General features: G+C 41.8%; 1 protein-coding gene across 2 annotated transcripts; it reads right to left on the bottom strand.

Annotated features, from left to right (window-relative positions):
• Positions 1-33,621: 33,621 nt before the first annotated feature.
• On the bottom strand, positions 33,622-67,782 carry TEKT3 (tektin 3). 2 transcript variants are annotated; one of them, XM_075215240.1, is made up of 8 exons: positions 67,682-67,782; positions 47,871-48,478; positions 41,379-41,462; positions 38,949-39,019; positions 37,192-37,335; positions 36,120-36,342; positions 34,635-34,789; positions 33,622-34,002 (listed from the first exon to the last, which is right to left on the bottom strand). In XM_075215240.1, exons 2-8 carry the CDS (start codon positions 48,447-48,449, stop codon positions 33,786-33,788), a joined length of 1,473 nt encoding a protein of 490 aa, XP_075071341.1. In that variant the 5' UTR covers positions 48,450-48,478; positions 67,682-67,782; the 3' UTR covers positions 33,622-33,785. The 2 variants fall into 2 exon arrangements, with proteins under 2 accessions (XP_075071341.1, XP_075071340.1); XM_075215239.1 differs by lacking the exon at positions 67,682-67,782 and adding an exon at positions 53,013-53,125.
• Between the last annotated feature and the right edge of the window lie 4,307 nt (positions 67,783-72,089).

The following is a 72,089-nucleotide window of genomic DNA, read 5'->3' as shown; positions in this document are numbered from 1 at the left end:
GCCCCCGCCCCGTGATCCGAGACGCCCCCAAGGCACTTACCTCCTTCCCCGGTGCGCTGTACGCTCTTTACTGAGGAGATCTCGTGACAGTGAGACTCACGAGATCTCCTCAGTAAGGAGACTACAGCGCATCGGGGAAGGACCGCAGTGAAAGTGCTTAGCAGCACTGATCGGGACGGGGGCGCCACCGCCCCCGACCGATCAATAATGCTGCTAAGCACTTTCAAGGGCCCCCTGGATGCCCGAGGCCCCTGGGCTGTAGCCCAGTTAGCCCTAGGGTTAATCCGGCCCTGGTGATACCGCCCTCTTTGGGACAGCTTTATGGGTGCAAAAACTGAGGTGATAAAACCGATGTAAATTTTAGAATTATTTTATAATCTACCCAATAATCATTTTTACACTTAGGAATACTTCTCTTACATGGAGCTTTAAAATGTGTTTCAACACAACTTGAGAAAACCATTGGGTAAATAACGCAACATGGAAATCCATTGAACCCCATGTTCCACCATTTCTGCTGTCCACACGGACAACATATACGTGCAACTTATTTCAACGCTGTCCGTGTGCACAGTAGAGGCAGTGCCGCTTAGACATCAGTGCTGGCGTGGAGTGTGCTGATCTTGTGGGAGGCAGTGACTGTCCACTCCTCTGATTGTTAGGACAATGCCGCATGTGTCAGGAGCAGTGTCACAATCTGAGGAGGGAAACAGGAAGCCACAGACTGAGTGTTAGATAGTGGAAGTAGCAGGGACCCCCAACTGCACAGAGACGTGAGTCTCCTGTCACATTAATCTAGGCACCTGTATATGAAACAAAGTTTATATGTCCATCTTGTTCAGGTACAAAGATTATTTTTATACAGACAGATTACAACAGATTGCCAGGTATGCTTTACTACTTTTTGGTCTTGCCCTTTAGGAGATTCGAAGGGGGGGATATTCTGCAGGAGAAGTGAGATGGATATAACAACGCAATTCATGTCATCACAGCTCAGCATGCTGTGCAATGTTGTGCTTCTCATTCCAGTCTCCCAGGCATCCCAGAAGAGTAGGCAAGTGTATTGTTAGGACAATTGGGTTTTTTTTTTGCACAGGCAATCTACAGAACGCCAGTTAAAACATTTTTTGTTGTTGCAGACGACAGCCTATAAATGTGTATAGAGGCCACTGTTATTTGCATTCATAGTTGTGAAGGGCCCCAGTTTAATTAATGCTTATGATAATCCCCATCCTCCTAGACATGTGTAATGCACTTCCGAATCCAAGAGAAGTTTCCAGCTATGTTAATATTACCTTTTTTGTAATTGAATGACTTATTTTATTCTGTAGAAGTAGCAACAAAAGTGTCTTATTTAGTGGAACCGAGTGTATAAATGTTTGTGGGATCTTCTAAAAGCCTCTAACCCCCCTCTATCCTCTTGTAGCCAGATAAATCTGTCAGGAAAGCCAGGGTCTCATAATAACCTCTGTTTCCTCTCCTTGAAGCCTGTAAACTTGCAAGTTTCCCTAGACCTTGCCGTAGGCCCCTCTGTCACCAATGTGAAATAATAAAATCATTGTGGTGGATTTAGGGACAGAGGCCCAGCGAGGGGCTCCCGGCCTTCCTAGTAGCTACACAAAGTCATGTGTTATGGACATATGGAATCTGGGAAATGTGGGACTTTTGGCAGGTATGCTAGGAGCAACTTATCTGATTGGTTACCTGCAGTTTTCTTCAACAAAATTAAAGCTTTGCTCCACCATGGAAAAAGTTAATCAGTTAAATCTACAATGTTGCGCTAACGCGGAGTGCCTTCAAAACAGTTCCGGAGGCACTCCACTCATAATTGAATTCCCTTTCTGTCTGTACCAATATTCAGCCTTAACCCTGAGGCAGGTCCACTTTAACTAATTAAATAAACTTACATGGTCTCTATGGGCTAGATTTACTAAGCTGCGGGTTTGAAAAGGTGGGGATGTTGCCTATAGCAACTAATCAGATTCTAGCTTTCATTTATTTAGTACTTTCTACAAAATGACAGCTAGAATCTGATTGGTTGCTGTAGGTAACATCCCCACTTTTTCAAACCCGCAGCGTAGTAAATCTAGCCCTATGTGTTATAGCAAACTGCTGCAAAATTTATTTATATGTATTTCCTCAGTTGAAAGGATGATAAGTCAATAAAACAATTATCTCCCTCTCCCTCAGATTATGAAAAGTTACCCGAGAGGAAGGGATTATAAAAGTTAGTTATAATATATCAGCGTTAGTCATTGTGTGTTATGGTGGTGGTGGTACGTGGGTGGGTTTGGTTGCACAGAACGTATTGTCATAACACAGTGTGACTGTGTCACATGGAATACCAGTGTGTGATTCACCTATAGCACAACTATTACAATCAGTTGGGAACGCTGTTCATGTGACTTCTGGCAGGGATTCCTGCATAGTACTGAGGCTGTGGTTTTCTACTTGTTAGTGGTTTGTTTTTCAAAGTAGTCCGTAACATTTCTAACACAAGGGCCTTTTGGTGGGAAAAATAGCATTTGTAGGATTGTTGTTTTTTCTCAGTCAGCTGCTTAAAGGAAAAATGTTAATAGTTGAGAATGAGCGTGTCTCACGTTGTGTCATTAGTTCCATTACCCTGTTCTCTCACTTTCCTCTCGCAAAGATGTTTAGTCAGAGGTCGTTTAGTCATGTATACTACAAATTAAAACTGTTTTACATGTATCTGTTCCTATGCAGAAAAAACTGGTGTTGCCCATGGAAACCAAACAGATTCATATTGTCTTTTTTCTGGTACAGGCTAAAAAATGATAGCAAATATCTGGTTGGTTGCTATGGATTACAGCTAATTGTCTGCATCGGTTCTTCTGGAAGTGTTTTGATAAATGTCCCACATTGTATATCAATTCATACAGCATATCTTCATAAAGCATTTCATTCCAGTTTGCTTTGTGAAATTAAATATGTTGTTTAAAGATAGCGCTGTGAACACAATCAGACCCAGATTGAGCGCATCAGACTATTTAATGTGGGTTATAACGTTATTGGTGTTACATGAATGCTGTACATGGACTATATATACTCTGGAAACTGAATGATCCAAAATATCTACAATGGTGATAGTGCTGGTGGACTGTGTTTCACTGCACATTCTGTGGGGAAATTGTGTATGGATAAAGCTACTATGACATGTGACACATGGCTGATATCTTATGTGTGTCTCACTGCGGCCATACAGCAATTCAAAGGGAGGAATTCAATTCCCCCCAGAATACCGCCACAAAAAACCTATTACCGGTAATACGGTGATTACCGTAATGTCAATAATATTTTTTACTGCAACGTTACTTTTTACAGTATCACAGTATTTTTGCCCCAAAGGGTGAGAAACCTGTAGACTGTGGCATCTGCTGCTAAGCAAACAGAAGGTGTGGCAGTTTGTCCTTCCGTTCTCCACCTTTCTAAAGTTACAAATACCCGTAACATTCACTTTATTGTCCAACTGAACTGCTTGCACAGTCCATTCGTTTATGGTTTGTATGGGGCAGGATGGAGCTGCCTCAACCCACACATTGCCCAGAGGCATTGGAACAGTTCCCTCATGAATTGAGTTCCGTGATAGGTTTGGATCTCACTGGGGAACCCTAAATCTACTAACCACTCTTAACAAGGCATCTACTATCTTTTCCACAGTGATTGCGGACAGAGTCTCAGGATATTGTGGTATTGTCACGAATCAGGGTTTTAGTCCTGTTTACACCACTCGGAGGTACCATATCACTGTTCATCTCCCTTTTGGTCGAATGCAGCATTCTATCCTGGGACAAGTGGGACTTCTATCTGCATTACTGGAGGCTGCCATCTTGGGTGAGACATTTGATAAACATCCTGCTGAGTCTGAACATCTGATCTCATCAACCAATTAGCTTCCTCTGCACACTATATGAGTCTTTTCTTACACTCAGCAAATTGCCAGTACAACACATTCCTAGTTCCAGATTACCACAGTTGCTGTTTGTTTTCTGCTTCATTTTGCCTGCTGTATACAGATCTCAACCATCAACCCTTTGTGTGAATTCAGCTTCATCCTGTTTGCTGCTTCATTCTGCCTGCTGTATATAGATTTAAACCATTTACTCTCTGAGTGAGTTAAGATTCATGCAGTTTGCTCTTATATGGACTTCAAACCATTAACCCTTTGTGTATTCAGCTTCACTTTGCTGGCTGTTATATGGACTTTAAACCATTAACCCTTTGTGTTATTTTGGCTTCATTCTGCCTGCTGAAATAAAGACTTTGGCTATTTATTCCTTGCGTGGATTCACCTTTATTCTATCTGCTCTTGTACAGATTCCAGCTGTTACCTCCTGTGTGGATCCTCCTCTCATCAATCTATTCCTGTCTGTCCTACTGGCTATCTGGGGTAGTAGGTTGTTGTTCTGAGTCATCCACCTGCTGGAGCCATAACTGTGTCTTGGGGTACCGACTTCCAGTTCCAGGTCTACCCCAGGTTCTGAGTTGTCCAGAGCCAGTTCCAGACTTATTCTGTTCAGGAGGTTGCCATCCCTGTATATCTTTTGCCTGAGTTCTGAGTTATCCCAGTCTCAGTAGTGGTACTATATTTGTCTGAGTCTCTGAGTTCTTGGAGGTGCTGAGTCTCTGGTCGTGAGTTCAGTTCCTCCCTGTTCCCACGTCCTGGTTCCAGTCCATCAGTTCCAGATTCCAGTCCTTTATTTCAGCACAGAGTCCAGTCCAGCATTCCTCCTCCTAACGTCCAGTATACAGGATTAGAGCAAGCTCTATGAGCAAGACATTCATCCGGCCTCCCAGTTTCCACTACACTCCTGCCACAGTTAGTTCCAAAGGTCCTGAGACGGATCCCAGGAACCCTATTGCTGTGACAGGCATAATCCACCAGTGATGATGTACCTATTCCAAGATCTACAAATGAACAGGCAGGAAACCTACTATGTGCCTACTATTTACCAATAAACCTAAGTTATACATCTCTATCCCTAGGCACTCTCATTCTGGATACCATTATCCAATTCGGCATAGTGTCAGGATTCACCACTAATCGAGACAAATCGATTGGCATGCTCCTTAACTCTACATCTACACCCTCATTGGTTTAAACATTTGAAATTATCCTGGGCAAACTCTGCCTTCACATACCTAGGAGTCCAACTACCTAAAAATATTCAACTGTAAATTCATTGTTGTACCTTCCCGTCTTACTTTTCAAAATTGTTATATCCCCTTCAAAAATTGCCTATAACTCCCGCTGATGATATGCTTATTTTTGAAATTTATCGGTCATAATAAGTGCCCACACATTAGTCTAATTGAACTTCAGCAAAGCCTATTCTTAAATTGTACAATTACGCCAGTGTCCTACAAATCATGGCTCCATTCCACAATCTCTTACTCGAATGTTAGACTGCTATTTTGTATTTGATTTAGACCTTGTCTCTTTCCTACACACGCACATGGCTGATTTACCCAGGACATTTTAGGCACACCCAGGGGCGGGTCCAGACTTTCCTTTTTTTTTGGGGGGGGGGGGTTATTGACTAATATCAACTCCTCACCTTTCCATTACAGACTCCTCCCCCTCTCCAGTCCAGATTTCTGTAGGCCCTGTGCTCTACAACACTGTGTCACACAAATTAATTGTCAGTCAGTCAGGTTTGTTCTTTGCTTTTTTTTAAGTAAAACATATAGCTATAAAATAATAGCAATAAGAGCAAAAGCTAACAGACTAGTCTGTTCCATCATCACACTGTTGCCCTCTTCATCACACTGTTGCCCCCTTCATCACACTGTCTCCCTTCATCACACTGTGCCCCTTCATCACACTGCTCTCACTTCATAACTCTGTGCCCCTTCATCACACTGCTCTCACTTCATCACACTGTGTCCCTTCATCACACTGCTCCCCCCTTCATAACACTGTGCCCTGCCATCACACTGCGGCCACCTTCATCACACTACAGCCACCTTCATCACACTGCGGTCACCTTCATCACACTGTGGCCCCCTTCATCACACTCTTCCCCCTTTATCACACTGTTCCCCCTTTATCACACTGTTCTCCTTTTATCACATTGCTCATCCTTCATCATACTGTGCACGTCACTGGCGTAAATCTTGTGCCTCTAATGATTTCATCACATATACTAATATTTATCACTCCTACAGAAATGCTCTGGACACTAATAAACAAGCATACTACCAATCTCTCATCTATGCTCAGGCTTCTAACCCCAAACGCCTCTTTAACACATTTAACTCTCTTCTGAATCCTCCTGCCCCAAATCCTCCAACTAACATCAGTGCACATGATCTTGCTTCCTATTTCAAGGACAAAATTGATAAGATCAGGCTTGAAATGATATCTCCCTTGACAAGCAATCTGCTCAATTCCTTTGTAGCACCCTCTGACACTCTCTCTTCATTTGATCCCACAAATGAAGAGGAAGTTTCTACTCTCTCCTCATCTTCCTACTCTACCTCCTGTCCTCTTGATCCCATTCCCTCACAAATTGGTATGTCCCTGTCTCCTGTGCTCATTCCCCTCTAACTAAAATCTGTAATCTATCTCTTTCTACTGGTATTTTTCCATCACTATTCAAGCATGCAGTGATTACTCCCCTTTAAAAAAAACAGAATTCTGACCCTAACTCTCTCATAAATTACCGCCCCATCTCCCAGCTCCCATGCCCCTCCAAGCTTCTCGAGAGAATTGCCTACACACCTCACACACTTTCTTACAGCAAACAACCTATTGGATCCTCTTCAGTCAGGCTTTCGCTCTCAACACTTCACAGAGACTGCGCTGACCAAAGTTGTCAATGATTTGATCACAGCAAAAAATAATAACCAATACTCTCTTCTAATTCTCCTGGATCTCTCTGCTGCATTTGACACTGTTGACCACTCTCTCCTCATACAAACGGTACAATCCCTCGGTCTTGAAGGCACTGTCCTATCCTGGTTCTCATCCTACCTGTCTAATCGCTCTTTCAGTGTTAATTTCTCTGGATCCACCTCTGCTCTGCTTCCTTTATCAGTTGGAGTTCCACAAGGCTCAGTCCTAGGTCATCTGCTATTCTCTATCTACACCACTTCTCTTGGAAAACTAATAAGCTCCTTTGGATTTCAGTATCATCTCTATGCGGATGATACACAAATTTATCTATCCTCTCCTGATCTTTCACCATCTGTGTTGTCTCGCGTTACTGACTGTCTTTCTGCCATTTTCTCTTGGATGTCTTCTCACCAACTCAAACTCAATCTTTCAAAAACTGAATTAATAATATTCCCACCCAAAAACAAAAGCTTCCTGTCTGACATTTCTATTTCTGTCGATAACATGACCATTAACCCCACCCCGCAAGCTCGTTGCCTAGGTGTAATCCTTGATTCACAACTGTCGTTTATTCCCCACATCAACTCTATATCTAAATCATGTTACATACACCTAAAGAACATTTCCAGAATACGCACATATCTGACACAAGACACCGCAAAAACATTAATTCATGCACTCATCATCTCCCGCATCGACTATTGCAATTCCCTCCTTACTGGTCTTCCCAAAGTCAGACTTGAACCCTTACAATCTATTTTGCATGCAGCGGCTAGACTGATTTTCCTTACAAACCGTTATGCCTCTGCTGAGCCACTCTGTCAGTCTTTACATTGGCTGCCTGTATTTCAACGAATTCAATATAAAATTCTTCCACTAACATACAAGGCCATCAACAAAATTGCACCGACATACATTTCCTCACTTGTCTCGAAATATCTCCCGACTCGGCACCTCCGTTCTGCACAAGATCTACGTCTCTCCTCCACTCTCATCACATCCTCCCATTCTCGGTTACAGGATTTTTTCCGGGCTGCACCTACTTTGTGGAATTCCCTCCCACGCACAGTAAGACTTTCTTCTAGTCTTCAAACCTTCAAGTGTTCACTGAAAACCCACCTCTTCAGAAAAGGTTATGATATTCCTCAACCATCATCTTAATTTCCCTAGATTACCCTATTACCATCCTCTACACTGCTAACACAAGACAACAACCTTCTGACCAACATTGCAACACACATAGCCCACTCAGTACTTTTACCTTTGCAGTCTGGCTGGTCCATTGTGCAATATGATGTAGCACATGCCCTTGTGTTTCAAACTCCCATTGTCCTATAGATTGTAAGCTTTCGAGCAGGGTTCTCTTACCTCTCTGTCTGTATGTATTACCCAGTATTGCCTTATTAATGTCTGTTCCTATTTGTAAAGCGCTAGGGAATTTGCTGGCGCTATATAAATAAATGTTGATGATGATGATGATGATGATTGGGCCTCTTCATCACACTGGGCCTCTTCATCAAACTGTGCCCCTTCATCACACTGGATCCTCTTATCACCCTATGCCCATTAACATACTACTGCCCCCTTCATCACACTTTCCTCCCTTCATCACCCTGCTGCCCCCTTCATCACACTGCTGCCCCTTTTCACACTGTGCCCTCTTATCATGATCATCTTTTATTTATATGGCGCCACCAATTCCGCAGCGCTGTAGAGAGAACATTTGTCATTCACATCAGTCCCTGCACCATTGGAGCTTACATTCTAAATTCTCTAACACACACACTAGGGTTCATTTTGTCAGCAGCTAATTAACCTACTAGTATGTATCTTAAGACTCTGTACCCCTTATGACTCTGTGCCCTCTTATCACACTGTCTCCCTCATTACACAATACTTTGCTTGCCTTCTGATGGTCTTCTTCTCTGTCAGCTGCTCCTTTCAGTGCAGGTCCTCCCTGACAGCATAGGGACATGATGATAACATTACTCTCAGTGAGGTGGGAGGAGGGCGCAGGGAGCGAGGCGCTGTTCCATCGCATTGACGACATGGAAAGCTGTTCAGAAAAAAACCCCTTAATGGCTAGCATTCATTGGTTCTACCACTAATAAAGAATCTTGCATTCCATGGTAGTAAAGATTCCTATCCTTTTTCTGGATGAAGGTGGAATGGGAATCCGTGATATTCGCTCTCTAAAAAAGCTAAGAGAACGCAAGCCCAGTTATTAGAAACATATGGATTGCCGGAGCCACCCAGATTCGCATCTCTCCAGGCTAAAAATTATGCCATTACAATATAAAATTAACTCGCCTCACTGTTGGTCTAATGAACTTGATTCATTGTTATCTTAAACCCTTACATGAATGGAGGGCAATTTCCTTAAATTACAACATCCTCCGTACTCCGTTTGACCATAGTACTGCTAAATTAGGCCTATCCCATTGGCTCACTATCTTTCCAGATATCACCATTGAGCAACTCCTCAAAACTTAATCCTATTCATGTTCCACATGATTAGTTAGCTTGTCCAGGGAGATGTTCCTCAATATTTTTTATTGAGGTTACCTCTCCCCTCAATGTGGACATGTAATGGGTTTGTCTGAAAATGATGTTTGTTTGAAATGTGGCCCATCTGGAGCTTCCTTTGTACATTGTATGGGGAAGTGTCACAGAATTAAACACTTCTGGAGACAAGTCCAGATGTATACCTCCAGCCATCTCCAGAATAACCTCCCACTCTCCCGAATAGACTTTTGTTAGAATGAATGACCCTTCCTTGAAAATATCTAAAGGGGGTAGCTAGTTCTCTCACCAGGGGCTAGAAAATGTGTTCTACAGCAATGGATATACGGAAAACCTCCTACTCTATCCTTGTTTAAGAACAAACTTTTCTTTATCATCAGAATGGACTGGCTAGAGGCAACGTAACATAAAGAACTACACACTGAAAATCTTTTTATAATATGGGAAAGCTTTATTAATAGTTTATCTAACACCACGCACCACCTTAGTTACCAGTGCTTTAAACATACTACGTGGTATGAAACAAGATTGCTATTGGAAGATTATCTGATATTACTGGAAGCACTAGATTAAGTTGAAAGCTTCCCCTCATGTACATTATGTTTTCTCTTCTACACCTTATTGGTAGACTCCCCCGTTCCCTGTAACTCATTCTTTTGGATCTGAGAATGTGGTTGGTTTATTGGGTAACCTTACTTTGCTGCCACGCCTGCAACATTTGCTGAGATTTGTCTTTACCATATAATGTCATTGAATACCATATTGATAATGTTTTCCTGTTATCGCTATTCATGTTTAGATTGTTGCTCATGCTGTAAAGTACTGCTTTTACCCGTTTGTCTACGATTGTACCTTATTCTCTACATATTGTCACTTCCTTATGTGCCTGGATACATTAGTCGCTACTGTATTGCATTTCATGCTCTGTGCCCTGTTTGCTTTTATTTTCATTAAAAAGTTGCTTTTTTTTATTTATTTTCTTATCTCAGAAAGTCAATTTTAGTGTTAGTTTTATATTAAAAGTGGATCAGTCATTTTCATCAATTATTGGGATATATAATATGTTCTGTTGATTATCACAACTATCCAGATTTCTAACATTCTTTTACAAAGGTGAGATAAAACATACAAAAATAGGCTTTGTATTAAATGTAGAACAAGGAAATTTGAGGTTAGTGGTAATATGACTCAAAATAGTTTTAATTTGTTCAGTATAATGAGCAGATCGTCACTTAAAATGGCATTTATGTCTTATCAGCATTTAAACATCCCAATAAGGCCAGCCTTGCACTATCTTTTAATTATTCCTTTTCACAGTCTATTTTAGATATAGCTCCAGTTATGATTATGGAAATTGGCGGTTTAAATGTGAAGCACTTGACTTCTGAATATATAACTTGGTTATCAGTTTAAAATCTATTTCAGTTGCAAAATCTGAGCTCACACCAACTTTTTACAATGTGACTGCCACCAATGCCACTCAGCAATACAGAAACCGTTTCAGGCAAACTCAAGCCAAATAATCGGTTGAATCATTTTATTAACATAACACATATTGTGCAATACATCTTAAAGAAGTTTTTCACCTTAAGGCTATTTTAACTGATTCTACACACCGCCCCCAATGAAACACAGCGTTTTTAATTTCTATTTTAATTCTTTACTTTCATATATATTTTTTTATCGGCTAAGCAGAGTTTATTATTTTAGTTTCACATGACACAAAGCTACCAATGAAGAGCGCTCAGCACAGCTGTGTCGTATCCCAGGACAGGAGTATGCTGAATGGCTGTAAAGCACAGAAGTAAGTAATATAAAATTAGTAAAATTTGCTGGATTACATGTAGAAACGAATAAAGTCTGCTGAAGGTGCAAAACCTCCTTTAACATTTAAACATGGTGTTATTGAAAAATGAAAAAACAAAACAAAAACATTTTAGGTCAATTAACTAATTAACTCGGTATAAATTGGCCACACGAGCAATCCATCCAAGAATTTACCTGATCTGTCAAAATCTTGTCCATATTAACTGTGCAACACCTCCAAATTGCTAAGCCCAATCCCTTTCAGGCTCCCAAAATAGAGACTATAGGAGGGTATGTAAACAATGAAGTAATTTCATGTACTGTATTTCCCCATGTATAAGACGCACCTTTTTCCCCCAAATTTTGGGTCTAAAAAAAGGGTGCGTCTTATACACTGCCAGCGCTACTTACCTGAATGAAGAAGATGATCCCTGGTGTGAGGGGATGAGAGAGGAGTCCCCGCTGAACAGATCTGAGCTTGCAGGACCTTCAGGACCTTCAGGAGCCTCCCACAGTCTCTGATGTCTCGGAGCTGTCAGTCACGTGACCGGCAGCTCCGCTGACCACCGATAATTGAGCCCAGATGACCCCTGTTGTGAGGGTATGAGAGAGGAGTCCCCGCTAAACAGATCTGCCAGTTTCAGGTAAAAAGACCATCAGGTCATTCAGGCGCCTCCCAGTCTCCGCTGACTGCCGATAATTTAGCCCAGCATGTAGTATGGTATGTACAGCGCTGTGTATCAGCACTGCCTTCCTGTAACTGAATGTGGGACTTTATTGTAAATTCTGCTCCTCTAGACCTGATGTGAGATCTCTCATTAAAATCACAACCAGACAAGCCTTCTGCTTCAGTAACTTATTGCAATACATCTTTATTTAAATTTTGGGCCCCAAAATTGAGGTGCGTCTTATACATGGGTGCGTCCTATACATGGGGAAATACGGTATGTTGTACACAGTAATAGGGGTGGATTTGGAAACTTAAAGTGGCCCTAGAAAAAATTCTGAATGTGACCTCAGACAGGGCTAAATCAACTGTAGGTGGGCCCAACGCATAAGTGACTGAGGTTGTTAGCACATCATGAGTCCTAGCCACATTGGTTATGGGTGAGGCCAAAACAACAATGGTAGGCGAAGTCACAACAACAGCAGGAGGAAGCTGCCACAGCAGGCGGAGTTAACACATAAGTATGTGAAGCATTGCAGTGATAGGTAGACAAAGCCAGCATAACAGTGGGTGGAGTACACACATCGGTTGTGAGTGGTGCAGGTTTATCCATCAGCAAGGAGTTCTCAGGGTTAGAATTGAAGAGATAGTAGTTCAGTCTGGGAACTCTTTGCTGTTGTATGAGCCCGGCCACCATACGATAGATCATTCTTATTGCATATCTCCCAACACTGGAATCCTTCAAAGTTGGACAGTTGATACCCCCGTTGTGACACCCCCAATTCACTGCTGCTCTGTGAGTGGATTTACCTCAACATTCTGGCCCAAGCTGGACAAAGCTGTCCCCATCAAGACAGTGGGACAGAGCCCACAAATAGGGACTCCTGTCTAAATTGGGACAGTTGGGAGTTGTATGTTATTGCGGTCTCATGCATTGACAGTCTCCCATTGGTACTCTAATTTTCCCTAGCAGTATAAAAGACAAAAATAAATTACATTGCCTACCTTTAATCAAAACTTTAGGGTGTCCCAGCCATGGTGGTGGGACACCACGCTTCCCCAATGACCTCTGTACTAGGGACTGGGGTGGCTTTCAAAGATGAAAAACATATATTTTATATATATTTTAACAGCAATTACATATGAACACTGACATCAACAGTTTAACAAATGGGTTTTTGTTTGAGATAAAATGAAAATACTCCTATGAATGCGCGGTGCAATATATATTACAAGTAAGACAAAGCAGGTATTCGTTTAAGTGAAACCATAAGCTGAAGGCAATTTAAATTTCGTGTTTATGCCTTTGTCAGCACTTACCATTAGGGGTTAAGTTTCACTAACAGCCAGCCAATCATAGTTGTTGGGAGTGGTTTATGTTGTTACTATAAATCATACTGACATTGTGGGCTGGCCCTCTTGGTTCCTGGATCTTCGGATAGGAAGCATCTCCTGTGTTAATTAAAGGCTTAGTATTTGGATACTTGGTTTTTGGTCACTGTTATATATTTCTATCCTTACTTTCTAGCTTTCTTATAGTCTATTTTGCCTGTCTTTTCTGTCACACTCTTGCTATTTTTGCTCATTTCTTAACTCCTTTTCCACCTTTTCTTTTCTCTCCCTCTAATTTAGTGTAGAAGTTGTCCTCATACCCCACCCATCCCCCAATCCACTTCAGTGGCGCACGCAGGGGGGGTTTCTGAGTCTCCAGAAACCCCCCCCCTACGCTAACTAAGTGGCCACCATAGCGTCACTGTCCTGTACAGCAGCCGCGGCGCTGTCAAACAAGCATCCGCGACAGTGCTGTATTGTATACAGCACCGCCGCGGAAACGCTTCTTTGACAGCGCCGCGGCTGCTGTATAGCTCTCTCTCGTGGTTTTTTTTTGGGGTTTTTTGGGTCAGGGGCCTGACAATCCTGCGTGCACCCCTGCACTTTTCACTGTCCTGGCCATTATTCCCCAATTTCTTACCGTCCTCTCCCAACAGCTTAATGATGTCCCATCCCGCCACTAGGTAGTTCCCCCAGCTCATTTCCTAGACGGCAGCGTCACTTCAACCGTCGCCCAGGTTGAAGCCCCACTCCCTTTAGTCGCAGCGGTGGCCATTTTAAATTCATTGTAAAAGAAGTCTGTGAGCACTCAAGGGGATCCTCATGCCGCCGCAGACTTGGCCTTAACACCAACTGATATAGCGCCGGAGTTCAGTGCGGGCTCCGTGCACCGGGGGCATAATAGATTAAATAGAAATTGGAGGTCACGTGCTCTAATGCTGGAGCACGCAGGCTGCATCAGGGCAGGAGAGGGGGGAGGGAGGGGTAGAACCTCCTCTCCTGTCACTCGCCAGACTAATGATGAATCATTCATACAGGCGGGGAATAATGCCAGTGATAGTGCAGCTGTACATTTTAGAGGGCACATGGTTGCCACATTATCCCTACATAGTTATGGAGCAATGCAGGAGGGCAGGAATTTCCCCCACACTCCCTCACTTGTCCAGATTAGAAATTCCACTTTAATAAACTATAATGCAACTTCCCCCCCCCGCCATAGTCACTTGAGTAACAACCCCCATCTTCTCAAGTAGTACTTGCCCCTTCTAGGTTACCACCACTCATGCCAGAAGAGTGGAGGAGATATAGGGGCCGCTCAATTTCTTCCGGTGGTCCTTCTGCAGCTTTGGCTTTCGCATTAATCAGAACCTAGATGGCGTTGCTCCTCCCTCTCTTGGTGGTTCGGATCAAGTTGTTCCTTGTATGTCAGATGTCTTGCGTCTACCTAATATATCTTCTCGTCCAGTAATGCAAGGAGGAAAAATCACTGCTTTTACAGGAATTGTTTTGTTATCACAGTCTACATTGGCGGCCAGCAGAGAAGAAACGGGACATGTAAATATCACAATGGATAATGTGCCTCAAGATAGCGCCTCACAACAAGGACAAGGAATCCCAGTTTCCACAGTTGGTGAGAATATTCCGTTATCTGAACAACAGTCGCACACACATAGCACACCAATGTCATCTACTAATGATAATTCATCTAACGACAAGCAAGGTTACTGAAGGATCACTTAGTTCAGCCCACTAAGGTGGCGCCTGCAGTAACAGCTCCACGTGCAGCGATAGGTGGGCCCCATGGTTGGCTGGGATAATAAGGCCCTTTTAACAGGAGTGAGACCCTGCACAACAGCTAGGATTAAAAAAGGACTTTATGTGGATATGGTTTTTTTTACAAAACAATCCAAAAAAGACTTGACTGCAGCTTGCAGTAAAGGGGGCATAGGTGAGGATGCATATCGCACTTTTTATAATTGGTTGTCAGGATACTGCGTTTTTGCAGCATGTTATTTGGAAACTAGACCTGAGGCTCTGGTTGATGTGTGGAGTCATCTTCATCTGATAACAGAAATGGTGATTAATGATGGGGCTAATGTCTGGTGAACATATGACGAGAGTTTTATGGAGAAAGCTAGTGGTTTAGAACACATTCCTCTGGAATGTAGGGATGTTGAAACCTGGAGGAAACTTATGCGTCCTTCTGGTGGTGCTAAAATTGGAAGCAAAAGGTTCCCAGAAGCTGGAGGGCGTAGCGCCCCCCGTAGGAAGCAAAACAGATGCTTTGCTTTCAATAACTCTACCTGCGGCAGGGGGTATTCATGCAGATACAGACATATCTGCGCTATCTGTCGAGGTTTACATCCCGCACGAGATTGCTCCAAGAATACAGCGGGTACCGGGAAAGGTCGTGGTATGCCAGGAGCTTCTGCACAAGACCCCATCTCCAAATAAGTTACTTTCTTTATACAAATGGCTTGGTTTCTTCCCAGATACCTCACACGCCAATTTCCTTTATGACGGCTTTACCCACGGATTTAGGCTTCCCATTTCCGGGCTGGTGCAATCCAGTGATGGTCGTAATTTACAATCTGCCTCGTTGTTTCCCGATGTGCTGCCTTGCAAGGTGAATAAAGAAGTTGCCTTGGGACTCATGTTTTCTCCTTTTGAGTTACCCCCTTTTTCAAACCTAATATTATCCCCTGTAGGTGTAGTAGCAAAAAAAGCGACAAGTAGATACTGCTTAATTCAGCACCTGTATCACCCACTGGGCTTTTCAGTAAATCATGCCATTGATGTGAGACACAGTTCAGTTATTTTTCAGTCTTTTGAGGAGGCAATGGCCCTTGTTAGATCATATGGAAGGAGTGCGCTTTTAGCCAAGCTGGACATAGAAGCCGCCTTTAGGCTTCTCCCTCTACATCCAGAATCTTTTAGATTCATGGGTTTTAAATTACAAGATGGCTATTATGTGGATCGCTGTTTTCCTCTGGGCTGTTCGGTATGTTATGCGCATTTTGAAAGCTTTAGCTCCTTCCTGCATTGTTGTATACAAGCAGGAACGGGCCACGTTGGTTTAGCGCATTTTTTGGATGATTTTTTATTCATAGTCCATCTCCGGTTTTCTCAGAGGTTTTGTTTGCTGCAAATTCTCTTTTTGCCGTTATGAGTGTACTAATAGCTCATGACAAAACTGAGGGTCCTACTGCTTGCCTGTCTTTCTTGGGTATAGAGATAGACACCATCGTAGGATGTTGTCGACTACCCAAAGAAAAGATTGATAAGCTGGGGTCAGTTATTGCAGAGATTCTTAGAACCGATACTACTTCCTTGCATCGGATACAGTCGTTGCTCGGATTATTGAATTTTGCGTGTAGAGTCATTCCTATGGGAAGGATTTTCTGCAGGAAATTGCAATTAGCCACAGCTGGGCTAACGAGGCCGCATGCACGGCTCCGGCAAACAGCTGAAATACGAAGCGACCTGTGGATTTGGCCGACATTTTTGAGGGATTTCAATGTCATGCGTATATATGGCCTGATCGTACAGTATCTAACTCAGACTTAGAGCTTCACACGGATGCTTCTGGGAGTCATGGCTTTGGAGCCTTTTTTCAAGGTGAATGATGTGCTGCTCCTTGGCCTATGCAATAACGACAAAACAATCTAGTAAAGAACTTACTAGTACTAGAATTGTTCCCATAGTTCTGTCCCTAGAGTCGCCTGTCAGGTTGGAACGTAATGTTCTGGTGCGACAATCTCAGGGTGGTTCAGGCCATTAATCAGCAAAGTTCATCTTCACTATCTGCAGTTAACCTGTTGCGCAGATTGGTGCTGCGTTGCTTAGAGTTTGATATCTCGTTTCGGGCTAGGCATGTTCCGGGCGTAGAGAATCATGTCGCTGACTCCCTATCCTGTTTTCAATGGCGTTGCTTTCAGTCTTTGGCCACTCACGCGCAGCTAATTGGAATTCCCTGTCCCTTTTCCGCTTGTCAGATGGTTGAGTCGGTATAATGGGCCTGGCGGAAGCTTCCTTGGCATCATCTGCAAGACGGTCTTATTTGGCCTCCTGGCAGGAAGGGCAATTGTATCTGAGTTTGTACTCTGGATGTCACTCATCAGGTCATACTGATCCCATTCTAGACTTCATGTGGAGTAGATATTTGTGCCTGACACAAGGCGTCCCATTTCTGTTGGAGTCTTGAAGCAATTGGTGCGAGCGCTTTCGGCGGTTGCATCTGACCCATATGAGGTACTGCTTTTAGCACTTTTTGTCTGGCTTTCCATGGGGCTTTTAGGATAAGCGAGCTAGTAGTGCGATCTAGCACTGACATAGGAAATGAATTATTAGCAAAATACACACATATTACGAATAATCATGTTTCTTGTAAGTTCCTCCGCTCATAAACTGACCAATTTAATAAAGGGCATTGATTCAATTTATCTGCACAAGATGACTTGGCCATATGCCCGGTGGTATTGTGCTCAAAATTGTCTTTGGTTCACCCTAGAAAGGGAGATATGTGGCTGTTACACGCTGATGGGCAGGGCCACCTTAACTACTTTATGGGCCCCCGGGCAATGCAGTGTACCGGGCCCCTAAAAATATATATATATATATATATATATATATATATAAATAGTGTGTGTGTGTGTGTGTGTGTAAAAAAATATATCTGTATGTAAAAAAAAACGTGATTATATATATCATCACTTTTTTTTTACATATATATATATATATATATATATATACAAGTTAACCCGTGCATGATACTCATGCATTCTAGTCAAATCAAGCTACTTAAGGTGTTAAAAAGGTTCTTGTCATGCATTTGGGCCATAGCCCAGGCCTCAACCACCAACCACTCCCCACTGTCACCCCCGGCAACCACCAACCACTCCCAACTGTCACTTCTCCTTCAAGAAATATATATATATTTTTTTAAAATCTTTATAAACACTTTTAACAATTAACAAATTAAATCAACAAATTAAAAACATCTTAGTATACCAAATTTCAGCCCTTCTGAATTTTTTTTCCACACACACTAAGAATTTAGTAGGTCAGTGTATAACTCCGCCCAGCAGGTGGCGCTGCAGCTTGGTTTTATTTTTTACACACACAGACAGACTAACACACGCCACTAGACATTTATATATTAGATCTATATAGATATCTATAATATAAATGCTTAGTGGCGTGTGTTAGTCTGTCTGTGTGTGTGTGTGTGTGGACGGCGTCTGATAGTACCCCCCTCCTCACAATTGGGGGAAACATCGGGTAATGAGCACCGCTTAAGGAAGGCGGCTAACAATCTTGGGGCATGCAAGTCTTCTTTAAAAACCCAAGACCTCTCCTCCGGTCCGAAGCCCCTCCAGTGCACCAGGTACTGAAACCGTCCTCGGAATTTGCGTTCAGCAAGGACTTGACTAACCTCATATTTATCCCCCATAGTGGTTGGAATAGCTTGAGGAACAGAAGTGGCATGAAAAAATTTGTTGAGTACCAGGGGTTTAAGGAGAGAGATATGGAAGGTGTTACGGATCTTCAGCACAGGAGGGAGTTGGAGTCTAACAGTAACTGATTAATCACTTGAGTCACTGAAAAAAGACCAATAAAGCGGGGTGCTAGTTTCATGGAGTAAACCCGTAGTTTCAGATTCCGAGTGGACAACCACACTTTGTTCCAAACCTGGAGGACCGGCACAAGTCTTCTATGGTGATCAGCGGAAGACTTATAATGACGTCCGGATCTTAGAAGGTTCTGCTTTGTGGAAACCCATAGTTTAGCCATATCTTGAGTCATGACATGGGCGGCAGGAACCGTGGGAAGTGGGGAAGAAAATGTGGGAAGAATAGGATGGGTCCCATACACAGTGAAGAAGGGAGAATATCTAGAAGAAGAATGACTATGATTGTTATGGGCAAATTCAGCCCAAGGCAGCTGGAGACTCCAATTGGACTGGTTGTGTGAGGAAAAGCAGCGGAGAAATAATTCTAAGTCTTGATTTACCCGCTCTGTCTGGCCGTTGGTCTGTGGGTGATACCCAGAGGAGAATTTAAGGCCAATACCTAGATCTTTGCAAAAGGCCCTCCAGAAGCGAGAAATGAACTGGACGCCACAGTTAGAGATTATCTCCCGAGGACAACCATGGAGGCGAAAGATCTCTTTGATAAAGACTTGTGCTAATGTGGATGCAGATGGAAGACCTTTTAGTGGAACAAAATGGGCCATCTTGGAAAATCTGTCCACTGTGACCCAAATGGTGTTGAAGCCACTGCTGGGTGGAAAATCAGTGATGAAGTCCATCGAGATGCTAGACCATGGATGATCAGGAATTGGAAGGGGTTGTAACAGTCCTGCGGGAAGTTGCCTAGGTACCTTATTCTGGGCACAGGTAGTGCACGAGGCTACGAACTCCCGAACATCTGTACGGACAGTTGGCCACCAATAATGCCGAGATAGCAGCGAGAGGGTCTTCTCTGTACCGGCATGACCAGCAAATTTAGAGGCATGTGCCCAACGGAGCGCCTTCAGGCGTAGGTGTGGTTCCAGAAAGGAGCAACCGACAGGGGGTGTACGAGTGATAGCCACGATACATGAAGGTTCTATGACCGGTGGAGGTTCAACAGTAGGTGGAGAATCGGAGATGTCAAAGGAACGAGAGAGAGCATCAGCCTTGGAATTCAGAGTACCAGCACGGTAGGTGAGTTTTAGATTGAACCAAGCAAAAAATGAGGACCATCTGGCTTGACGGGGATTTAGACACCGGGCATCCCGAAGGTAGATGAGGTTCTTGTGATCGGTAAAAACAGTAACCGGGTAGCGAGCGCCCTCCAGAAGATGACGCCATTCCTCAAGCACAGACTTCACTGCGAGTAACTCTTTATCTCTAATGCCGTAGTTAGACTCGGAGGGGGAGAACCTCCTAGAAAAGAAACCACAAGGAAGTAGTTTCCCAGAAATATATTCCTGCGACAGAACTGCCCCGACACCAACAGAGGAAGCATCAACTTTGACTAGGAATGGTCTGTTCTGATCGGGCTGAGCAAGCACAGAAGCAGAAGAGAATGCTTTCTTAAGTTCCTCAAAGGCGGAGACAGCCTCCGGAGACCAAACCTGAGGGTTAGCTGATCTTCTGGTCAGGGCGGTGATGGGCGCGATGATGGAGGAGAATTGAGGTATAAACTGTCGGTAGTAGTTGGCGAAGCCAATAAATCTCTGAATAGCTTTCAGTCCCATAGGTCTAGGCTACTTGAGGATCGCAGATAACTTTACAGGATCCATCTGCAGACCGGCCCCCGACACAATGTAGCCCAGGAAGGGAATCTGTGGCATTTCAAAAACACACTTTTCGAGCTTGCAGTATAGCTTATTAGCGAGTAAGCGAGAAAGGACCTCTCTTACATGACAACGATGGTTGACCAAGTCAGAGGAGAAGATTAAGATGTCTTCTAGGTAAGCTACCACCGAAACGTAGAGGAGGTCTTGAAAAATCTTGTTAATAAAAGACTGGAAAACAGCAGGAGCGTTGCACAATCTGAAGGGCATTACTAGATATTCGAAGTGACCCTCTTTAGTACAGAAAGTGGTCTTCCACTTGTCTCCTGAGCGTATACGAATGAGATTATACGCCCCCCGCAGGTCCAGTTTAGTAAAGATCTTTGATCCAGCGATCCTGTCAAAGAGTTCAGAGATAAGTGGCAACGGGTATCTGTTTTTGACGGTGATGGCATTCAATCGCCGGTAGTCAATACAAGGCCGTAAAGATCCATCTTTTTTTTTAACAAAGAAAAATCCTGCGCCAGCGGGAGAGGTAGACTTCCTGATAAACCCACGCTGTAGATTCTCAGATATATAAGTAGCCATAGCAGAATTCTCGGGAAGAGATAATGGATAAATTCTGCCTTTTGGTTTATCTGGTAGTAGTTCAATAGCGCAATCCCAGGGGCGGTGAGGAGGAAGGGTCTCTGCAGCAGCCTTGCAAAACACATCCTAATAGGAGAGGTATGGAGATGGTAAATCAATTTGAGGAGACGTCAAACGACAAGGGAGAGAGGACTGGCCAGGTTTTAGGCCAGACAGGCAGGACTTGAAACATCGGGAGCCCCAAGAGGTAACCATCGCACGATTCCAATCAAATTGGGGTGAGTGAAGCTTGAGCCAAGGTAATCCTAGAATGACTGCATTAACAGAGCAAGGGAGAACAGGAACTCAATGACTTCAGAATGTAGCACCCCTACCGACAGCCGAATAGGAGAACAGATATGGGAAACCGACCCGTTAGAGATCCGATTCCCATCCATCGCGGTGAGAAATAACGGCTGAGGCAATTTTAGTGTAGATAATTGGAGTTGCGATGCCAGTGTGGCAGAGATGAAATTCCTGGCAGAGCCGGAATCCACAAAGGCTAAGGTCTCAAAGGGGCGTACAGGAGTATCCAAGGAGATGGGCATGAGACAATCAGTGCCAGAAGCAGAGTAGGGAGTAGTAACCCCAACTCCTAAGTCGGCCTCCCTGCCACCGACTAGGAGGGGGCATTTCCCGGTCTTTTGGTGCAAGAAGATATAACATGACCAGGATCCCGGCAGTATAAACAAAGATTTTGCTTGAAGCGTCGCTGACGTTCCACAGGGGAGAGCCGGGACCGGCCGATTTGCATTGGTTCCTCCACAGGCGCCGGGTTCTGGAACAGGGGAGCAAGGCGAGTAGAAGTCCGTCTGGTGGCGGAACGTTCCTGGGTACGCTCCCGAAAGCGTAGATCTATGCGATTGCATAGAGATATCAGGGAATCCAGATCCGTAGGAAGTTCTTGTGAGGTTAACTCATCTTTGACTCGATCTGCCAGTCCTTGCCAAAATGTCGCCACTAAAACTTCATTGTTCCATCTGAGCTCGGATGACAGGGTGCGGAACTGAATTGCCTACTGACCGATTGTCAGAGATCCCTGGTGGAGGTTTAAGAGACTGGAGGCAGCAGAAGATACGCGACCGGGCTCATCAAAAACTTTTCGGAAGCCCTCGATAAAGGAAGAGGCGTTAGACAACATTGGTTCATTCCGTTTCCACAGGGGGGAGACCCAGGCTAGAGTTTGTCCGGATGATAGGGATATAATGAAGGCCACCTTTATGCGTTCCAGGGATGCTGGATTACACTCAAAGTGGATAAGACACTGATTTAGGAATCCTCCGTATCTCTTGGGCTCCCCATCAAACTTATCAGGCGGGGGAAGTTTTAATGAAGCGGAGGACGCCACAACAGGAGAAGATGAGGTTGCTGCGGCAACCAAAGTCGTCACGGGAACGGCCTGAGCAGAAGCCACTGTCGCCTGAAGGGACTCGAGGCGCGCTGCGACTCCTTGAATACAGTGAAGCAACTGCGCCTGCTCGGACTCCTGTTTTTCAACTCTGTGAGCCAGGTGGAGTAGAAAGCCTTGAGCAGATGGTTCGCCAGGTGTTTCGGTTGACATGGCCAGAGCAAGCTGTCACGAAAGAGGTATCAGCACCTGCAAGTATTGGCACAACTACACAAGGAGGCGCGGAGTCTAACACGCCGCCGGTTTTCCCCAGGGACCCCCGCAAGGAGGTGTGGACTTTGCGGCGAACGACGTGCAGGTCACGGCCCTCCCAGGTAGCTACTTGTGGGATGGCAGAGATATTCGTGGTCGTACAGGCTGGAGTCAGGAACCAAGCGGGCAGATAAGGTACCAAATCAGGAAGCGAAGAATTGTCAACAGGCCGAGGTCAAACCGGAGAATACAATGCAGGACAGAACGGAGGATCCAAGAGCGAGGTCAGAGAGAGCTGGGTTGGTAACAGGAATCAGACAGGATATAATATAAAGCAGGTAACGCTGGAGGCTAGATAACTAGTTGCTCTGGCACCCTAGTGGTGTCAGAGCAGGCTATTTATAGGAAGTGGCCATCCCTCATTGGTGGGCAGTGGTTCGGCGGTCAGACGCGCTGACCGCCGTCAGGAAGCTCCACAGCGCATCCCGTTGCTATGGTGACGGGCGCGCACCACGCCACCGGAAGAAGCGTCTCTGTTGCTTAGCAACGGGGTGCTCAGACTACAGCAGACGCCCGTCCCTGCTTAGCGAGGAGGTGCGGGGGCGGCGTCCCTGCTTGTCAGGATTTTTCCCATTTTTCCTTGGATTAAGGCCTGATTGGCTATTGGCTCCGGGGTTTTACAGGTTTTTTGTCCTTCATATGGGTTACCGCATAACCCCTCCCTCCCTTTTTACATTGTCACAATTATTAAGTATAACCTAATAACAGCTTGTACGGCTGGGTATTTTCAAATCAATTATGAGAAGTGTTCAAGCGTTCCATGTATTCGGAATACGCTTGGTTTGTGCTGATCGTCAAAGTAGACATAATGGTCGTTTTTTGATAAAGTGGTCCTATATGTAAGGATTACGCTTGGTGGGATATGACACTCTGGCACGCATCAGTAATGGATTATAAAGCGGTCCTATGGTACACCTTGAACGCTTGGAATTTATGCCTTCAATATCTCATTGGTACAGTTATCATGACCTGCTGTTGTGTGCAGAGGTCTGGTCTCATTATCGAATCCACTGGTCTATATCCACTCATATGAGCATAGTTATGTAAATGGTCATAACGAATAATATTCTTTTTGGTCTTAGGTACTTTGAACCAGAAGATTAACATATGGGTCATGGGTCACTCGTATGTTTTTTGGACTGAGAAACATAACCTTGCCTATGACTGGTCATGCCCTTACTGGAGGATGAGATACGTAATTTTGGCCCCCCTGATATTCTACTAGTGCATGTTGGAGGAAAGGATTTAGGTCGATCCAAATCCTTAGATTAATTATAGATATGAGAGAGGATTTGAGACCAATGCATACTAGGTGGCCCACGATCAAACTGTGTTGGTCACATATTATACCCCGTCTCTACTGGAGGGTCCCCATTGCTGCTCCCATTATGCAGTCAATAATTAGGAAAACTATCAAAGCTACAGATAAAGTGGATATCGCTTTAGGAGGTTCGGTGATAGCTCACCCGTGGATTACAGTAAAGCACACTCATCTTTTCCGCCCTGATGGAGTACATTTAACAAATCAAGGGTTAGAGTTTTTCATTCGGCATCTATACAGTCATTTAGGGTCTTTAGTTTGTGGTTTGTGTGGCGGGCTGAAAACCTGTTAAAGGGTTTCAGCGGTGGGTAGGAGTGCAGTCAGTGACTAATCGAAGGTGCTACTGTTGATTGGCTGCACGTCACTGCCCCTTTCGCAGAAACCCGACTCTTGGTCCTTTTGGGTGGAGGGTCCCTTGCCGTACCTTTGTGCAGGCGCGTCAATGTGAGTCCAGAGGGGAGCAGTCGCGATTACGCCAAGTTTAGCACCGGCCAATGGTAAAGACTTCTTTCAAGATTTCTGTATCATGTACCTGTACTTTTTCCAAACAGGGACCCAACATTCCAGGATCCAGACAAGCAGCAACTGAGCTTAGGACACAAACAGCAGCAACGAGTAGTGAAAGCAGCAAGGGCAGGTAGGAGAGTGCATGACAGTCTGCCAACTGTTCTGACACACTCAGTCAGGACTTTGTCCTAAGTGTGTCAATAAAATAAATGCTCTTTTTATTTATCGCTTATTATCTATATCTTATCATTTATCTCCTCATATTCTCTTCTTATCTAACTCTTCTTATTTATCATTTATTAGCTATCTGTTATTATGGTCTTCTTATTTATCTCTTATTATCTATCTCTGTGACAGGATGGACCGCCTATGCCACCCTGTCTGTTGTTGCTGGGAACCGGCTGGGCTTACTTTGCCACCGTTCCCTTTCGCTATTCCAAATGCGCCCTCTTGCCGCAGTAGGAGGGGCTTATAATGCTGCCACCACTATACCGGCATCCAGAACCGGGTTTCTTCTGGGTCACTGATGCTGCTAGTGTCTCATTGCTGGTGTACCTGGGCTGGTTACTCCGGACCTCTTACTATGGATCCGGGTTGCTGTGAATGGATCCCCCTGGCCTATTACATGGACCAGGGCTGCTGGGTAGCAGGCAGAGCGGTGGTACTGGAAACGTTTGGGTCCAAAACCTCAGAGACAGCCGGAGAACAGATTAGGTTTAGGGTCTAATCTGTAGATCACAGGAATACAACGATATTGAAGATGGTTCCAAGCAGGTCTTTGAAACAAGATGTTTATTTGCTCTCACTGATTAGAGGTATTAGTGATTAAGTCAGATGTGGAACTCAGAAGAACACTTACATGCTCACACAGCTCATCTTTTATACAGTTCAGAAATAGTCTATTTTTAGAATCAGGATATACTCTATTTACACAAACATGAATTTACATGCATTTCAAGGCTAACAAGATTTACACTTATCTATGAAATTCACTCTGGGCAAAAGGCCACACTTCTTATTTGTCTCCTTGTATTCTCTTCTTATCTAAATCTTCTTATTAACTCTTCCTATCGTATTCTTATCTATCTCTTGTCATCTATCCTTATTCTATCTGCTGTTATCTATAGCTTTTTATTTATCATTATTCTAATCTTATCTATCCCTGCTTAATTTTCCTTAGTTTATTCTTACCTATATCTTCTTATTCATCTCTACTTATCTTTCTCTTGTTATTCACTATTTATTTTCGTCTAATTAACTTATTCTCTTCTCATCCTCTTCTTTGTTTACCTTTATTTTCCAATAATTAAATCAAGTTGGATCACTGATTTCACAGCAAAGATCCCCTGAAGATTGGGTGTGGGGGACAGAGAGGGTCCCCTACATAAAAATACACTTATATTACCCATTTTACAGTGGATCTCCTCTGTGAAATGTGATTCGTTAAAAAATAAAGATTTGTTGAATAAGAAGCTGGAGCGTGAATAAGAGGATAACTAGAGCTCATTTCAAGAAGAGAAGCTCATTTCAGCCTTGTCAAAAATTCAGCCTATCAATTCACCAGTATTTAGTGACATCACTGAATTATCATTAATATTGGTTCAGCTCACAACATGGCTCCATCACTGTGTGCAGTGTGTAAGTCATACAAGTCATACATACTGGACTACTCTCCTGGAATCTCCTGAAAGGCCCTGAATTTAGGCAAATTCTCCCATACCCCCAGGAGAGCAGGCCATCCTTCTGCATCCTGCCCACTTCCTAGTGAACTGGGCAATACAGGGGCCTCAATGACATGATTTGCGATTCGGAGGAAAGAGAAGTAATGTCTTAATTCATAGCTGCCATGTTGCTTGTTTATACTGTAAAATTAGAATAAAAAGCATGAGCAGTACTTAAATATAACATCTGCAAATGAGCATGCAACTAGAACAGTCCATTCAGTTTTCCTATCCTATTCTAATATTGTGAAATAAAAATTCCTCATTCATTGGTGTTGACAATACACTGTCTGACAAAATAGCAGCTGATTTCATTTTTCACTAATGCTTTGTGCCAGTGGGAGACATGTTGTTACTGGCACCTACAGGTTATTTTGGGTAAACTGTAAATTTTTTGGGCGAGATCCCAGCTCTGCCTCTGCTCTTGGCAGGTGAATAGTGGAATGTAAAATGTGTGTAAAATATCCTGGCATAATATTCTAGTTATAAATTACCAGTACATGGCATGGTCAAATGGTCTGTGTAGATCCAAATAAATTGTGCAGCTTGATAGCCACACTTCAAAGGTGTCCCAGAGCAATACAATGGAGGCAGCTATTTGGTGGGTGTTAAGAAATATGGTGATCACCGCCGCACGTTGTATCAGTTGCCTAGCAACAGTGTCCGGCGTAATCTCACTGTCAGGCGGCAGTGCGTCGCACCCTGGTGTGTCAAGTATATGGTGATCACCAACGCATGCCAGATCTGTTGCCAGTGTCTTTTCCCTGTCAGGCGACAGTAGATTGCGTCCTTATGGGTTAAAAAATATGATGATCACCAATGCATGTTGGATCTGTTGCCGTCATCCTTACCATGTTAGACAGCAGTGGATTGCACCTGGATATGATAAGGAAAATGGTGGTCACTACCACATGCCAGATTTGTTACCAGCATCCGCTCTTTGTCAAGCCGCAGTGGATTGTGCCCTAATGTCAGTTGGGTCCCGTGTATGTTGCAGGATGTTTGCCACTACAGCAGTGTCCTCTCCTTCTATGCAGCTGGTGCTTCATTGATCTAGCTAGTTGCTGCAAGATTAGCAAACAGTGTCTTCTCAGAACGGCAACAGCATCTCTGCAGTTGCTTTCAATCACTTGCTGCACTCATGCAGCTAATCATCCTGCAATCCCTCATTGGTTCTGCTGGCTTTATAAACCCCTTCATGTTACATACCAATGCTGGTGATAGTTCCTGCTTAACCTAGTGGGCCTTGTATCCTGAAGCGGGTTTGTCTCTCAGTGTTTGATCTGGATTGTATATCGGTATTGCTGTCTCCTGCACCTGACCTTGGCCTGTTAAACAGATCTGCTTTTGTCTTAACCTGTCCTGCCCCCCTGGCTTGTTAAAAGGAACTACTGTCTTCTCCTGCTCCTAAATTTGGTGTGTATATTACTCTGCATTAACCCTTGCCAGCCTGGTTCTCAGTACTACTCTGCATTAATTCTTGCCAGCCCAGTCCACAGTATTACAATCTAGGTTGCTCACTACCTCCTTCCATGTTCTGTCCACTCCATTGGCAATTGTGTGATAAACTGTAACTACTACCTGAGCATAAGACCTGGGGGAAACTGAGTACTCTGGAACACATATTGCTCCTTGGAAAGCGGTAGTTATATGTGATTACCTCATAAAGCGGTTCTGGTAGTTGAGGATCATATGATATATTCCCCTTAACAGTAGGTTGAAGCAATACTGGAGAATGCAAGTTATCAATTTACTATTAATAGGTGAAATTTCTGAAGTACATCATGACTAATATTCATGAGGCATGATAAATATTCATGAGGTATGATTAATATTCATGATGGTTTGGGTCTACCCCTGAATAGTTAGGCCCCCACATTCCCACAAGTAGATGTTGATCCTACACCATAAACCACACTCATAATTTCCACTTGTTAACCACTCTTGGATACAACTCCAGCAGAACACCCAAGTCTGTTAGGGTGTGGGAGGGTAAGTGTTTCTGGATTACAGACAGGTCAGAATGGATATCCAGAAGTGAATAGTGTAAGCGTGGCTATAGTGATTTCTGGCAAATAGGTCTGTGACATACACTAAGTGGCCACTTTATTGTTAGGCAGAGTACTATGAGATCCTCAACTGCTAGAACTGATCCTTAAGATATTCACCTTTGGAAGCACCCTTGTCGAGGAACTTGATGTGTTCCACAGTACTGGGTTGCCCCCAGGACTTAAGCTCGGGAGTAGTAATTGTTCATCTGACACTTGCCCGCTGGAGTGAACATCTCACGGTAAGAGGTAGTGAGCAACCAGAATGTTAACAGCAGAACTCAGTGAAAGACACAGACAGGTGTTAATACAGAGTATTCTGGCACTTGCCTGGTGCAGTAGACAGCTCATGGTAAGATGTAGTGAGCAAGCAGAATGTTGGTAGCAGGACTCAGAGCCAGACAGGCAGAGATAAATGCAGAGTAATAAACAGGTCAAGGTCTGGAGCAGGCGAAGACAGTAGAATTCTTTAAGCAAGCCAGATGTCAGGGCAGGTAGAGATATGTATGCAGATCCGATTAACAAGCCAATGGACAAGAGTGGAGAAGACAGCAGAAACAATCCGAGTCAAGCACTGATAACAGAACAGGTCAGGATACAAGGCACACTAGGTCAAGCTGAAACTATCACCAACATTGGTATGCATTTATTATGAATACATTTCTAGTATTGACTGGAAGGCTCTGTTCTTGGCCCTTTACTTTTTTATTTGTACACCTCTTCTCTTGGGGCACTAATTCGCTCATTCGGCCTCCAGTACCACCTGTACTGATGGTAATATTCACATAAATACACCCTCACAGTTGTCCCAATCTCTAAGCCACACTCGCTCCTTTTGTTTCATCTGTGCCCTCTTCGACTTAGAATGTAAGCTCTATAATGAGCAGGGTCCTCTATCCTTTGTTTTCATGTCTGCATTAATTTTGTCTGTCTTATATGTCCTTGTTTTATATATGACCTTGTTTTATGTATGTCCTGTTTTCCCTACTGTATGGTGCTGCAGAGCAACGTGGTGCCTTACAAATCTATAATAATAATAATAATACTGGGTACGATCCCTCTTTGCCCCCAGAACAGCCTGGATTACTTGTGGCATGGATTCACCAAGGAAACATGCCTTTGGGATTCTGATCAATATTGACATGATGACATCATGCAGTTGCTGTGGATTTGTTGGCTGTCAATCTCCCGTTCCACTACTTCACTAAGTAGCAGACTGAGAGCGGGTGACTGTGGGGGGCCATTAGAGTACATTGAATTCATTGGCATATTTGTAGGCAGCTTGAGATGACAAGTGCTTTGTGACATGGTATGTTATCCTGCTCAAAATAGCCATTAGAAGATGGGTAGACTCTGGCCATAAAGGGATGCACAAAGTAAAAAATACTAATCTTCAACTGTCCAGTTTTAAGCTGGGTACACACTAGAGGGTTTTTGTCCAATAATCGGCTCAACCAGCTGACATACGACCGCTCGTTCGAAAGTCGGGTCAGTGTGTGTAGTGACATGATGGTCGAAAGTCTGCCCAAATAGACGATTATCGCCTCATTTGGTTGGTGTGACCATTCAATTTTTTCAGATCAATCACCTAACGATAATGTAGTGTGTATGCACTCACGCTGACGATCTCCATAGAGTTTACAGAGTCGGGCTCTTTTTAGCCAACGTTAGCACTGGATGTCAGAGTGAATAAACGTAGAGGGCGCTGTAGAAGGAATAATTCATTTGTTCGTTCTGAGACAGAATATTTAGTTTCAGAGTCACAGAAGCTAACGAAATTCGTTAGGACATGTGGATAGCTATAACAAGGCGGTTTTAATCAGTGTGACAATGTGACATTAGTGAATGAATGAATATTGTGCTGTCATTCTCCAGGCTAGAGGACCAGACAAAGCACCAGATGAAGAGCACAGATCTGAAGGTAAATCGTGTCAGTGTGTATGCATGAATCGTCAGACTGATCGGACGTTTAGTCGTAGGTATAATCGTTCGAGATAGCACGTCAGTCTGAACAATTCTCCAGTGTGTACTCAGCTTAAGTGAGCCTGTGCCCACTGTAGCCTCAGTTTTTATTTCTTAGCTGAAAGGAGTGTAACCCGTTGTGTTCTTCTGCTGCTGTAGCACATCCACTTCAAGGCTCGATGTACTATCAGAGATGCATACCACTGTGGAATTATGTGTACAACATTGCATTAAGAAATGTAAAAATCCTTTAATCTGTAAAGTATAATACACTTTGGTTGAACATGTGAATGCTGATATTGATATCACTATTGGGAATAAAGATTATTGTAAAACTGTGAACGTTGTATTATTTTAAACACAATTTAAATTGTTATGTAATGTGTATAACATGGACTTGCAAAATTAGAATCCTTGTTATTGGGTTGTAAATGTTTTGATAAAAACATGAACTAATTAATAAACCCATAGTTTCATTTTACTAGATACATGCAGATTTGCAGTAGTAAGAATAAGCAATGACAACAACTGTAGGGCATATTCAATCGGCCGCGTTACTGTTAAAAGTAACGCGGCCTGCGCATTATTACCGTTATTATGAAAATGGGCAGAATTACCGCTATTACGGTAGTTCTAATCCCTGAGCTGCGAGCTGAAATCCGGGCTAAAACTACCATAATAATGGTAATAGTTTTAGCGCGGCAGTACTTCGGGGGGAATTGAATTCCCCCATGTGTGTTTGTTTTGTATACATTTAGGGTATATATATTGCCATGCAGCTGGTATCCTAGGGATTAGGGGATGGATCCACTGTGGGTTTATTTCTTTTCTATTCCAAATATTGCATAATCTTGTTTTAGCTGCTGTCCATCCAGCCTATTGAAGATTATTTGGCTTGGTTTAAAAATCAGACTTGTTACATGTCAGCCCCCATACATGAGAGGTGAGAGCATTTGATTTTAACTTAATTTCAATGTTGTTTGAAGCATAGATGTTAGTGTACGGATTTACAAAACTGAGAAATATTGATCACTGTTTACAGAAAGACGATTATATATGGTAATGTGCTCTCTATTGTAGATTATATAAGGTTATTCATAGTAGGCGATTTTCAGACCACCGCTCCGGGAGATGTGGAGGGAAGCACCGCAAAGGTGGGGACGAGCAGGACTTAATGACTTCACTTGCGTCATAATGCCCCACCCACCCACTGCTGTGCCATGATGGAAATAGCTTCATCATAGTAGGTTATGCCTACAGCTTTTCTGTCTGCCAGGCTTCAAGGAGATTGGCAGACTCTCTCAGGAGTCCAGGAGAGTCTATTAATCTCAGTATCCTGGACATGCTAGGAGAATCGGCAAGTATGAGGTTCTTACAAGTTGCTAAGGAGTTCTGTGGCCATATAAAGACACTGGACAGCAGACAAATATATCTTATACAGGACACAAATCTCCAATGTGATTTCAAGTGCCGGTATAATCTCAGGTGTTTGCTATTACATACAATAGAAAAGTTCCTATAATTAAGTCTCAAGTGATGATATCAATATCAACTGGTTATATAGATATTGCCTGTAGGACTTTGTACATATTTTTACTTTGCTTGTAGAATGTTATAAATCTGTATTTGATATTCCTGTAGGATTATGTTATGCTAGAAGTGATTGGGGTATACTTACACATACACAAATGGGCGAGAGTCACAGTTGTTTCTTGCATTTTGGTATATATATATATATATATGTAAAAACAGGGTGAAATAAGTACAATTGGGATTAACTTGAATAAAATAGAGGTCTGTAATGAGAATAGTGTGAATGGAATGGGCCCAAAGTGCAAATTGTCTCATTGAGTACTTTTATTAGAGCTCAGATTTATTACTCCTACAGCTTCTTTTTGATGCAATAATAGTTCTAGAGGCAAAAAGAGTAAAAAAGGACATTTTGCTTTCCAAGCTTGCAGGATGCAATACACATTGTTCTATTATCTCAAGGGTGCAATAATCCTGTCTCGCCTGTGCTTAACCACTTGTCAACCAATGTGCGCCTCACAGTGTCCTTTGCTTGCCTAGTGATGAATTCTTAAATTCCAAATTCTCATTTTGACTCCCTGTTTGTCTTTTAAGTGTCATTTACATTTATTTTAGATTGGTCATATCAATCTAATGGACATATATCATTGGTAGGTTTAGTGCTTTTTAATAAAAAGGGTTTTTAATGCTAGTATCATAGTATTTAATCCTAGGGGTCCACAAAATATTCTCCAAGCAATTCTATATTATATTTTCATTTAATGTATAGAATGATGTGAGTGAATTAACATACAACTGTTGGACAGCGCTGCATAAAATGTTGGTGATATATAAAGAAAGAATAATATTAAAAATGTTAGTGAAAATGCCCAACTAAGTATTTTTTCTCATTGCAATCGGGCTGGACCAATACGCACTTAACCATGTATCAAAGTGTAAGCTAGTTTCTTATAGATTGTAAGCAGGGCCCTGTAATCTCTTTCTTTGTTTGTTAATACCCACTCTTGTTTTAGTGCTGTGCTTGTTCCCAAGAGCTGTAGAGTATGCTGATACAATATAAATAAATGGTATTAAATAAATAAAAGTTATGTGCTTTGAGCTCATTTGCAGCTCCCTGTAGGCTTCCATAATACTTTTACTTTTTTAAAAAAACTCTACCACCACACTAGCAAACACATTAGTGGGTATGACATTAGAAGCAAGGGTTTTACTAGCATTAAAAACTATAATAAAATGAATGTAATTAATGCTGGTGGCTATGAGGAGTATTAGGTGACCTTAAACATGGGGAATTTGTCAGCCAGTTTGGCCAAATTGCTGTGTGGGAATCCACTGACCATCATAGGTGGTTTAGAATGATTAAAAAGCAGTCGGGAATTGACCACTCATCAGCCAACGGGACTATGCGGTCATCAAACAACGGACTGACTTGAGCTCCGAGGCCAAATTGAAGAAAAATGCAGCTGTTTAAGATCAGACCAAATTTCCAGATCTAAACATGTGGGGTCACCTTTAGTGTTTCCATTTTATCTTATTTTATTTATGTATTTTTGGGTTTTGTTTTATATAGCTATATCTATCCAGTGGTCGAAGTGGAAATTTAGAAATGGCATTATGTTATTTTAGAAGTGGTGGCATGGAAAATGTAAATTAATTTGATAGTTTTACAATTAAGGTAGTAGGATAAGTGGCAGTGTATACACAGTATATATGAAAAGCAAAACACAAAATATATATTTATTACACATGGTCCTTGTGTAACATGGAATAATATGAAGCATTTCATTTGTGAAATCTTTATGTAAAATGTTAGACATTGTGTATCAAACTCATACACCTTTAAATCACCACACACTGTAGAGCAACAATCATTAGTAAGATTTTAAATTAATCTTCCCTGCTCCACTGTTGTGAAACACAGATGAATCTATCGCCTAGGTGAGTCTATGTGTAGCCGACCAGTCGAGGAGTGCTGGGGAAACTCTTCCTCATGCCCATACATTTCTCCTGGTCGATAAACAGAGAGTTGGCCTTGATGGAGAGATCATGCTCGAGGTTGGCCTTGGTATGGACTAGCATCTGTAGGGTGTCCTCAGCTTCAATTAGACGTTTCTGTAAGGCCTGTATTGTATCGTCGATTTCTTGAACTTCATGGACAAGACTAAGGACATGAAGTTTGAGAAAGACAGGTTATTAATACAGTAGTTGGGAACAGGAGGTCCATTGGGCACAGGAATCAAGGAGCCCATGTGGTGCTAAGGAACAATGGTTTACAAGTATCCTGAACTGTGGAAGAGAGTAAATTTGGCGTCCGCAATATGAGCCAATCAGACTAGATCTTTGGTTGGTTATATTGTGCAAGTCAAAACTGATAGCATACAAATCTGACTGAATTGCAATGAAAATCAGCTGTAGACATTCTCTACCACTTAAAGGTCTGCTAAAGACCTCACATATGTGTCAATGAGGGTCAATGGCTAATCTAATTTTCTTTAAAAATTCCATGATCTGATATAATTTAATTTAATAGAATCTGATAAGATTTTGAGAATTTATGATGGGGCATCAACATGATCAAAAACTGCCAAACTGTCTGCCGGACTTTCCACACATGTGGCAAGCACAAGACGTTGCTTCAAGACAAGCTGTACTTAAAGAAACTTCAGGAGAAGACAAACATGGAAGAACACCATGTAGATGAAGTAAAAAAGGGTGCATAGAAAATATATTCGCATTTAATAAGTAAAGGGTTTATTTGGATATTCTAAGCGTCAATATGATAAAAGTTTTTACCGTATTTGGGCGATATCTCTGCACAGTTCCACATTGGGACGCCTGGTGCGTTCATCAAGACGTGTCTGAGCTACTTTCATGGGAGCCATTTTGTCCTTAATGGCCTTTTTAATAGCTTCTATGGTCATTTCTGTCTGGAAGATTTCTTGGAGCGTCTACAAAAAGTTAGAAGAAAAGCTCATGATTGATCTATTACTCCTATTTGTGTCTGTTTAACTTGTTCTGGTGCAGTTATGAAAATAGAAGGAATGATGGGTCCCGAGGTCAGGCAGAAAATAATTACTGGGTCAGTCAATCATAATAAAACAATGCTACTTGTATAAACTATGTTAAAAGCTAGATCTGCACTTGAAAAGCATGTATTATGGCTTGGGAAGAATTGCCTCTTTAATATACACTTTTAGCTCTAACAGGCAACTCAGAAAGGCGTGTAAATCTATTAACATGCCCATGGAGTAATCTAGTGAGACTGAAGTGTTGAGAAACACTTTGGATGACTCTTGGCACGCAAATGAATTCCGTCTAAAGGTTCTGAGAATTTAATTCCTGTTGTCTACTTGGCCATGAACTTGGACTGTCTCGTATCTCGTTGAGGTCAACAATGAATTATCTTAAAGTGCACTCATCACCTACACACAATATTCATACTTTGAAAAGGTCATGTGATCACTGCGGTGAGGTCACACGGACTTCTCATACAAAGGGCAGTTCCAAGGCAGAGGGACCTGTATCAGGTAAACCATGCAAACTGGATTTATTAGAAACAGCTCTATTAGATTCAGTTTAAACTGAATCCTTTAGTGCAGGCAAAAGGGGAGATACACTAAACAAACAAGGGTCTCCTTAAATTAACAAAAATATTAAAAATAATATACTGCTTGTATTTTCCGCCCTAGGGGACAGCATGGTGGTATAGTGGTATTTATTGCTGCATCACAAAGTTGAGGCTATGGGTTTAATTGCAACTTTGTATGTTCCACCTGTGTTTGCATGGGCTACCTCTGGGTGCTCCAGTTTCCTCCCAGAGCCTGACAATATACCTTTAGGTAAATTGGCTTCTGACAAATTGTGTGCATGTGTTTGTGTGGTAGAGAATTTGGACTGTGAGCTCCAATGGGGCAGTGACTGATGTGAATGATTAGATTTTCTCTGTAAAGTGCTACATAATATGGTGGCACTATAAAAATAAAAACACAAAGATAGCTTACAAGTAATTTAATGGGCTTGTACAGACTCAGTAAATGTTATAGAAAACAGTGTTGAAAAAGTGTATTTTTTTGTAATTTTGCTACATAACAAACTTAATTAAATTATTTATTCCGATATTCTACCAAACTAAATCCCTATCTTTTCCAAGAAAAAATGCATAACATTTACTGGACATTATTGTCTTAAAGTATAACTGTTAATTGTCTTGTCATAAAACATTTCCCACCATTCTTTATCATAAGATCAGTGGAAATAAGATTGCAACCCTGATAGTACCTTCGCTAGGTGATTCTGGAGCTTGTTCTTGGCATCTGCTATCTCAGAGATCCTGTTGGTAAACATGACGTTCACCATATTGAACTGACTCCACATGTCATTGGAAGTGACATTCAAAAGACTCTCCACCTCCTCTCGGACCTTGGCAGATGCCGCTTTTTCACTCTGCGACCTCAAGATGTTGTCATCAGTGAACCTTGCCCATGACTCAGGAATGGAGATACTAATGGAAAACAATTAGATTGCAGTCTCAGATAATTGCTTTAACTATTCCTAGCACTGAAATTAGGTGTGATTATATATATACATACATACACATACATATATACACACACAAACAAACCAAAATGCAGATGCACTTTTTAAGCACTAAGACCATGTTTATACACAGCTAAAGACAGGTATATGTTAAAGTGCAGTAATATAAACTCTATAATAGAACAACTAGAGTAAACATGGGGTTCTTCGTGCACATTTTGATCCAACTGTGGATACCCATCTACCACGGCAAGGTGACCTCTTCCAGAGTGGCACTTACACTTCGTGCCTCTAAACTACAAGGGGTGTTGTATTGGTCTATCCATTGGTGTTTTTAATCAGAGAAGTCTAGTTCCCACCAACACTCCTTGTATTTAGAGAAGGACTACTAAAATTGAGCATTAGAAAAAAAAGAGGGTCTGCCCTTTTTTATATATTCACAAATGTGACTCTTTATGGTGCTCACACATGACCAGATTTTGCCATTCTGCCTGATCAAGACCAGATTGAGCAGACCAAAACAGTACGATTGGTCAACGCCTTTAAACACATTCACCATTCATTGACGATCAAGACGTTCCAGCATTCCCATTAATAATATGGTTAACTAGTCATATTTTCCCACACAGAGCAATATCTGGAAAAATAAAATCTGGTGGCTAGCTTCATACTATATTGTGCATATTTGTTTTCAGGAAAATTTGTAGATATTGTGCGTGTTTTCCTGCTACATTGCTAGCATCGTATAGTTCTTAGAGATTTGAGAGACTGTACATATTTTACAACAGTCAAGAAGTAATGGAAAGGAATATACCATGCATCAATGCGTTCCACTCCTCTGTAGTAGCCAATACCGTCGGAGGCATTTCTGAGGTTCTGGCATTTATCATCTATACGGTACGCCGTCTGCTTGTCACTGATGTCCCTTTCCAGCTCGTGCTGAGCCGACCTGTTTGACCTGGAGAGAGAATTGTAGTCACAGGATAGGAGATCAACTCTCATCCTACATAGATCTACATACATTTCTGTTATATGGATAAATCATTCCACTAGTAATATTCATGTTACCTACACATTCCCATATTATATGACAAAACAAATCTTTCTTCCTGTGGGTCTGGACCAACAACATGGGTCAACAAGATATGTTGTCTCCATAAAATTCACTGCAAACCTTCTGAGGGACAGATCGTATACATGACAGAGAAGAGAACTAAAAGGGCACTTAATCTAAACGTTATATATGACAAACCTCCAAACTGTTTATTAGGTGGGGCAGCCCAATTTTAGGTGACTGACCCGCCATCACACCATTCATTTCTGTCCCTACTGCCAGGATGGTGTGTCTCAAGTGCACATACAATGGTGGGGGTGTTTAGGAAAGAGGAAGGTCATTAGGGCAACTTAGTGCTTTAGAAGTGCCAGACACCAATGTGAGATGACCACACTCCCCTTGTGGCATGAACACTTTCCCTTTTTGTTAACACACTTTCCCGATTTACACATTTTCAATATTGGAGAGCATGTTTATTATCATTATTATTATCATTATTATTACTATGTGCATACATTAGCCACAAAATGTGTGGTACTAATCCAGATCCAGATAAAGGTAACCAAATAAGTGAAAAGGAAACTGAAAACTGGCATTCAACATTTAATCCACCTATTTAAAGGTATAATTACATGCTTTATTGGAAGCACATATACACACACGAGAAATAAACATTTTGGGAAGCTGGTGCAAAGGGGAAAAGGTGGTGTTGCTATGGTTACCAATTACACATTTGCTTTCATTTTCTAAACTACATTACATTAGAAAAATGACTACTGGTAATTGAACTGCTGTCAATAAAAAATATTTTATAATGGGTAGTGCTTTAAAACCTTAATTTGGTGCTCTATATATACTGGGATTCTATTTCATTCAACATTTACAGTGATTTAGACTTATTTGTCTCTCAGATTTGGCCACATACATGTATAAATGTGTAGGGTGAAATCTAACATTGATCCGGCTGTTGGACATTAAGGCAAAGGGGCTGGATCCCCATCAGTATGGTACTTGTACGCTGACCATGAATGGCTGATAGATATTGTGTTTTGGTTATGTAAAATACAACAAAGGACCCTCTTTATAGAGGGGGTGGTCCAACACCTTTTCATTACATGTAATTAAATGATGTTACCATTTATTTTGCAGTTTCCTATTCAAATACATTTTGCATGATACATCTAATGGGGTTCTAAAAATATTTATATGGAATTGTGTATAGAAAAGATTTAAGCACATTCTGTGAAACTTTGTGCTACAGACAGCAGTTAAGTAACCCATTTGAATCACCAACTTTGTCCTTCCTGTCTGACATTTTTCTATATGTGATTTAAACATTTCTCCCTCCCCCAAATTTTTATCTGTATGTAGAAGTGAGAGGGACCACCATGGCTGACTACTGTGTGTAAAACTCACTCAAGGAAACGTCTTTCTCTACTCAGCAAAGCCCTGCTCTAAATGGGCCCAATCCTAATGAGAGCATATGTTATAGACACAATGGTCTACATGTGTCTTACGCAAGTTGATTCACTATCTTCTCTAGATGTCTTCTCATCTTCTCTTGGCAGGACTTTATGGTGTCTACTTCCTATTTAAAACAATTACAATATATCAGCAAAGTACAACAGTGATTGGAAGTATATACATCAGACACAGTAATATAAACAAGTCATTTAAACTAAGAAGCAAACACAGCTTAACCAATTGCAAAACAGCAACATTTACATAAATATAGTCCGCCACATGCTACCACTATGTAGAAGCTCCTAACTTTGGCAGCTCATCCAACCAGCTTCCACTCACAACCTTTAACTGACCGATTTACATTTCTTATTCAGTGGAGGATCGTGAGAGTTTAGATGTTGGCAGGGATATCTCAAGAACCAAGTTCCTCCTACAGAGAATACTCCTGTGGTTTTGGAAATGCTTAGCCATACTGGTTGGTGAGAGGAGGTTGTGGAAAAAATAAAGTGTTTATAGCGGGAATTCCTCTTTAAAACATCATTAAAAGACCAAATATTTTTTATGTTGTGATAAAATGTAAATTAATAAGATAAAACATTATTCTTTTTTGTTACATAATTAGAAAAATACTTGTGTTGGATTTGCTACTTATTTTATGGCAAGTTATATCCCATGTCACCTTCTCTGGTTCATTAGAAAACAAAAATCCATCATGCAATTCCATGATTCCATGATCACTTAACTTATGCAAATTAGGAGAAACTTTGACATTTAGAGGTATATTTACTAAACTGCAGGTTTGAAAAAGTGGAGATGTTGCCTTTAGCAACCAATCAGATTCTAGCTGTTATTTTCTAGAATGTACTAAATAAATACTAACTAGAATCTGAGTTGTTACTTTAGGCAACATCTCCACTTTTTCAAACCCGCAGATTAGTAAATATGTCCCTTAGAGTCACTTCTATCAGGACTGCTGATTAAAATAGATAAATGAGATAATGGATGGACATGCTTACATGTCATGCAACTGTGGCTTACTGTTTTGTGGGATGGGGTATATACATACATACATATGTACATACGTACGGTATATACGTACACACACACAGATAGTGGACACAAAAAAATAGAAACACCTAGGTAAACGCATATCGAAAACAAGTACTTCAATAAAGGTGTGGCTCATGCACTAATTAAACAAACATATAACATCCCGGCATTGTCAGGGTCATGTATAAATATCTGCCTTAGTTGCCTATATTTATGGCTGCAAGAGGAGTCCTCAATGACTCTAAAAGAGTGGTGATTGCTGTGGCGCGTTCACTGACCAAGACAAGACAGTTCAGCTTGCTAATGTTTCAAGTAACAGTGTGTAAGGCAGGGTTTCCCAAACCCAGTCCTCAGGGCTCCCCAACAGTGCAGGTTTTCAGGATCACATGTGACATAATTAGGACCACCTGTGGATCTGTTACAATGTGTCAGTCAGTAATGAATACACCTGTGCTCCAGCAAGGACATATGGAAAACCTGCACTGTTAGGGAGCCCTGAGGACTGGGTTTGGGAAACCCTGGTGTAAGGCCTACCTCCCATCATGTGATGTTTGGCAATCGTGACACGGCAATGTCGCCTAAGAAAAGGGGATATGGCTGCTTCATATTGGCGGTGTTGCTACATCACATTGGCAGTGTTGCCCAGCAAGAAATTGCATTTAGATTTATCAGTGATCAAATCATTGGCCACCTTAGTTAGTTCTGTGTCTAGAGTGCTGGGAGCAAAGCCTGGTTGGAGAGAGTCCAATAGGTTCTGTAAGGAAAGGTCCATTTCATGTCGGATGATGTCATTCTTTTCCTTGTAATTGGAAGCAAGACTTGGACAGTGATGGGGGTTGGAGGGCTTAGTGTGGGAGGGTTGAGGAGAGATTTAAATGTATTAAAGTGGCATTTGGGTTTAGAAGCCTGAGCACAAATGAGAGAAGTATATTTGTTTGCAGTGTCAGAAGCATTCAACAGGAGCAATACACAGTAGTAAATCCATGAAGGAACACTTTCACAATAAGTAATGTGACAGTCGTGGCATCACTCTGGTCCAAATATAAATTATGTTTTACATGAGTGACATACATGTGAGTTTTCCTGAACTTGAGATGTTCGTGTTCATTTAAAGTGTGCAAATAGCAGAGACAGCTATATTGTGGTATATATATTAACTAATATTCATGAGAATTTACCTTGCCAACTCAATAGAACTCTTGGAATCTCTAAAGTACTTTGTGACTATGAACTCACTAGCAACTAGTCACATTACTGAGGCACGAGGCACCAAGTGAATTAATAGGCAGCCTTCTCAAGAATATTGGCTTAGCCCACAAAATTGTTGTAAGAACTGTGTGAAGATCTTTAACTTGAACATACATAGTATACCCCAATTGCACTGAAGTATGTAACACCACTTAGCATTTGACAATGTGAATTTATGGTCTTACCTGTAGAAGCTGTTTCTCCGCGTCATCATGTACAAGGTCTATAGACATCCGCTTCTCCCGGTGATACAGACATTCCTGGGCTACCTATTAACAATCACAAACAATCAGAGATTATAATTAAATGTCCCATTGTAGTGACAGCGCTTCGACTCAGGCACACAAAACAAACAATCTATAGAGACAACAGATGCACATTGATACCTGGGATAACTGGCGTTATGTATCTGTGTGAACAGTTCCCTTCTTATAACGGGGCCTCCGTTCACAGCGCAAAACGGCCAAGGCGCAGAGCAAAATTATCTTTTGGTATTGCTTTGAGTCTCTATTTGTGCAGGTACGCCTAGATTGACAGGACATTGATCATTTTTAGGGGTGTTCTGTGCTGTCACTCCACAGAAGGACTTTATGAGCTATGAGCTGGTTAGAGATTGAGTTTTTTTTCTACTTTTAGTGGGACACATTTTGTGCCATCGAGTTGCACTCTGGCAGAAAAGAGCCCGATGTAATAATAAGCTTTAAACGCAGAAAAAAGACACATGGAATAAAGGCAGTGCTAATGTCTCCTCACATATAAGTAAGTTGTCATAAAATAGGTAAATAGGTTTAAAGAGAAAAGCGAAAATGTTTCCATCTTTGCAAACTGCGCCTGACCATTTGTCCACAAACCTAAACATACTTCTATACAATAGTATACTACCAGTGGTGGAAGTGGGCTGGTAGACGGTGGTATGCCATACCGCCACTCCTCCTACTGCCTCAATGTAAAACTACCACATTTCATCTACTTACATTTTCTATACCTCCACTTTTAAATTTCCACTTAGACCACTGTGTACTATTAAATATGTATAAATATTAGAGATGGGCGGGTCCGGTTCTCCGAGAACCGAACCCACCCGAACTTTGGGTATCCGAGTACCGAGCTGAGCAGCTCGGTACTCTCCCGCCCATTCCGAATCCAAATCGAGGCCGAACGTCATTGTGACGTCGTCGGATCTCGGGACTCGGTTCTCGCGATACTTCAACTTTATAAATACACGCCTCCACAGCAATCCATCGCCATTTGACAGAGGGAGAGAGCAGGGTGTAGTCATAGGCTAATTAGAGCAGGGACAGAGAATACCATATTGTTCTTGCAATTGCTCTAACCAAAATCGCTAGTGCAGAGAGGAGGATAGAGGTTTATTATTTTTTCTTCATATTTGGCACTCCCCAGCGCTTTTGGGGTGTCCCCCATAATTGTGCATTAATATTTCTGGCTGTCAAAAGTCATATCTGTCAGCAGTATCTACTCAATAATTTGTAGCACTCCTCAGTGTTTTTGGGGTGTCCTCCCTAATTGTGCATTAATATTTCTGGCTGTCAAAAGTCATATCTGTCAGCAGTATCTACTCAATAATTTGTAGCACTCCTCAGTGTTTTTGGGGTGTCCTCCCTAATTGTGCATTAATATTTCTGGCTGTCAAAAGTCATATCTGTCAGCAGTATCTACTCAATAATTTGTAGCACTCCTCAGTGTTTTTGGGGTGTCCTCCCTAATTGTGCATTAATATTTCTGGCTGTCAAAAGTCATATCTGTCAGCAGTATCTACTCAATAATTTGTAGCACTCCTCAGTGTTTTTGGGGTGTCCTCCCTAATTGTGCATTAATATTTCTGGCTGTCAAAAGTCATATCTGTCAGCAGTATCTACTCAATAATTTGTAGCACTCCTCAGTGTTTTTGGGGTGTCCTCCCTAATTGTGCATTAATATTTCTGGCTGTCAAAAGTCATATCTGTCAGCAGTATCTACTCAATAATTTGTAGCACTCCTCAGTGTTTTTGGGGTGTCCTCCCTAATTGTGCATTAATATTTCTGGCTGTCAAAAGTCATATCTGTCAGCAGTATCTACTCAATAATTTGTAGCACTCCTCAGTGTTTTTGGGGTGTCCTCCCTAATTGTGCATTAATATTTCTGGCTGTCAAAAGTCATATCTGTCAGCAGTATCTACTCAATAATTTGTAGCACTCCTCAGTGTTTTTGGGGTGTCCTCCCTAATTGTGCATTAATATTTCTGGCTGTCAAAAGTCATATCTGTCAGCAGTATCTACTCAATAATTTGTAGCACTCCTCAGTGTTTTTGGGGTGTCCTCCCTAATTGTGCATTAATATTTCTGGCTGTCAAAAGTCATATCTGTCAGCAGTATCTACTCAATAATTTTTAGCACTCCTCAGTGGTTTGCGCTCAGAATGGATTCAAAGCAGTCCACATATGATCTAAATGAGCAACCAGGTTCTGTCACCAGTCCTGATGTTAGTGTTCCCAGTACGTCATCTGGCCAAGGCGATGTCAAACAACAGAGTGTTTTCAAATTAGTGCAAAAAACAAAAACCCAAAAAAAATTTACTGTATTGAAGCGAAAAAGAAGTGTAACTGAGCAAAAGTTAAGTGACGATAAAAAAAAAATTGCAAGCATGCCATTCTACACACGCAGTGGCAAAGAGAGAATGAGGCCTTCACCTTTGGCTATTAGTGGCAGATCCCAAAAAGTTACCCAGCCTACAATTGGTGCACAAGTACTGTTACGCGTCAAAGCCGAGCTGCAAGATAACAGTGAGGCATTACAGGAGAATATTTGCTCTGATTCACAAATGACAACAATCCCTGTGGAGAGTCCATCCAACAGTGGGATGTCTAATCGTGAGCATTCTGCTGATGTGTGCCTTAATAGCCCGAGTGTAGCCGGTGATACCCAAATTGAGGATGCCACTTTGGAATTAGAAGAGGATGAGGGGGAGATTTGTGTAGGCGACGAGGGCGCTAATGATGATGTTGATGATTATGATGCAGACAGATACCAAATTGCCTTTCTCAATTTCTATTTATATTCTAGATTATATAACGGCTGAATAGTTTTCTATTTTACTCCTAGTGGAGAGAGGATCTGATGCAGACAGATACCAAACTGCCTTTGTCCATTTCAATTTATATTGTACAGTCTATAATGGCTGAATTTTTTGGTATTTTATACAAGTGGAGGGGGGCCTTGAGAGACAGAAACCAAACTGGCTTTTTCCATTTCTTTACATATTTAACTATAAGTGTAGGGTGTAATATACATTCAAAGACGATGGCTGCATTGCCAATATGCATAGATGGAGAGGAAGACAATCTGTTTTGTGTGTAGAATAGGCCTACCAACGAAGAATTAAACTGTTTTTTTGGATGATTTATTACCTCAACAATTAGATTACTTGTCTCTAAAACAGTTGGAGCACTAAATTGGGTTAATTTAGGCCCAAAAACATGGATTTTCCCAAAAAATAGCAAAACAAAACCAAACAAAACCAAAACCAAAACCAAAACACGCAATGGCGGTTTTGCAAAACCAAAACCAAAACCAAAACACGACGGTAATCCAGATCCAAAACCGAATCCAAAACCAAAACACGGGGGTCAGTGACCATCTCTAATAAATATACTGTGTCAGCACTCAGTCCTCCAGGTAAAGCAGCTTTAGTGTAAGGCAAACCTAGGTATCTATGTCTACATAAAATCCATGTCTAAATACAGCCAGCGCTCCATTTAACAAAGGTGTAACAAATATTATATATATATATATATATATATATATATATATATATATATATATATATATATATATATATATATATATATATATATATATATATATATATATATATATATATATATATAACATATTTAAACATTACACCTTTGTTATACCTTTGTATACACATACACTTCACGGACAGTCACAATGTCACTACTCATTACACCTATCCAGAATACAGTACATGGATATATGTTATAGGATATTTCACATATATTCAGGCAATATATAAAACAGGTAATTAGTTAAGTGTTCAAAATAATTGAAGTTTATTATTTGGTAGTATACAAAAGTTTTGCCTGAAGAGACTCATGAGCATCTACTCTAATTGTCACAGGACCCACAGTCTAGTCACGTAAAGCACATATGGGATCGTTCAGCAATCTGTTTCTTGTATCTATATCAGTAATGGAATTTATCTTCTACAAGTCTGCGGAATGCATACTGTGTCACGTAAAGTGTTTAACAATCTGTATCAATGTGGCAGAATCTTAGAGCAGTTAGGCCTTTGAAAATTACACTGTAGAGAATAATTAAATTCAGAGACTCATCCTGTTACGGTGTTTGTAGCAACTGCTGTGTGCCTTGCAGCATCTATTGTTACCTGGCTGGGTCTAAGGTGTGTTACAGCCTGGTTACACTGTTTACTTCCAGCACTCAGCCTGGGGACGTTTAAGAAGAGAGTCTCGTGTCACCAACCTTATTAATATAATAATATAAGCAAGCCTCAGTGTAAACAATACATCTTCAAGGGAAAATATACTCTGTTTAGAAGTGTATTCTTATTATTAAAGGATAAGCCTATTTTTTATGCTTATATGTTCAAAATAGACCAAAACTAGACCCAATATGTATAACCCATTCTATGTATGCAGGTTAGTCTGTGATTAGATGATGATGTCACAGTGAGTGCAGTGCAGTCTCACAAACTATGTAGCAGACTAAAGGTTTGCTTGATACACTCTTCTAGAGTGTATCTGCACATTCTGTTCCTGCTGCGATTCCATCTCAAGACTGCATATATTCAACTCCCCAAAGGTTTAATTAAAACATGAATGATAAGTGTTAGATGCATTCTGCAGCAGAGTGTATCTAGCAGACAATTAGCAATAATTATTATATTTGGTTGTTTTTTCACATACGACAACTAAAATAAGCTTTCACTTTATATGTTCAGGGAAAGATATGGACAGAGATCATCCTGTAAAGAACATGTTTAGACAGAAACAAATAGCTGCTTCCCATGTTGGTGCCATCATTAGGGCATAAAGTTAATGTTGGTAAGTACATTTCTGTGATTATAGGATGCCCTGCAGTAAAATAGCTGCTGAATGTCATATGATTTGGAAGATTTCAACTATGTAAATGAAAGTGACTGGAAAGCTATGCACCCTGACGTGTCACACATTCTACTGTCCATTAGTAACCAGTTACTCTACAAATTCTTACTAATGTTGGTATTTATGTTTTAGATCTTTCTTCTATACAAATAGCTCTTTCTTGATGCCAGTGTCATTCAATGCAATTTAGAGGAAGCCATTCAGCAAGATTCATAGCTCAGAAAAAAGAAGGAGCCATCTCTGCAGCTTTGGAAGGAGGAATGAAATAATAGTTACAAAAGTTTGCATTTCCTTTTATCAGTACAGTACAGTAGTCCCCTTTATATATGATGCTTTAAAACACTGGTAAGTAAGTGGTGGCTCAGGGGGTCTAATGCAGCCACTACTCTGATAGGAGGAGGTAGGTGGATCAAGAATTCATTGTGGAGTCAGCACATGTGTGTACTCTACACTGAGGTGGGAGGAGTTCATTTTTTGGAACACAATTATATAAATGTTGGGGGGAGGCCAAGTAGGCAGGCAAAATCTTTCCTTTTCCTAGAGAAATTGAATTCTCTAGGTGTTTAGAGGTGCTGAAGACCAAACTGCGTCCCCATACGTTTAATCTTCCAGTTGCACCTTTGAGGAAAAGTAGTTTGTCTCTGTAGTGACATTTTTGAACCTTATTGATGGTGCTTCCATAATACGTCTGTTTTGTTCATGGTGTAGTAAGGCTATTAGTAGGCCATCCAGTCTACCTTGTATTGTCTGTTCCTCTAGTAACAAATTGGAGATTACAATTGTATCAATGCTGTTTATTTATCTTTGTCTTCTAGACTGACTCATTCAACTAAGCTCAGACTGAGAATTGTGTTTGTTAATGGATTATGTGAAAGGGCACTTAACACTCGCAGACATAACGCTGTAATATATGCAGAGGTGTACTTTTACACGACATGATTGGTGGATTCAGCTAGAAATGCTGGGAGTAAAGTCAGTCTTCTCTATACTAATTCCAGATTCAGAAATAAAATGAAAGGGTAAAATGATGTTGTCTATTAAGTATCATTCTGCTGTTATACTGCATCTTGCTGTATACTTGAAATAAGACTTCAGTCTGAAATCCCATGTTGGAAACTCAGAAACACACCATTAATGCCATTGGACAAGCTGTGAATAACTTACCTTCCTTAGCAACATATGTAACCAGGGGAAGCTTAGTAATTTTAGTCATTTAATCAGTCACATATCACAGCTGTGTAATTTTGGATTTTCAAAGGGAAGCTACAGGCAGAATTCCAATTTCAGATAGGTTCAATTCACAAAACCTCATGCACTTAAAGCTGTATTAGAATCAGGGAAAATATTTTTTTAGCATGTAGCTAGCATCACGCTCACCCCCACTGGGTTTTGGAGGAGCCCCACGTTGAGAAGCCTCTGGTGTCCCACCTATGGGAAGGACCATCTTAGGAAAATATTTTCCTAGGTGGTAATGCAGATTTAATTTGACAAAAAGAGTAATAACTCTACCTAATTTCTCTTGAAATTGTGTGTTACCTGCAAAGGTCCTTCTGTTTCGGCAAGTGCCCTTTCCAGTCGTCTCTTGACCTCAGACAGGGCATTTGTCTCCCCAATTATCTGGTCAATTTCGTGATTGATTTCAGACTTCCAGAAAGCAATGTCGTTAACTCGTTCCCCCAAATCTTTACTGGTATCATTCTGAACCTTTCTTGTCTTCTGGTCCTTCTCTTGAATCAGTCGACTGGTGTCCACACGTAACCTCTCTGCACTACGCCTGGAACACTCAGATTCTCTATAATTATTCTGACTGGACTTGTACCAGTCATCCGGTGTGTATCTAGTAAAAAGTGCTGTTCTGTTGGCAGGGAAAGAAAGGATTTGGGCTGGTTTAAGACCTGGAGCACTCTTGGAGAGGGGACCTAGTGTCGGAGTTGTAGAAGCAACCTTGTAATATGTATTTGGTCTCCAAGGCAGACTCAAGCTATGGCTTAGGGTATAGTGAGGGAATCGGTTCTTGTAACTTGAGGCCATTGTAGATATGGCTGGTAAAAAATTAGTTGGTGTTGGCCTAGGACGAGCATATGTTGCAGTTAACGTGGAGCCAAGAAGTTCCATGATGGAAGGAGAGTAGTCAATACTGTTGCCTGTATAAAGAAGGAGAAATATTGTGTCATTTTAAACATGGATAACCTATAATTGCATCAGCTGTGTTAGTACTACCATGATAACTGAATGAGTTACACAGTATACATCAAAACCAACCCTCAGTAAACTTACTGACAGTGAAGGAAGATAAGACAAATTTTCACCTGTCAGTTTGAAAAATGTAAATGTCAGTAAAAATCAGATCCTCCCACTTCATTAACACCCACAGAAGTGTTACACCAATTATTGTTATAAATCCCCATTTTACAGTGTATTATGATGAAGATGTGACAATAAAATGCTAGCTATTAAATCATTTTCATAGAATGGGTTCTAAAAATATTTGGAAGCATTGGCAACACTGAACATTATGCTGTAACACAAAGCTTAAAAAAGTACATAAAAAGTACATTGTTTATAGAATTCCATATGCTATAGACTTAGGAGTAATCGGACTAGTTGTTTGTGGCCTACATTAGGCACAATATGGGGAAGATATCTTATATAAGTGGTGCATTTATCACCTGATTATTCTTCAGAGCTACAAATGAGCAAAGTAACCATGCTACTGACCTGATTGACAAACTACTGGGCTCATCAGATGACCGCCCACGTATACAGGTAGCGGCCATCACCCAACTAGCGTTTCCAGTATGCCAGATTTAAATCCAATTTTATTGTGCTTGGTTTTTTTGGCTAACACTCTGATCTGTGTTGGGTGCAATTCAGATGAATATAGCTAAATTGGCCAAGCTGATTGACGCGTGACCCTCGCTAGTAGAGTCCAGCTAGATACTGCAAAGAACAGTTTCTGGGTTGAAATGCACACACACATTCACTATACAGGGGATGTACTCTATAAATGTACAGTGAATGGAATTGAGAGACACCTGGAAGAAATATGAAGAGTAGCACTAGCATTCTTTTGTGGTGCACACAACCCAGGAAAGGTAAGCGACCACTGTTTGCATCAACAATTTTCCAGACCATAATAGACTTGAAAAGAGAAGTCCTTTTAGTAAATGATAGCTACAATTACCTGCTTACATAGAGCATGTCAGCACTTATTAATTGTGTGCAATTCTCTGGTAATAAGAGATCATGTTCCACCTGTACTTCTCTCTATTGTCTCCCTCTAGATTCAGTGGCCACCCACAGGGATTACTGTTATCCCAGCATTTCAAACCGTGTGGAAAACAAATTCTGAGAACTATAAACACTTTCACCTTCTGTAAACATTCCATTACTAGCCTTAGAACTGTCACTAACTGTAATATAGAAACAGAGAGTTTTACATAATAATGTACATATAATACAAAAGTGATGTTAATAGATATTTAAACTCCTGCAAATATTATCTTTATAACAGTGAGTTCTGATGTCATCATACGTAAATAGTGAGTTCTGAGGTCATCATACATAAATAGTGAGTTCTGAGGACCTCATTTCAGTGTTTATTATACTGATTATTATTATTATTATTATTATTATTATTATTATTATTATTATTATTATTATTATTTTACGCATTGCTATATTTTGAGGGAATCGTGATACAAATAAATAACAATCACATGAAACAGGAGGTAAAAATGGCTCTGTCCAAATAACCTTACAATATAAGAGCTGTAAGGAACAATTGATACATAAGATAGCAGAATAACAAGTGTAGTTGATGGTGGGGAAAGTGTGTGTGGCTACTGCAAGGCAAAAGCATTATCAGCCACCAATATAAAAGCAGCCATTGGCAACTGGTATTTTTGTACAGCTATAAGTGATGTTGAAATGTTGATACAGTTGGAATGAGAAAAGATTGTGGAAGATGGAGACATGAAAGATGAACCAGTCCCTGCATCAATTCCAAGTCTCCTTCTGGCAACCATCATCATCATCACCATTTATTTATATAGTGCCACTGATTCCGCGGCGCTGTACAGAGAACTCACTCACATCAGTCCCTGCCCCAATGGAGCTTACAGTCTAAATTCCCTAACATTCACACAGACATAGAGGGAGAGACTAGGGTCAATTTTGATAGCCATGACTGTCATTCACCATCTATACTAACTGAACTGAACTCCTTCCACCTTGTGATTCTGGGAAGTCGCTGCATGGGCACTCCACTGGCCGTCTGTCATCTGGAGGTAGCTCTGTGCCTAGTATCTTTCTCTGCATCATGCTCACTGTCAGATAGAGCCAGGACACCTTGTCCCTATGTTCTCAGAAGTTGTGGCTGCAGCTGCTGACACCAACTAAGCCGTGGAAATCACCAACGGAGGAACAAAAAAAAGGATGGCAACAGATGGCAACCTGCATACTCAGTAGTGAACCAATTGGATAGGATTTTTGTATGTTGTGACACATTTATATAATTATGAAATATGGAACAATTTTCAGTTTAAATTAGTTTGATTTTGTTCACAATTTGATTTGTGATCAGTGATGTTATTTTTGCAAAGAACAATGAGAAGCATCACTGTACAGTGACGGACCAAGCTATGGTCTAAGTTATTGATTAAGTTATTTAACTGTCATCTGTACAAAATGGGGCGTTTTGATGCCACATTGGGGGTAAGTCACATACGTGAGGCATATACAGCACTTCCAAAGCGGTAAGCTGCCCCCGACATTCTTCCCCTCCATTAAAAACACTTTTCAGTTGCCGCAGGCACCAGAGACACTTGCCTCTGGTGCTCATGGCACCTGCTCACCATGGTGCCGTCTCCATTCAACATGATGAGTGGGAATATACCTCTTCCCAGCTTCCTGACATTCGGGACAAGCAGGCCAACTTGCAGGACAGTACCATCAGATCAGGACTGTCATGTCTAAATTGGGATAATTGGGAAATAGGCATATCTGTGTATCATCAGGGTAGTATCATTTTGAAGTTTATCTCTTGCTTGATATCTCAACAAGCTCCAACTCACAAGGTTATATTCACTCGGGTGCAACAAAAAATTAATTATGATAATATTTATTGAATTTACCTGATCTCTCGTTATTAGATTGATTTCTCTTGGTTTAATTGCCATAAAACGCAACCAAGCTATTACTTCTGACCAAACTAAGCATATTTTTTAGCTTTTAAATATATTCATACCATTAAATATTAATTTTAACCTATTTATGTAGCTGAATTGCCTATAAATAACATAATTAACATAATATGGTTAATTAATATCATTGTACATTTAGTAACATGCTTAATGTCAATCAGACATTTGCTTTCAATATGTAATAATGTAGAAATATCAAAGCAAATATTTGGTCACTGTGGAATGTATGCTATTATAATGATGTAATACTCTGATTCAACTTCTTCCACTTGTGTTACATAGTGGCACATTAGATGGAATTGCTGCTTACAGCACTTGGACCCTGCATTTGAATGTCCCAGGGTGCCATCTGCTTGAATTTGTAAGTTCTGCCTGTGTCCATGTTGGTTTCCTCTCAAAGCCTAAAAATATACTGGAAGGTTATATGGTCCTAGCGTTTGATTGTGTATCTCTGATAGGGAAATTAGTAAGTACTATTTCTATAGACTCTCTGTACAGTGCTGCATAATATGTTGGTGCTATATAAATATAGCATAATATAAATAAATAATAAATAAATGTATATGAAATAATAAATGGCTCTACTAATCTGAATTAATTCACAAACTAACATATTTATCAATACCAAGGAATTCTAAACTGGGACTATTAATAAGTCTCATGTGTAGGACCAGACAGTCATAACTTTGAAATTTGGACTACAACACATGTACTTATCCACACCAAGCTCCTTGATTGTATTGATGAGGGATGTAGTATAATAATAGCTAGCGGTGACAGTCTTAACCTTTATAAGCAGGAGCTATTGGGCTATTGGGGGATCATTATGCTAAAGAACTTACAATCTACTACTTGTTAATACATACAATATATAACCTACAGAAAAATGAGTATAGTTAAAAGGCAACATGCACATTTTCAGAGTGGACATTCTTTAGTCACTATTGCAAATGTAATAACCCATTTTAAATACTATGTATTGACATTTTACACAGTTGTCTACTAATTTCAAATACTAAATATTTAAAATATTATACTAATACCTTGTATTCCATTAAACATACATCACTGTGTGTATTATTTATACCATTTGTAATTTGTATATCTATCTATCTAGTGTTGATCTTTGGAGGCATAGATATTGCATATAATGATGGTACTTAAAGGTTTATCAGTATATTGTAACATGTGTTACTGGCTTTATATATATATATATATATATATATATATATATATATATATATATATATATATATATATATATATATCTATCTGGTGATATGGTGCTGATGTCTGCTGGCACATATACTGCATTTAATTATGATACTGAAATATCTAGCAGTATATTACCACCTGTATATATACTGTCTCTGTAGATTAGTATGGATTATATGTTATCTGCAGGCAGTGTAGCAGCATATCGCTGGGAAAGGCAGTATAGCTACTTTATGTAGGGCTGCAGGCTGGGACTCACCTCCAGGTGAGTAGACAGGTACTAGAGAGCTCCTCTCCTGTAGCTGCTCCTCCTGCTGACACCAGATATAAGCATCCTAACACAGCCGGCTCACACACAAATTTACTCTGCCTTTATATTATCTCGGATTGACATTCCAAATGACCACTCAGCGGGCGGCAGGCGCAGAGTGGGGCGGGATGTAATTGATAGCTAACCAATGGCTGCTAGTGCACCGGAGCTAGAGGTTTCCATGGACGCACTGTACCTAGCAACGGAGTTAGTGATCACAGTGAGAACTTGCTGGGGGGTGAGATAGACAAGACTGGGCAAGAAATGAGGGGTCTGAGACCCCTGGTCTGTGTACTACAAATAAATGTCATTCAGCACTGCATCCATATGATTTAGTTACAGTATATAGATGTAAATACAAATTGAAGTGTACCATGGTAAATTGTCTAATGCACATATAGCGACGCAAGAATATATTTTTATGTATGCGTACCATACTGAACATTGTTTATATATTTTTATATAGGTAAATTCATAATTCATCTTTAGTGTGACCAAATTTATTTGTATCCAGACACGTATGAAATACTATGCATTCAAATTTCTCTATAGAGTGAGATTCTACCCTTTGATTAAGCCCAATTAGATCATAAACTATATTATAGTATGAATGAGATTATATATGCTTGTATTATAGAACTGACACCATTTCAATTGGAGGTCTATAGACATTTACTACAAGGATTGATCTTTAGCTTACTCTGGGTTCTGTATATACCGAATGAATATGCTTTAGCGATTAATTTTTTGTAATGTTTTTGTAATGTAGCCTACTTTACTATATATAATATGTTGATAAGATATTAAGCTTATTGACATAGAGAAGAGATGGATGTGAGTTATGATTGTGGATGCACATTATAAAAATAAAGGATCAATAATATTTGAATTGTTTTATCGAAGTAAAATGTTTATATTATTTTATATAGGATTTATTATTCCTCTTACTATATGATACATGTTGAGTAGGAGAGATATATAAGACTAATGAGTGATAACAATTTAAATTAATGGTATTTGAGACTAGGAGATAAGTTTGTGTGCTGCGGTTATGTATATGCACTCAGGTGCATATGATATTAATCAAGTCTGGTTATGCAGAGGATGTAATTGTAGTTGACCATATGTCTCTGAGGAAATCGCTTATAGCGATGAAACGCGTCAGTGGTCTAATCTTGTTGCCTGAATTTATTTGGAGCCCACAAGCCATTATCATAGGTCCCATTTACCACTTGCTTTTATCATTTATGCCGAAAAGCAGTCGGGGCATCATACTTGTAAAACAGAAGTGCTTGTGCACAAACTATTCTAAGACCGGAGGATACACAATCACGTGAGAGAGAGGTGCAACCTAGGATCGCAGTGGTCCGAGAGCAAGTTACTCTAGATCCGTGATGGCGAACCTATGACACGCGTGTCACTCGTGACACGCGGAGGCAGTTTGACTGACATGCCAGACGTGTTAGTCAAACTGCCTGTTTTAAACATGCCCAACATTTTTTCTATACAGCAGCCGCGGACGCTTCTTTGACAGCGCCGTGGCTGCTGTACAACTCCCCGTCGGCAAAATGGAGCTGCTGCCACCGCGCGACCCGAGGAAGGCTACACTTTTTTCAGATTTTTGACACACCAAGCTGAAAAGGTTAGCGATCACTGCTCTAGATGGACACATAGTTTTGCAAGTGGATGGATTTTGTATCTTTTGTATTTACCGCTTGAAAGACTGGAATGCGTTGCCCATGTGAGAGAGAGACGGTGTCACAGAGTGACTCAGGATTACAGTGACCCGTGAGTAACACTTTTGCAAGCACACGCAGCTGTGCTATCAGACAGACTGTGTTCCTCATCATTCCGGTTAACTATCTATATATGTAACACATATCCACTGCTTAACTTCTTTCTACTAGCCCAATATATTGGCTGAGGACATCATTACATTATATACACTCTAGGATTCATTCATGTGTGGCGGTCTATGAACTGGTATCCAATAATAGTTTCCTTTTTGGATGCAATACATGGTGGGTCCGGATTGCTCCAAGACATTATGAAATGTAGCATATGTGCCAAATAACAATAACACATGCCATCTGTGAATTTTCATATTTTAAGGATCTATCAATACTGGATCATTTATGGTCAAATCCACTTTAATGGTTATAGGGGCTCATATTGGATATATAGGTGTATGCCTCTATTTTTAGGCTACATCATTTTTATATGACTTTTGAGATCATATTTTTTATGATTTTTTATGTTTCATAATTTGTAGTTTATATTTTACATAGAAATAAATAAGTTTATTAATGTATTATCCGCAGCATACTTATTTATTTTTGTGTGATTCAAGGTTCGTTGCTGCAAACTTTGTCTCTTAATACACATTTTTTAGGGGGACTGCAGATCCCTCGCAGCTGTCCTTTGCATCACAGCCTGTTGAGCGTCATCGGGTATAGTTTTTCTTTGTTTTTACAGGTATTTTTATTATATATGTTGAAGACCTTATGAATTCAAGACATAAGACATAAAGTATTTGAAATATTGCATCTATATTAGAAGACTCACTGAGTCAACCACTTGTTGAATGATTGGCATTGTCACAGATATATGTACATTATCATATAGTGAAGTGCCAAGGCTTATATACTTTTTTGGTTGCATACATTTGTATTTTAGGTGAGGATGACACCTTTTCTAAAACCTGGGCAGCTTCAGTTAGGAGCTTTTAGGAAGGTCTATGTTATATATTGAATTCATAATGAATGTTTTGCTTTCTCTTCCAACTAAACGTGCTATATAAATACTAACAATACTAATTATAAAGTCTATTCTATCATGTATTAACCTAGCCTTTAAGGCAGTGATGTTTTGCAGGCTGTCCAAGGGCCACATGCACACCTCCATGACCCTGCTCCTTCATTCTTTGTTGTTAGATTTTACTGTGATAGCTTGTAACACTTGTCATCTTACAAAAAATGCCTGCTGATATGATATTATACATTGGTGTATTTTTCTTGGATTAAATGTATTGTTATAACTTCTCAATTAGATTAAGGGTGATGTGTGTTCCTTTTGAAGGAGTTCGATTCATCATCTGAAGTCCATCAGGGTGCCTACCACTGCTTTAAAGACTGTTATTAATAATGCCACCAATTGTGCCAATAGACTTGTATTTTTAATATAGTCATAAACAGCCGCCACAACCACCAATGCTTATGTTCCGTTGTTGTTGAAACTCTGCTCCATTTGACTTTTTAAAGGGCTTGTGGAAATCTTTGATGCTCATTACATTTTCATTAAAATCAGCACTGTATAGCGAAGCAGAGGCATGAAAGAGCGCTACTGAGGGTGAAGATTTAGAAGGTGAGGGGTCTGACACTCCAACCTTGTCTCTCCTACTCGCTTATCCCCACGTGCCCGTCCAAGGATTCACTGGGCCTTAGTCATTAAGGACAGCAAAGCATAAAACAGGAGTAACTTTGCGCCTGGGCAAAACCATGTTGCATTGGAGAGGTAGGTAAATTTAAAATGCAGGGACAGATTTATAGTAGAGATATTCACTGACTGTTCACTGATGCTAAGCGACAGAGCAATGACACAAACACACAGTAGTTCATAGCACATCTAGGAAACATTTCCCCACAGCAGTGGCAGAAAAGAAAAGTGGTGCAAGATAGAATTGTCTATGCCCCCCACCCTCATTTAAGATATTGAAAAGGACATGTACAGTTTAAAAAGGAAGCACTCCAGCGATATGCAGTGCCACTTTTGTGGCTGAAGTGCTTGGTTTGTTTGGACCCCCACAAAACAAGCTAACAATGGGCTTAAGGCACCTAAGCAAACAGTGCTGTTAATGAACTCTACTGTGGCAAGTCATGCACCAGTGGAATCAGTTCTTGTCAGTCATAAGAAGAAGGCCATTGTCTGCCTGGGCATAAGACCAAAAAATCCACCTCTTATGTGTGGAATTATTTTTACACAAATCCTGACAACAGTTGTCCAGCCATTTGTAGCATTGTAAAGCCACAGTCAGTAGAGGTAGGGACCTTAACCATCGAGGAACCTTATCCATGTTATGCCATTTGAAGCGAGTTCATGGCAAGCTTTTGTGAAAATCAGAAACTTAGGCGAGATGACTCCTCCACTATCCAGGACTCCTCAGAAGAATCTTTGAGTATAAGGCCCACTGCAGCTGCTCCTGCTGCTGGGGATGGATCTTCAACCCAGAAGCTGACCAAGAAGAAGACTACTAATAGTTTACAAAAATCCTTTGCAAGAGGAAGCAAGTATGGCAACTGTCAACTAATCACACAGTGGATCACAGGCGCCATGGCGACTATACTAGTATTAGATCTGTGTCCAATATCCACCATTAATGCAGCAGGAATAAGACAGTTAATTGAGGCCCTGTGTCCCCGTTACCAAATTCCATCTCAACACCATTTTACTAGACAAGCAATTCCTCACCTGTACCAGGAGATTACAAAAAAGAAAATTATTGGGCTACAAAATGCCATTCTACCCACTGTACACAAATATGGGGATAAGCGGAACTGGGAAAATTAAAGATTATATGACTGTCACAGCCCACTGGCTTGGTAAATCGCCTTCAGCAGCAGGAATAGCAGCAGCATCTAATAAACAAAGCCAGATCTTTCAGAGGCTGGCTACTCTGTGTATCTTCTGCTTCACTAAGAGGCATATTATTATTATTATTATTATTATTATTATTATTATTATTATCGTAGATTTGTAAGGCGCCACAGTGCTCCACAGCGCCGTACAGTAGGGAAGACAAGGACATACATAAAACAGGACAAACGTAAAACAAGAACAGACAAGGCAGACAAAATCAATAGAGACATAAAAACAAAGGGTATGAAGGACCCTGCTCATTAGAGAGCTTACATTCTAAAGGGAAGAGGGCACAGCTAAAACAAGAGGAGTGAGTGTGGCTCAGAGTGGAGATTGGGAAAGTTGTGAGGGTGCATTAGTGTGAATAGTGTTATCACGGATAAGGTCACCTCTAAAAAAGAGATGGGTTTTCAAAGGGCATCTAAAGATTTGAAGGCTATGGGAGAGTCTGCTTGAGTGTGGTAGGGAATTCCATAAGTGAGGAGCAGCACGGGAGAAGTCTTGTAGGCGGGAGTGAGAGGTGGTTATCAGAGACGAGACAAGGCGCAGGTCAGAGGTAATACCGCTAACAACCTGTTTGAAAAACTAAGGGATGTCATTGCAACATGGCTTATCCTGCTTGGACTGAGGATATGTGATTTTTTGATAATGCCACCAATATTGTTAGAGCATTACAGCGTGGGAAATTCCATCACATTCCCTGTTTTGCTAACACAATCAACAATTGGTGGTACAGAACTTTTTAAAAATTGACAAAGACATGCAGGAGATGCTGTCTGTGTTCTGAAATGTTTATAGTCATTTTCGGCATTCTGCAACAGCATGCAGGATACTACAGCAGCTGCAAGAAGAATATAATTCAGGGGGAATGTACTCTAGTCCAGCGCAGTGGAGAATACTTTCTGTGTTGTGCAAGGTGCTGAAACCACTCAAAGTAGTCACCTGTGAAGAGAGTGCAGACACTGTTAGCTTGAGTCAAGTGATTCCCTTTATTAGACTTTTTGAAAAGCAGCAAGAGAAATTGAAGGAGGAAATGAAACAAAGCAATTCCGATAATTATGTTGAACTTGTAGATCAAGTACTTTATTTGCTTCGTCAGGATCCATGAGTTATGAACATCTTGAAATCAGATCATTACATTTTGGCAACTGTGCTTGATCCTAGGTTTAAGAGCTATGTCTTCTCTTTCTTTCCAACTGTCCAGATCTCAAGAGATGCAATGAGCTCCTGGTCAGAAAGCTGACAGCTCAAGTGCTACATGACACAATGACATCTCCTCCTTCAGTTTCTCTGGAAATTGCTGCTAGGAAAAAACATAGCTTTTCCAAGACACCCAGTGGTGATGCAGATGAGTCTGCACAACATTTTGACATTTGGTCTGTTGTAAAAGAATTGCCCAAAAATCGTAAGAGCTCTGCCGTAAAATGAACCAAAAATTCCATGAGGAAGGCTATTACCGGCAATTACATCAAAGTACACTGACTTCTGTGATGGTGGATTCCAGCGGGGATGAATTAGTATTGTTTCAGGTGCTGAGATCTAGCTGAGAGAAGGGAGCTAGCTGATGCTGGTATCCTTAGTAATATTTGGGTAGAATAGCATGTTGGCAATTTTACGTTTTTCTACAGTAAACTTTCACCTTTATTAGAGAGGTGTTTTTTTCTTTAAAAAGGTGCAAGCTATTTATTTACATTTTTGTTTCCCTGTCTTAAAACCACTATGCACTTGAACATAGGCTTTAGCACATGAGGTAGAGGGATTAGTATCATCAAGACTAAGACTAGAGAGTGACAAGAGAAATGTGACTGAAGACTGGAGAGTGACAAGGACACTGCCACCCCTCCTGTTTCTGAATGAGCTATGGTACAGTAGAATGTCACTGGAGACTTTTAAGAACACTGAGAGCTCTATTTTTGCAATATCTGTTTCAGCACTGAGCCCTGCCACCTCTCCTGTTTCTGAGTGAGCTATGGCACAGTAAAATGTGACAGGAGACGTTTAATAACACTACACAATACCTTCAGAATTTCACTGCAGTATATTAATTAGGCACTCTACTGGGTAAATTTTACCGCACTTGTTCTCTTTCAGAATTGAAACAATTAATACATTCATAATTAAAATGGCAGAGAACAGCCGCCCTCTTATGGAATAGTTTGTGCTATATCCAAAATGGTGAAGACAAATCACAAGAAAAAAAGGGGGGCAATCAGGATACCACAGACATTCTCTGCAAACTTTCAGCCCTGGGTCCACTACCAGTAGGCTCAATACTGGCAACTATGGATGTGCAGTCTCTGTACTCTAACATACCCCACAAGGATGGCATAACCGCTTGCCAACACTACCTTCAAATAAACAGTCTACCCACGAAGCCGACCCTGCAGCTGATCAGGTTCGTACTCAATCATAATTACTTTTCCTTTGGGAAAGACATATATCTGCAGTGTATGGGAAGTGCCATGGGTAGTAAGATGTCATCTCAGTATGCTAATCTTTTCATGGCTAAGCTAGAGGAGGAATTCTTATCAACTTACACAATGAAACCTCTAGCATACTTCCGTTAAATTGATGATTTGCTAATAATCTTGACTGGCTCTGAAGATGAGCTGCTGACTTTACATAAAAACTTCACCAAGTTTCACCCAACCATCAGACTCACTCTTTACTACTCACGATCTCAGATACATTTCCTGGACATGACCTTATACAATAAAATCAATACTATACAAACATCAGTCAATCATAAACCTACAGGCCGCTCAGCATATCTGAGATGGAACAGCTTTCACCCAGGACACATAAAGAAGTCCATCATTTACAGCCAAGCTCTGTGATACATTTGGATTTGTTCAGACAGTAAAGACAGAAAACAACACCTGCTATCACTGAGGAATACATTCCTATAATAAGGATACCTGTCACGAGCCGCGGCGGTACTCACAGCCGCCGCGGCTCGCTTCTGGCTCCCTCTGGCGTCCCGGCCGTCACCTTGACGACCGGGACGTCATTTCCTCCCCCTGCCCGGCCGTCGCCAAGGCAACGGCCAGACGCTGCTTCAGTAGCGCTGCGTCCCGGCAGTGTTAGAAGCCGGGCGCAGGCGTGTAGTAGACAGCCGGTGGGCTGATTGTATGAGGGGGAGTTACCTACTAAACATTACCCTGCAACTGTGAGTAGTTCAGGGACAAGCCCTGATTGGTTCTACTCTGTAACAGCAATTACTCTGCAGCTGTGTATGTTAGTGCTGATTGGTCTTTGCCTGTATTTAAGGCAATGAGGTCTGCTTCCTCATTGCCGGTTATAGCTCCTGTGCTCCAGTCTGCTGACCTGCTTGTTCCTGAATCCTGATATCTATATTTGACTTCCCGTGTATGACCCTTGGATGTGTATAGGACTTCGCTTGTGTTTCCTGTGACCCTGATCCTTGGCTTGTTTACCCGTTCCGCTACTTTGCCTGTGACCTCTGACCTCAGCTTGTTCATCGTTACTGCTACTTGCTGCCGGCCTTTGACCTCTGCGTGGACCTGACTCTTCTTGCCTGGGTTCTCCCCAGCCGGTACACACTTCACGACCCTCTGTCAGTCTGCAGCCCAGTCTGTCCCCACCATCAGGGGCTCCAGTGAACACCTGACTGGCAGAGTAGACTCCGGGTTGTGTTGTGCCAGCTGGAGGGGTTAATAACATTATAACCGGCCCCTCACGGAGACGAGGTTAGGATGGATGCAAGTGGATCCACACCGTCTCCGGCACAAACCCTAGCAGGCCATGTTGAGTCCTTGTATCAGATGATGCAGGGATTGGCTGAGCGTATGTCTGTTCAAGAAGAAGCCACAAAAGCTTCACAACCTACTCCAGATCCCATCTGTGAACCCAAAATGAATTTACCAGATCGGTTCTCCGGAAATAGAACCCTGTTTCGGAACTTCAGGGAGAGCTGCAAGCTCTATTTTCGGATGAGACCCCGCTCCTCCGGTTCAGAGCAGCAAAGAGTTGGAATTATTATATCCCTTCTACAGGGTGACCCCCAGTCCTGGGCGTTTTCTTTGCCGCAGACCAGTCCGGCCATGCAGTCCGTAGACTGCTTCTGCGAGGCATTGGGTCTACTGTATGATGACCCGGATCGAGTGGCCTCCGCGGAAGCTCATCTACGGTCCTTGAAACAAGGCCGACGGTCGGCAGAAGAATACTGCGCTGAATTCCGTAGATGGTCACCTGATAGTGGATGGAACGATCCTGCCTCACGTAGTCAGTTCCGTTTCGGCCTATCTGAACAGATTAAAGATTCTTTGGTGCAATACCCGTCTCCTAGCTCTCTGGAGGATATGATGCACCTCTCCATTAAAATTGACAGGAGATACAAGGAGCGGAGAACTGAAAAGGAAACATCATCACCTCCATCCGCCTTCGTTCCTGTTTCCCAGGATGGTGAGGAACCAATGCAATTAGGAGCATATCGTCTTTCCCCTGAGGAAAGAGACAGGAGACGGTCACAAGGTTTATGTTTGTATTGTGGCACAAGGGGCCATTTCTCCCGTTCCTGCCCAAATAAGTCGGGAAACGAGCATGCCTAGGGAACGAGGGGAAAGTTCACTTAGGTCTGCAAATTGTCTCCCCGAAAAATGCGGTATTGGTTCCTGCACAGCTCACGTTCAGTGCTTGTTCTGTGGGTCTGTCGGCCTTCATTGATAGTGGAGCTGCAGGTAACTTCTTGGACTTCGAGTTTGCCCGCTCTGCTGGAATTCCGCGGGTTAAACTCAAATCCGCCATCACGGTATGTGGCCTAGATGGTGCTCCATTGCCAGGCGGTAAGGTTACCTGGGAGACCCCGCTAATACAATTGAGGATTGGGGCTCTCCACTCCGAATCTATAGTCTTCCGTCTCATCGAATGCCCGTCAGTGCCTTTGATTCTAGGTCACCCTTGGCTATCCCGCCATAACCCTGTCATAAATTGGGCAAAAGGAGAGATTGTCCAGTGGAGCTCTTATTGTTCACAGTCCTGTTTCACACTACCTCTACGTGTGGTTCAGTCCATACCGGAGCAGCTTCCCTCACAGTATCATGACTTCTGGGATGTCTTCTCTAAAAAGGCTGCTGATACTCTACCACCGCACCGGGAGTTCGACTGTGCCATTGAGTTAATTCCAGGTTCTAAACTACCCAAGGGACGTTTGTACTCTCTCTCCGGTCCAGAAACCAAATCCATGCAGGAGTACATTGATGAAAATCTGGAGAAAGGCTTCATCAGGCCATCCAAGTCTCCAGTAGGGGCAGGGTGCTTCTTTGTGTCCAAGAAGGACGGTGGACTCAGACCCTGTATCGATTATCGGGGGCTGAATATGATTACGGTTAAAAACACCTATCCCCTTCCTCTCATCTCTGTACTCTTTGACCAATTAAGAGGAGCAACTGTCTTCACAAAAATTGACCTTCGTGGTGCTTATAATCTCATACGCATTAGAGCAGGTGATGAGTGGAAGACGGCATTCAACACGCTCTCGGGCCACAACGAATACTTGGTCATGCCGTTTGGCCTTAGTAACGCTCCTGCTGTGTTCCAGGATTTGATTAATGAGGTGTTACGTGAGTTCCTGGGACACTTTGTTGTTGTCTACTTAGATGACATTCTTATATATTCCAATTCATTGCCTGAACATCGGGATCATGTCAGACAAGTCCTACAGAAACTACGGGAACATCACCTCTACGCTAAACTCGAAAAATGTGAGTTCGAGGTTAAGAAGGTATCCTTTCTGGGCTATATAATCTCCCCAGAAGGTTTCTCCATGGACCCAATCAAGGTCCAGGCAATCCTGGATTGGGTACAACCCAATAACCTCAAGGCGGTCCAGAGATTCCTGGGATTCGCCAATTATTACAGGAGATTTATTGGCGGTTTTGCTGACATCGTGGCTCCTATCGTCACCTTGACTCGCAAAGGAGGTGATCCGGCTGTTTGGTCACAGCAAGCAATAACTGCATTCAAAACCCTAAAGAAAGCTTTTGTGTCCGCTCAGGTCCTCAGACACCCGGACCCTAAGGTACCGTTTATTCTCGAGGTAGATGCTTCTGACGTCGGTGCTGGAGCTATCTTGTCACAAAAAGATCTTCAGACTCACTGCTTGCATCCATGTGCCTTTTTTTCCCGCCAATTGTCCTCAGCGGAGACCAACTATGCCGTGGGAAACCGAGAATTGCTAGCAATTAAATGGGCCTTTGAGGAATGGCGACACTGGTTGGAAGGCACTGCACACCAGATCTCCGTTATAACGGATCATAAGAATCTGCAGTATATTCAGTCAGCCAAACGTCTAAACCCCCGTCAGGCTCGGTGGTCACTGTTCTTCACCCGATTTAACTTTATTATCACTTATCGTCCTGGTTCTAAAAATATTCAAGCGGACGCCCTGTCCAGAAGTTTCCTGGCACATCATGCTCCAGTCACTAACCTAGAGCCTATTGTTCCTGTGTCAATGGTTCATGCCGGGTTAACTCAAGATTTGAGCTGTACCTTACAAAGGTTTCAGAGGTTGGCTCCTGATAACACTCCGGTAGGACGTTTGTTTGTCCCAGTTCATCTAAGGAAGACAGTTCTTGCTGAAGCACACAACAGTCGGTCTGCTGGACATCCTGGCATCTACAAAACACTGGAAATACTTTCCCGTACTGTATGGTGGCCGTCTCTGTCTGCTGACGTCAAAAGTCACGTCCTGTCCTGTGAAGTTTGTGCCAGGAACAAAGTTCACAGGACTCGCCCGGTAGGGCAGTTAGTTCCGTTAGCCGCCCCTGCTAAACCTTGGACACATCTGTCCATGGACTTTATAGTTGATCTACCACCCTCTGCGGGACACAATACCATTTGGGTCGTGGTAGACCGGTTCAGCAAGATGGCGCCTTTCATTCCACTAGTCAGGCTTCCTACTGCTCGAGATTTGGCCGTCCTGTTCATTCAACACATTTTCCGCCTCCATGGACTCCCTACGGACATCGTCTCCGATCGGGGTTCTCAGTTCATAGCGCAGTTCTGGAGATCATTCTGTACCCTCCTGGGAATCAAGATTAGTTTGTCATCAGCATACCACCCTCAGTCAAATGGGCAGACTGAAAGGGTTAACCAGTCCTTGGAGAAGTTCTTGCGATGCTACACGTCGGAGTTCCATGACAACTGGTCCTCCTTGTTGCCCTGGGCGGAATTTGCCTGTAACAACTCCTGTCACTCGTCCACCAAAACCTCTCCGTTTTTTTGCAATTATGGTTTCCACCCCAGATCTAATTCTTTGTATTCACTCCAGTCCGTTGGTATCCAGGAGATCCGTTCCACTGCCAGGGATCTCAGAGTTATCTGGAAGAAAGTGCACTCATCTTTAAGACAAGCCTCACTTGTTGCAAAAAAATTTTTGGACCAACAATTTTTGCTCTCTTAAGGTTGGCCAGAAAGTCTGGCTGTCTACAAAAAATATCAGGCTGAAGCAACCTTGCAAGAAGTTGGGCCCCAAGTTCATCGGGCCGTTTTTCATCATCAAGCAGGTCAATTCTGTGGCATTCAGGCTAAAAATTCCGCGCTCCTTGCGAATCCCCAACACGTTTCATTGTTCTCTATTGAAACCAGTACTTTATCCAAATCAAGTCCAGTCTTCGAGTTTGTCTGGGAGAAATGCAAGCGAGCCACGAAGATACGTGGTTCAGAAAATCCTGGATTCTAAAAAGGTGCAAGGGCAAGTGCACTTCCTAGTGCAGTGGAGGAATCGCGGGTTAGAAGAATGGTCTTGGGTCCCTCAGAGACAACTTCATGCCCCAAAACAGCTGAAGGAGTTCTTCAAGAAATTTCCAAGAAAACCTGGATGTCGGGGGGCCTTGACCCCTCCTCAAGGGGGGGGTACTGTCACGAGCCGCGGCGGTACTCACAGCCGCCGCGGCTCGCTTCTGGCTCCCTCTGGCGTCCCGGTCGTCAAGGTGACGACAGGGACATTTACAGCCAAGCTCTGTGATACATTTGGATTTGTTCAGACAGTAAAGACAGAAAACAACACCTGCTATCACTGAGGAATACATTCCTATAGTAAGGATACCTGTCACGAGCCGCGGCGGTACTCACAGCCGCCGCGTCTCGCTTCTGGCTCCCTCTGGCATCCCGGCCGTCACCTTGACGACCGGGACGTCATTTCCTCCCCCTGCCCGGCCGTCGCCAAGGCAACGGCCAGACGCTGCTTCAGTAGCGCTGCGTCCCGGCAGTGTTAGAAGCCGGGCGCAGGCGTGTAGTAGACAGCCGGTGGGCTGATTGTATGAGGGGGAGTTACCTACTAAACATTACCCTGCAACTGTGAGTAGTTCAGGGACAAGCCCTGATTGGTTCTACTCTGTAACAGCAATTACTCTGCAGCTGTGTATGTTAGTGCTGATTGGTCTTTGCCTGTATTTAAGGCAATAAGGTCTGCTTTCTCATTGCCAGTTATAGCTCCTGTGCTCCAGTCTTCTGACCTGCTTGTTCCTGAATCCTGATATCTATATTTGACTTCCCGTGTATGACCCTTGGCTGTGTATTGGACTTCGCTCGTGTTTCCTGTGACCCTGATCCTTGGCTTGTTTACCCGTTCCGCTACTTTGCCTGTGACCTCTGACCTCAGCTTGTTCATCGTTACTGCTACTTGCTGCCGGCCTTTGACCTCTGCGTGGACCTGACTCTTCTTGCCTGGGTTCTCCCCAGCCGGTACACACTTCACGACCCTCTGTCAGTCTGCAGCCCAGTCTGTCCCCACCATCAGGGGCTCCAGTGAACACCTGACTGGAAGAGTAGACTCCGGGTTGTGTTGTGCCAGCTGGAGGGGTTCCTAACAATACCATCCAATAGTTATAGCTGAACAGATCCACAGAGCCACAAGAATTCCAAGAAGTAGGCTCCTGGATTACAAACAGAAGGAGGATAACAGCAGGGTGTCCCTAGTGGTCACTTACAATCCCCACATGAACATCTTGGGGAAAATTGCTGCTGATCTTCAGCCCATATTTCAGAAAGACAATAGACTGAAGTAAATATTCACAGATTTACCACTCCTTTCATACAAACAACCTCCGAATTTAAGAAATCTCCTTGTTAGATGTGCCCTATCATCACCATCAGAGACTGGCACCTTCCCTTGCAAAAACAAAAAATGCAAAACCTGCACCCATGTCCTACCAACAAACACAGTCCACATACCCAACACACAACGGGACTATAAAATCACTGACATACCTAAAAATCATTTCCAGAACACGTACATATCTCACACAAGACACTGCAAAAACTTTAATTCATGCACTCATCATCTCCCGCATCCACTATTGTAATGCTCTCCTTACTGGTCTTCCCAAAGTCAGACTCGATCACCTACGATCTATTTTGCACGCAGTGGCTAGAAAGATTTTCCTTGAAAATTGTTTTTCGTCTGCCTAGTCACTCTGTCAGTCTCTACATTGGTTGCCTGTTTTTCAACGAATCCAGTCTAAAATTCTTCTACTAACCTACAAGGCCATCAACAAAATTGCACCAACATACATCTCCTACCTTGTCTCAAAATATCTCCCAACTCGACACCTCCATCCTGCACAAGATCTGCATCTCTCATCCACACTCATTATATCTTTCCATTCTCGGTTACAGGATAATTTTTCCGGGTTGCACTCAGTATATGGAGTTTCCTCCCTCGCACTTCAAGACTTTTCTCTAGTCTTCAAACCTTCAAGTGTTCTCTGAAAACCCACCTCTTTAGACCAGCTTATAATATTCCTCAACCACTCTCTTAATCTCACTAGGTTACCCTATTACCACCCTCTACACAGCTAACACAAGACAACAACCTTCTGAATAACATAGTTGTGTGACCTAGCATAAAGCCCACTAAATACTTTGTAACCTTTCTAGCTGGACAAATATTAAATATGATGTAGCACTTACCCTTGTGTTTCAAACCATTTGTCACACATCGGGATCTTAGCCGCACTTACCTCATCCGCCGCTGTCATATCACGGCTACCTGGGTCCCTTCTGGTCGTCTGCAGCAAACCCGTCCTCCACACCTCCATTTGTAAACAAACACATACTGCTTGTTCTGCTGCATGGGCGCGGCCATCTTGGATGCGGTCAGGTTCCAGACCAACCAGATTCAGTAGCTGTGATCACATGAACTGTACAGCCAATAGTTGTTTGGGACACCCTATTTAAACCTGCTGCTGTGATCTGTTCATTGCCAGAACATCACACTTCTCTCCAGAATATAGTTCCAGGTTCCAGTGTTCCTGTCAGCATTTCCAAGTGCTATGTTCCTGTCAGCATTACCAAACGCTCTGTTCCAGTCAGAATTACTAAATGCTCTGTTCCTGTCAGAATTACTAAATGCTCTGTACCTGTCAGAATTACCAAATGCTCTGTTCCTGTCAGCATTTCCAGACTGCTCATTCCCTGCTATATTCTACATTCAGCAAGAACATGAGCAGGAAGATCATCCAGGCTGCTAGGTTCTGTTTCAGTCTTGCTCCAGCTAGTCCCAAGGGTCCCGAATTGGATCAAGAAATACAGACCACCGTGACACCATTGTCCCATAGATTGTAAACCTGCAAGCAGGGCCCTCTTACCTCTCTGTATGTATTACCCGGTATTGTATTATTACTGTTTGTTCCCAATTGTAAAGCGCTATGGCATCTGCTGGCTCTATATAAATAAATGATGATGATGATGATGATGATAAATGCCCCCTCCCATGTTTGGCAGAACTCTGCCTCTCACTCAATGTCAGTCAAATGGTACCTTCAATATACCCTCTCAGTTGACAACTATTTAAATTTTACCCAGAGGCTTCACTCTTGAGGTTCTTGCAGGTGTTAAAAGATAGTGACTTCTGCTTATGTGAAAGCTACAAATATAAGGTAAGGGATGGAGCCCCATAGAGAAGTGACTGCTGAATTTTTACATGTTGTTATAGCTTGGTTAGGGTAGAAACTCTATTTTGAGTTCTTCTTTACAGGTGGTTAAGCCATAAATACCACAGTATGTGGATTTTTTAATATTGAAACTTATTTTTTAAAACAACTAGTCATATGAATTAGTTCTATTGTCATGGAAACGGCTTTGCTCTCACCATAATGTGGCTATGCATCATCAACTTCGCAACATTGCCCGCATCCGGCCTTTCCTCACTCAGGATGCCACCAAAACTATCATCCTTGAACTCATTATCTCACGCTTCGACTACTGCAACCTCCTCCTCACCGGCCTCCCCCTCTCCCACCTCATCCCCTTCAGCTCTATTCTGAATGCGGCTGCCAGGCTCATCTTCCTCTCTCGCCGCTCCTCCTCCGCTTCCCCTCTCTGCCTTGCCCTACATTGGCTCTCCAATCCATACAGAATCATCTTCAAACTCCTGACCACAACATACAAGAGACTCTCCCAGTCTATTGCCCCCTACATGTCCAACCTCCTCTCCATTCACACTCCTGCCCGCTCCCTGCGCTCAGCCAATGACCATTGCCTCTCCTCCACTCTGATTACCTCTTCCCACTCCAGAATCCAAGACTTCTCCCGGGCAGCCCCCCTTCACTGGAATGACCTCCCTCGCTCCATCCATCTCTCTCCCACTCTAAGCTCCTTCAAACGGGCACTAAAAACCCACCTGTTCATTAAAGCCTACCAACCTTCCACCTAACCCGCTCTGCCCTCCTTCCTCCAGTCCCCTCTTCTCTCCTTTACATATCTGGCTCTCTTTTGTACCTGAGTTTTGTTCACCCTCCCTTAGGATGTAAGCTCATTTGAGCAGGGCCCTCCTCCCTCCTGTGTCCTTACCTACTCTTCTGCTCTGTCTTTTCTGCATTAGCCTGCTTGGAGCTTCTGAAGTGTTGGTATTTTTGTTTGCTGCTCAGTAATGTTTTACCCTATACTGTCTATTGTCTGTGCATTGTACGGCGCTGCGGAACTCTTGTGGCGCCTAACAAATAAATGATAATAATAATAATAATAATAATAATAATAATAATAATAATATGCATCAGATAGAGGGTCTGTATACTTAGATTCTCATTGTAGATCAAAATTCTGAAAGACCAAGAGGCATGGTGGATAAAGAGACTTGTAAATGTTTTATACATTAACATTTTGTTATCTGTTTTACTGAAATAACTTCTTTCACACCAGGGAATACATAGCCTGTTCCCATAGGGATATTATACACACCACGTACATGATCTTTTTCTATACATGACATATAGAAAGGACAATACAGGGATGTCCCTATTAAATAAACACAACCTCTGAGTGACCCTAGTGAGTTTGTTTTTCCTAGAGAGGTTCAGCACCAGCCAGAAGATTAGACTGTCAGCGAGTACAGAGGCACGTCTTCCTAAAAATGTATAGTCTACAGGGATCTTGGCTTTTAAAATAAAGAAGGGCTCTATAATACACAATACACTTAGGGGATATTCTACCCAAGAGGTGATATAGAGAAATTTTGTTTTTACTTGTCTTGAGGATTGTGCTTTGTGCAATACTTCTCAATTGCCATTTCTCCGCCCCTTCTGTCTCTTTTTAGGTTAATGAGTAATAAGGGACTGTTGTTTAATTAATACCAATATAAAATGACACTTTATAGACTATACATTATGTAGACTTTTTTACTTTTTTTTTTTTAATCAACATTTCACAGTGAATAACATGGAAAATTATCCAGAGAACTACCAGCCAGTGTATTTTCTTAAGAAAGTACAGATAAACGGGAGTTATGAGAAAAAAAAATAAGATGAAAAATGAATTTTTCTTCTGATTTCATAGAATATGGTATACAATTGTATAGCTGTTCCATCAAAGACATTTTTAAGAACGTTTATAGATTCCTCTGTTTTTATAGAATATCTCCCATTGTGCCACTGTCGTTTATCTCAGCACTGCCTGTTTTTCATGTCTAATGCCCTGTTTGAAGAAGCATCGCAAAGCTTTGAAATTCTCCTCTACACTGTTATCAAGAGCTGAGCCCACTTAATGACAGAATAAGTCATCTTGTTGAAAGCTATCCTCTGACATGAAACAGTGGGTCATTATTGAAAAGAGAGGATTGTTTTGAAGCAGAAAACCCCCCTCCCCTCTGCGTATGTTAATAGCTACTGTATCACGCCAGTTACTAATTATTGTTCTTATTTTTATTCCTAGCTCGGTAGAGTTTTTCCTGTGCAGAACTGAGGACCTGATGTGTCCTGCATGTGACAGTCCTCTATAATCTAAAATGTAGTTTGTGCAGACAAATGGGTATTTAAAAGATGAATTATCTTAAAGGGGACATGTCTTTCTGTCCACTGCAATGGTTTCTTTAAGAATTTGTCCAGCTGAAGGTAAACTGATGACAGGAAAAAAATAAACATGTACTGATGGGGATATGTATTATTTTACAATAGTAAATTAGTGCAGAATTTATTTTGTGTTTTATTTGCAGTAGGTATTAGAGGGTGGAGACAGACCTTTTTTCTCTTAAAGAGAAATAATTAAAGGTGTAAGGAGTTCTGGAATTACTTGCAGTCATATGATATTTAGCTGATTTTTCCTAACACTGTTGTAGAGATTGTGTGATATGAATATCAGAGTAGCTCAGGTTACTCTGCAGCCATTCATTACAAGCACATGGCCATATTTCAGTGAATGTCTGTCCTACATCCCAAGTCAGACTTTAGTTAACAAATACATTGTCTTTCTAGCTTCAGTATAGGTTATAGCAGATTTTCTTGTGGTTATGGAGAAGACAAATTTAAAAGTAAACAAAATAAACAAATAGCCTCCATGGTTTGGTGGCCCGGGTAGAGCTGTATATACCATATAGGCAAATTAGGCATGTATCTAAGGCATCACAGGCTAGGCAGGAGCACCAAAATGGGTTTATAATCAATTCATTTATTTTTTTCTTTCAACTTTTTCCATTTAATATTATTTTTTATTACTTTCCTTTACTATTCATGGGCTTTTCCTATTTAGATAATGGGGAAGGATGGTGGATAGAGGAGCGTAAGCATGACTAAAGCACAATTGCTTATTTAGGGCATATCATCACCGACTGTAAACATGGCCCTGGGCCCTGGGGTGGGAGAGCTCATGTAAGTGGCCCATGGTTACATACTTATAATAGTAGGTTGTAAGTGGAAGGACTCTAGAGGTAACTAGCCTTCACAGAATGACTCTATACTTGCAGGGCAAAGTTCATTATTTGCAGCACTGAAGGAACCACAACAACTACTTAGTGTCGGCTCAGGTTTTATTGTGTAAACAACTAGGGGCAATGTCAGGCGCCGCCCCCAACACTCACCATCTGTGCCAGGGATGGACGCCTTCCTCAGCCGGCAGCACTGTCTGTTGTTAGGCAGCTGGACGCCGTCCTCTCTTCTC

Source organism: Mixophyes fleayi, chromosome 6 (assembly GCF_038048845.1).
Source record: "Mixophyes fleayi isolate aMixFle1 chromosome 6, aMixFle1.hap1, whole genome shotgun sequence".
NCBI classification, from domain to species: Eukaryota; Metazoa; Chordata; class Amphibia; order Anura; family Limnodynastidae; genus Mixophyes; species Mixophyes fleayi.
Note: the sequence above shows the minus strand (reverse complement) of the source record. Positions and strands in the feature narration are given on the sequence as shown.

What these genes read in the sequence shown, in the direction of transcription:
- TEKT3 (XM_075215240.1), bottom strand. Translation starts at nt 48,449, where the DNA reads ATGGAACTTCTTGGCTCCACGTTAACTGCAACATATGCTCGTCCTAGG. An exon ending in AAGATAGTGAATCAACTTGC is followed by an intron (nt 37,336 to 38,948) that starts GTAAGACACATG and finishes TTCTCTCTCCAG; the next exon opens with GTCAAACAGGTCGGCTCAGC. An exon ending in TCCAGAATCACCTAGCGAAG is followed by an intron (nt 34,790 to 36,119) that starts GTACTATCAGGG and finishes AACTTTTTGTAG; the next exon opens with ACGCTCCAAGAAATCTTCCA.